Genomic DNA, 72,089 nt, shown 5'->3' with positions numbered 1-72,089 from the left:
CTTGCCAACTACCGTCCAATTAGTCTGATAGACGCGGGACAGAAGTTGGTTGGCAGGGTTCTCCTTGAAAGGATCCTCTTGTGGGCAGAGGAAAACAAACTCTTTTCCCCTTACCAGGCTGGTTTCAGGGCATGTACTGGTACAACTGATCAAGCATTTAGGTTGCTCCTGCTCCACTGGAAGGTGGTTACCATCGGCAAAGGCGGTCTTTATTTGGCATTTATTGAATTGAAGACCGCCTTTGACCTGGTTCCTCGAGATCGATTGTGGACTATACGGGAGGAGATGGGGATCCCGCTTCCAATCCTAAACCTCTTAATACGTATGCATGAAGGCACTTATGCCCGCATTAGATGGGGCTCTCAAGGGCAAAAAACCAATAGGATTCCTGTTAAGCATGGGGTTAGACAGGGGTGCGTGTTAGCCCCAACACTTTTTTCTTTGTTTGTAAATGGTGTTGTCTCTTTTTTACTTGAAACTGACGCAGATGCCCCGGTTCTGGCAGGCGATAAAGTGCCCACCTTACTTTTCGCAGATGACACCTTGCTGGTTTCAAAAACCCCTGCGGGCTTGCAAAAATTGTTGAATCGCTTTAGTCTGTTTTGCGAACTTAGGGGCCTAGTCATTAACACCACCAAAACTAAGCTTCTCTATTTCAACCCAAGTAAGTCCTCCAGGTCCACCCTCTTTCTTGATGGAGAACCATTGGAGCGCATAAAAGAATTTGATTATCTGGGAATTAGAATTTTTCATAATTTGAAGTGGCAGCCCCATATTGATAAAATGCTTTTGAACCACAAAAGGGTGACTGGTGTTTTGGGGCGGGAACATCGCATGTCCATCTCTAAGCCCATTGCCCCTGCCCTAGATATATATGCTGCAAAGGCTGTGGGCAGCGCCCTTTATGGTGCCGAGCTGTGGGGATTCGAATGTATTAGTGCAATTACCACTTCTGAAAATAAGTTCCTTAGAGAGTTAGCATCCCTTCCGATGGGTACCCCCATCAAACCATTATTGAGTGATCTGGGCCGCCGCCCTATTCGGGACTTAGCTAGGCTACGACCTCTTTTATACTGGGCCAGGTTATGGCAGACCCCCGAGCTCTCTAAGTACCTTGATGGCTTGATAGAGGTTATGAACCTTAATGGTTCTCATAAAGTCAGTTGGATCCGCAAATTTAAGAAGCTTTTGAGTGAAATTGGTTTGCCAATTAGTTGGGAGCGTGGAGCTTCCATATTCAAGCTTGAACTTAAGCGAGTCTACTGGAACTGGGTGGATGAGCAAGATCTAAGGGACCCAAACCAGGGTAGGCTGACGGAGGAGTTTAAACAGCATAAAATCAAGCCTCGCTTGGAGCCTTACCTGGACTTTATTGTAAAACCAAGGGATAGATCACTGTTCATCCAGTTCAGGGTGGGAAATTTACCTTTACATGATTACACTTGTAAGTGGAAGCCCCCGTACCAAACCCCATCCGAGTGCCCTACCTGTAATGGCGTCACTGAAACTATTGCCCATGTTTTTTTTGTGTGCCCAGCCTACGCAAAGCCGAGACAGAGATGGCTAAAACCTACATGTTTACTGCTCGGTACCAGGAATCATTCCGTAGCTTTGAGAATTCTAAAGACCGACACCAGCACACGTCTAGTTTGTGGGGTTGCTAAATTCTTGAGTTAGGCCTGGGTAATAAGAGCAAAATCTTTGAGATGACTCAGTTTTTAACCAAACCTTCTTAATTTTTACTTTTACAAAGCTTCTACTGTTTAATATGACTCTTAACCTATTTATTGTATTATGGATGTTTTTATTGTAACTAATTCTGCAAACTGTAAAGACCTATGAATTGTGGTCTTCTTTTTATTTTTTATCCTGTGCATGTGCTTTTATGATATCGCGTGTTTATCGAAATAAAGCTTTGAACTAACTATTAATTACTAATCAACTTAGTTTAAGAATACATTCATCAATACACGTGGGATAAACTAATGTGCACTATGTTGCATACGCAAAGAAAAAATAATAAACTAACCTTGTCTATCGTCTTTGTCAGTATTAAATGCGGCAGTTAAATTAATGGCATGTGCTTATTTCGTGTGCTTATGTTATGTTTTTTCTGTGATGAAAAGCTTATGGAGTTTCTGATGATCAAAAAGGAAAAGTAATTATAAAGCTGCTTGTATGTGCTTATTGCTAGGTAAGATAATTAACAGGATTATTTAGTAAAGGGGGCGGGTAACAGAATGGGTCTCAATTCTTTAATTAATTGATGTCTTGTGTTTGTTTAATATTAGTTTCCGAAGTGAGGCCTAAAGGTGGTTCAGAAAATATGGCTGACAGAGCTGCAGACGCGAAACCTTGTCCAGATTGAAGTCTTTGCACATGCGTAGCTGTGAAGATTTTTACTCCATTGTCATTGCTGATTGAAAAGCAGTTCTCTTGGTCGTGTTTGAACGTGCTCAAGGAAAAAGGCTCAAGGACAGGAACTTAAAGTGTCTGCCAAGGTTAGGAAGTAAATGTTCGAAACCCGAGGAAAAAGTAACTTTCTTGAGGAAGCTGAAAGATGTGGAAATGAAAGACAATAGGGCTTATTTGAAGCCTGGACTTGGACAAGAGTCGGAGATGACCTAATAAATGTTATCATGGACTGACACTGGACAGCCAATGAAAAGCTCGGATTTGCTTAAAAGAATGTAAAATGTAGAAAGTTTAGCTAGAGAGAAAGGTATAAAGTCTGACACTATGAGCAGGAAAAAAACTCTTACTTTCCGATTCCTGAATGACGTGACATGCTGTTGGACCTTTGGCGCATGTAAGGACCGCAGACTTTAAATGATTTTTCCTTTTTAGGTGAAGTGAGAAATAGTCAGGGAAATAGATTTAGGGAATGGAAACTGTTATTCTGCTAATACTTCGCTTTTCTGAGCTTACTTTTAAAATGTCAGTTTTAATTCATTTCCTTAATTAAATGCTGCTTTCTTAATTGCTTATGAAATAAAGATTCTAAAACGTAACTGCTTTTTCTTTATGAAAAATAAAGTTAATAAATTAGATTTGAAAAGACAAGCTGGTCTTGTTTGTTCATGGTCTAGTTTCCATCAGTTGATCCAATCGCCTTAGTGGCCTGTTTAATAAATAATAAATGTTTTAAAAACCATGGTAAAGAAAGATAAACTGCAGTTGTAAATAATAATGTAAATAATAAGTGAGTAGATTTATTAACCATACCACCAGATTCAGTTGCTCATAAATTGTCTCATTGGTATTATGTCCCTTTATATGTGTTTTCTGATTAATGGTGAGTATTGAGGTTTAGATAGCGTTTATGAGACAGTTTTTCAATCAGAGCGCTGGATCAATTACTTGGTAGCAGAGTTATGGTTTCTATGGTTACATGGTAAATACATAGGATTGATGTCTAAAATATGTTAAGTTTGTTCAGTTGTTATATATAGTCGAAAGGTTTTTTTCAGCTGTGTGAAAATTCCTGGTTTGTGCCGGCATGAGAACTGTGACAGGTGAAGTTACACAGTGCATTTGTTCTGTTTCAAAATAGTGGTATCGTCGTATATCACAAGTGTTGTGGTCGTACAGCACAAGTTTAGGGATTTTAGGTGTGTAAGATAAAATGCATAGTGAGGATTGTCTATGAAATTGTAACTTTCGAGTATAGGGACTAGTGTTCTGTTTTAAAACTCACTGTGAAAAGAGTAGTAGAATTTATCTAAGCTTGAGTGAAGGGTAAGGAAGTGTCGTCTATCTTACTGGCGAGTGGGGATTTCTATTAGTGGGTTAAAGTCCTACTAAAGATTTATGTATGCTTGGTTAGGGATTTTTCTGTATGAATGTGCGTAAATGAATTTGTAATGTACGATTGAGTGAAACTCTAAATTGTCTCTAAGGAGGTGTAAAATATGTCTGTATGTGCATTTAGAGAGAAACTAGTTCGTTATTACTTGCTAGAAGGGTAAAGTAGCCTTACTTTATCGACAAATTTATATATTCTGTGAAAATAGCATTGTCTATTTCACGCGAAATGAATACTTGAATGTTTGGAAAGCTATCACTTTATTTTAGCGAAACAGACAAATGGTTTGTTTTTTGTGGAGTTATTAACTGAATGTATTTGAAAGATTTGTAAATATGGCGCTGTGAATTTTTTTTTGTAAAGGAGGGGTCAGTTTATGGAGTGGAGCGAGGGACAGAGAAGCTGCAGCGATAGCATACGCCACAAGTGTCGCGCTGTCATTGGCTAACATACGTCACAGTATTCGCACAGCTGATTGGCTCACCCTGAAAAACAGTAATTCTATTGGTTGAGCAAAATAGTGACGAAGCTTAACTTGATTGGTTTGTTGGTGAGTTTCGCGCACGGATTGGTTGGTGTTGCGGAATAACAAGGAAGTTGTTACGATCTTTTCCGAAGTAAGGGAAATTGTTTAAAAACATGGATTACTATTTTATGAAAGAGAAAAAGAAGCTTTCACGGTTTCAGAAATTGAAAAACAAAATTAAACCTGATAAGAAAATTTCAACGCGAGGTGTAAAGTTACTTCATAAGTACAAAACACCTGCAGCTTATATGTTGGGTGAATATGGTTATCATACTTGTCTTTGGATTGAGAATTGGATAAAATACACTGAAAATGATGGTGTATTAGTATGGACGGAAGATGGATCATTTAACATAGCAGTTTTGAAAAATTTAAGAGAAAAAATTATGAAACTTGTACCAAAGCCTAGACCTACTCAATTTGAAGCTTTAGTTGAATGGGAAGATGAAATGTTTGAATTAGAACGAGAGAGTAGAGGCATATTAAGGGGAACAGGATTAGGTCTTGATAGAGAAACACATGAGGATAGAATGCGTCGATGGAGAAGTGCAGACATGTGTGATGGTTTATATCCAGTGAGATTAATTGATGAGGTAACTGGACAAAAGAGTGCCCAAAAGAAAAATAGAATTAGTGAAGAAAGTGATTCAGAAGATGCGGTATTAGAAGAAATGTATACTAAAAAAACGCCACCTTATCAACCAGTTTGATCATGGTCTTCTCCAAGTGCCCTTCAAAGAGAATTTATTGATGAGACATCTCCTAAAACAAATCCGAATTATAGAGAAACACCTGAAAGAGTAGAAACAGGACATAATTCAAGTATATCAGGAGAAAATAGAAATTGTGTTAGGTGACACAAGGTCAAAGAAATTGTGTTAGCTGGAAAACAAATTGATGTATGACCTAAGGTCGAAGAAAAGCTGTTAGGGGTGATCTGTTAAAAAAAAAAAAAGAGGGGAGTATATTTAGTAATTTTTCAATTTTTCACTTTTTTAGGGCTTTTATTTGAAAGTAAAGATGCCTTATACTAATTATAATTCGAGATGCTCAATTCTCAAAAGATGTTGCAAATTGTCTTCAATATGTGTAATTTTGATAATTTTAGTTTGGCTAATTTTAGCTGTCATTTTTCCTTTTGGAATAGATAAAGAGATGTATAAAACTAACATGACTAGTAAAGTTATGGTTAATTATGATAAAGTTGATAAGACTGATAAAATTATTGTACATAAACCAGAGATTCATCAAGATAGATCTGTGGGAGATTTTTCTACTAATACCTTTTCAAGACTTTTATCTGAATATGTTAAGGTGATGGACGCAAAAGACTGCTACATTTGTGTGAAATTACCTACTTCTGTGTCTGAAGGTGTTACGTATAATATGCTTCCTCTTACTTATGGCATAACCTGTAGTGTAATAGCTAGTTTGTTTTATAAAACTGGACGTTTGGAATACTACTATTCAGATTTTGATGAGATTTTTGCACATTTAAAAGTTGAAGATAGTTTAAATAAAGTGAAACCTGCTAAACAGATGAGAGAATTTTTCCTAACGATTAGTGAACTTACTTATGAGTATGCTTTTAGAAATAATTTAACATGTAAATTGAGAACAGAAGAGAAGACGTTTTTAAATATGGTGGAAGAGAGAAGGGCAATTTACAAGCGAAAGGAGATGTTGAAACCTATTAAATCTAAAGTTTGGCAGGTTGAAGATGAAAAGCACAATGGTAGAAATGAAAATGTTGCAATTCATACAGATACATCTGTTAGTGGAAAATTTTGTACAAGAAGAGATAATACTTTGTATGAGAAATATTTTGTAGGTGCAAGTCAATGTGAAGACACTTATCGTATTATAGGAGGTTGGCGATTTAAAGGAGGCAAGGATCCAATGTTTCCTGGAATTTATTTTGTTTGTGGGAATAAAGCTTATTACAATCTCCCAGACCATTGGTATGGGACGTGTTTTGTAGGTTTAGTTTTTCCTAAAAATGTTCATGTAGATAGAAATGCAAAAAGTTCATTTGAAATTAGCAATCACTTGAATAGATTTAGAAGAGAAAGTTTTACAGAAATAATTTGGTGCATTAATACCTATGGTAGGAATAACCCTGAATGCAAACAGAATTAGAAAAAATTGTTGATAGATTTCCAACAGATACTGCAAGTGGATTTCAATTAGTGAATACAGAGCTTGTTGCTATGAGAACTATAGTGATGGAAAATCGTCTTGCTTTAGACATTTTGCTTGCAAAAACAACAAGTGATGGACCGAATGTGGATCAATGTCACACATTCCCCCAGTCAAAAGATCTGGGCCCAAATCCATCGTTTTTTTGCACTCCACACCACCCTGGGTTAGACAATGGCGATATGCAAATCAGCTCTGACCCTGTTGCCCCATGGGAACAGTCCAGTCCGAACTACAAAAGCCATGTCCTTCCCAGAACGGAATCAAGCATCCGAGGACCGGACCGGTTTCGAGGTAACACCTCTCATCAGCCCGGCTAGCTTGACTCCAAGTGGTGTGGAGTGCCTGGGACCCACGTCTGGGCATCCCCAGCGCACTTAGGGCGGCAATTGCAAAAACAACAAGTGATGGACCGAATGTGGATCAATGTCACACATTCCCCCAGTCAAAAGATCTGGGCCCAAATCCATCGTTTTTTTGCACTCCACACCACCCTGGGTTAGACAATGGCGATATGCAAATCAGCTCTGACCCTGTTGCCCCATGGGAACAGTCCAGTCCGAACTACAAAAGCCATGTCCTTCCCAGAACGGAATCAAGCATCCGAGGACCGGACCGGTTTCGAGGTAACACCTCTCATCAGCCCGGCTAGCTTGACTCCAAGTGGTGTGGAGTGCCTGGGACCCACGTCTGGGCATCCCCAGCGCACTTAGGGCGGCAATTGCAAAAACAACAAGTGATGGACCGAATGTGGATCAATGTCACACATTCCCCCAGTCAAAAGATCTGGGCCCAAATCCATCGTTTTTTTGCACTCCACACCACCCTGGGTTAGACAATGGCGATATGCAAATCAGCTCTGACCCTGTTGCCCCATGGGAACAGTCCAGTCCGAACTACAAAAGCCATGTCCTTCCCAGAACGGAATCAAGCATCCGAGGACCGGACCGGTTTCGAGGTAACACCTCTCATCAGCCCGGCTAGCTTGACTCCAAGTGGTGTGGAGTGCCTGGGACCCACGTCTGGGCATCCCCAGCGCACTTAGGGCGGCAATTGCAAAAACAACAAGTGATGGACCGAATGTGGATCAATGTCACACATTCCCCCAGTCAAAAGATCTGGGTCCAAATCCATCGTTTTTTTGCACTCCACACCACCCTGGGTTAGACAATGGCGATATGCAAATCAGCTCTGACCCTGTTGCCCCATGGGAACAGTCCAGTCCGAACTACAAAAGCCATGTCCTTCCCAGAACGGAATCAAGCATCCGAGGACCGGACCGGTTTCGAGGTAACACCTCTCATCAGCCCGGCTAGCTTGACTCCAAGTGGTGTGGAGTGCCTGGGACCCACGTCTGGGCATCCCCAGCGCACTTAGGGCGGCAATTGCAAAAACAACAAGTGATGGACCGAATGTGGATCAATGTCACACATTCCCCCAGTCAAAAGATCTGGGCCCAAATCCATCGTTTTTTTGCACTCCACACCACCCTGGGTTAGACAATGGCGATATGCAAATCAGCTCTGACCCTGTTGCCCCATGGGAACAGTCCAGTCCGAACTACAAAAGCCATGTCCTTCCCAGAACGGAATCAAGCATCCGAGGACCGGACCGGTTTCGAGGTAACACCTCTCATCAGCCCGGCTAGCTTGACTCCAAGTGGTGTGGAGTGCCTGGGACCCACGTCTGGGCATCCCCAGCGCACTTAGGGCGGCAATTGCAAAAACAACAAGTGATGGACCGAATGTGGATCAATGTCACACATTCCCCCAGTCAAAAGATCTGGGCCCAAATCCATCGTTTTTTTGCACTCCACACCACCCTGGGTTAGACAATGGCGATATGCAAATCAGCTCTGACCCTGTTGCCCCATGGGAACAGTCCAGTCCGAACTACAAAAGCCATGTCCTTCCCAGAACGGAATCAAGCATCCGAGGACCGGACCGGTTTCGAGGTAACACCTCTCATCAGCCCGGCTAGCTTGACTCCAAGTGGTGTGGAGTGCCTGGGACCCACGTCTGGGCATCCCCAGCGCACTTAGGGCGGCAATTGCAAAAACAACAAGTGATGGACCGAATGTGGATCAATGTCACACATTCCCCCAGTCAAAAGATCTGGGCCCAAATCCATCGTTTTTTTGCACTCCACACCACCCTGGGTTAGACAATGGCGATATGCAAATCAGCTCTGACCCTGTTGCCCCATGGGAACAGTCCAGTCCGAACTACAAAAGCCATGTCCTTCCCAGAACGGAATCAAGCATCCGAGGACCGGACCGGTTTCGAGGTAACACCTCTCATCAGCCCGGCTAGCTTGACTCCAAGTGGTGTGGAGTGCCTGGGACCCACGTCTGGGCATCCCCAGCGCACTTAGGGCGGCAATTGCAAAAACAACAAGTGATGGACCGAATGTGGATCAATGTCACACATTCCCCCAGTCGAAAGATCTGGGCCCAAATCCATCGTTTTTTTGCACTCCACACCACCCTGGGTTAGACAATGGCGATATGCAAATCAACTCTGACCCTGTTGCCCCATGGGAACAGTCCAGTCCGAACTACAAAAGCCATGTCCTTCCCAGAACGGAATCAAGCATCCGAGGACCGGACCGGTTTCGAGGTAACACCTCTCATCAGCCCGGCTAGCTTGACTCCAAGTGGTGTGGAGTGCCTGGGACCCACGTCTGGGCATCCCCAGCGCACTTAGGGCGGCAATTGCAAAAACAACAAGTGATGGACCGAATGTGGATCAATGTCACACATTCCCCCAGTCAAAAGATCTGGGCCCAAATCCATCGTTTTTTTGCACTCCACACCACCCTGGGTTAGACAATGGCGATATGCAAATCAGCTCTGACCCTGTTGCCCCATGGGAACAGTCCAGTCCGAACTACAAAAGCCATGTCCTTCCCAGAACGGAATCAAGCATCCGAGGACCGGACCGGTTTCGAGGTAACACCTCTCATCAGCCCGGCTAGCTTGACTCCAAGTGGTGTGGAGTGCAATGGGACCCACGTCTGGGCATCCCCAGCGCACTTAGGGCGGCAATTGCAAAAACAACAAGTGATGGACCGAATGTGGATCAATGTCACACATTCCCCCAGTCAAAAGATCTGGGCCCAAATCCATCGTTTTTTTGCACTCCACACCACCCTGGGTTAGACAATGGCGATATGCAAATCAGCTCTGACCCTGTTGCCCCATGGGAACAGTCCAGTCCGAACTACAAAAGCCATGTCCTTCCCAGAACGGAATCAAGCATCCGAGGACCGGACCGGTTTCGAGGTAACACCTCTCATCAGCCCGGCTAGCTTGACTCCAAGTGGTGTGGAGTGCCAGGGACCCACGTCTGGGCATCCCCAGCGCACTTAGGGCGGCAATTGCAAAAACAACAAGTGATGGACCGAATGTGGATCAATGTCACACATTCCCCCAGTCAAAAGATCTGGGCCCAAATCCATCGTTTTTTTGCACTCCACACCACCCTGGGTTAGACAATGGCGATATGCAAATCAGCTCTGACCCTGTTGCCCCATGGGAACGGTCCAGTCCGAACTACAAAAGCCATGTCCTTCCCAGAACGGAATCAAGCATCCGAGGACCGGACCGGTTTCGAGGTAACACCTCTCATCAGCCCGGCTAGCTTGACTCCAAGTGGTGTGGAGTGCCTGGGACCCACGTCTGGGCATCCCCAGCGCACTTAGGGCGGCAATTGCAAAAACAACAAGTGATGGACCGAATGTGGATCAATGTCACACATTCCCCCAGTCAAAAGATCTGGGCCCAAATCCATCGTTTTTTTGCACTCCACACCACCCTGGGTTAGACAATGGCGATATGCAAATCAGCTCTGACCCTGTTGCCCCATGGGAACAGTCCAGTCCGAACTACAAAAGCCATGTCCTTCCCAGAACGGAATCAAGCATCCGAGGACCGGACCGGTTTCGAGGTAACACCTCTCATCAGCCCGGCTAGCTTGACTCCAAGTGGTGTGGAGTGCCTGGGACCCACGTCTGGGCATCCCCAGCGCACTTAGGGCGGCAATTGCAAAAACAACAAGTGATGGACCGAATGTGGATCAATGTCACACATTCCCCCAGTCAAAAGATATGGGCCCAAATCCATCGTTTTTTTGCACTCCACACCACCCTGGGTTAGACAATGGCGATATGCAAATCAGCTCTGACCCTGTTGCCCCATGGGAACAGTCCAGTCCGAACTACAAAAGCCATGTCCTTCCCAGAACGGAATCAAGCATCCGAGGACCGGACCGGTTTCGAGGTAACACCTCTCATCAGCCCGGCTAGCTTGACTCCAAGTGGTGTGGAGTGCCTGGGACCCACGTCTGGGCATCCCCAGCGCACTTAGGGCGGCAATTGCAAAAACAACAAGTGATGGACCGAATGTGGATCAATGTCACACATTCCCCCAGTCAAAAGATCTGGGCCCAAATCCATCGTTTTTTTGCACTCCACACCACCCTGGGTTAGACAATGGCGATATGCAAATCAGCTCTGACCCTGTTGCCCCATGGGAACAGTCCAGTCCGAACTACAAAAGCCATGTCCTTCCCAGAACGGAATCAAGCATCCGATGACCGGACCGGTTTCGAGGTAACACCTCTCATCAGCCCGGCTAGCTTGACTCCAAGTGGTGTGGAGTGCCTGGGACCCACGTCTGGGCATCCCCAGCGCACTTAGGGCGGCAATTGCAAAAACAACAAGTGATGGACCGAATGTGGATCAATGTCACACATTCCCCAGGCACAGGGCACAGGGTCAGAGCTGATTTGCATATCGCCATTGTCTAACCCAGGGTGGTGTGGAGTGCAAAAAAACGATGGATTTGGGCCCAGATCTTTGGACTGGGGTGAAAGTGTGACATTGATCCACATTCAGTCCATCACCTGTTTTGTTTGCAATTTCCGCCCTAAGTGCGCTGGGGATGCCCAGACGTGGGTCCCAGGCACTCCACACCACTGGAGTCAAGCTAGCCGGGCTGATGATAGGTGTTACCTCGAAACCGGTCCGGTCCTCGGATGCTTGATTTCGTTCTGGGAAGGACATGGCTTTTGTAGTTCGGACTGGACTGTTCCCATGGGGCACAGGGTCAGAGCTGATTTGCATATCGCCATTGTCTAACCCAGGGTGGTGTGGAGTGCAAAAAAACGATGGATTTGGGCCCAGATCTTTGGACTGGGGTGAGTGTGTGACATTGATCCACATTCAGTCCATCACCTGTTTTGTTTGCAATTTCCGCCCTAAGTGCGCTGGGGATGCCCAGACGTGGGTCCCAGGCACTCCACACCACTGGAGTCAAGCTAGCCGGGCTGATGAGAGGTGTTACCTCGAAATCGGTCCGGTCCTCGGATGCTTGATTTCGTTCTGGGAAGGACATGGCTTTTGTAGTTCGGACTGGACTGTTCCCATGGGGCACAGGGTCAGAGCTGATTTGCATATCGCCATTGTCTAACCCAGGGTGGTGTGGAGTGCAAAAAAACGATGGATTTGGGCCCAGATCTTTGGACTGGGGTGAGTGTGTGACATTGATCCACATTCAGTCCATCACCTGTTTTGTTTGCAATTTCCGCCCTAAGTGCGCTGGGGATGCCCAGACGTGGGTCCCAGGCACTCCACACCACTGGAGTCAAGCTAGCCGGGCTGATGAGAGGTGTTACCTCGAAACCGGTCCGGTCCTCGGATGCTTGATTTCGTTCTGGGAAGGACATGGCTTTTGTAGTTCGGAATGGACTGTTCCCATGGGGCACAGGGTCAGAGCTGATTTGCATATCGCCATTGTCTAACCCAGGGTGGTGTGTAGTGCAAAAAAACGATGGATTTGGGCCCAGATCTTTGGACTGGGTTGAGTGTGTGACATTGATCCACATTCAGTCCATCACCTGTTTTGTTTGCAATTTCCGCCCTAAGTGCGCTGGGGATGCCCAGACGTGGGTCCCAGGCACTCCACACCACTGGAGTCAAGCTAGCCGGGCTGATGAGAGGTGTTACCTCGAAACCGGTCCGGTCCTCGGATGCTTGATTTCGTTCTGGGAAGGACATGGCTTTTGTAGTTCGGACTGGACTGTTCCCATGGGGCACAGGGTCAGAGCTGATTTGCATATCGCCATTGTCTAACCCAGGGTGGTGTGGAGTGCAAAAAAACGATGGATTTGGGCCCAGATCTTTGGACTGGGGTGAGTGTGTGACATTGATCCACATTCAGTCCATCACCTGTTTTGTTTGCAATTTCCGCCCTAAGTGCGCTGGGGATGCCCAGACGTGGGTCCCAGGCACTCCACACCACTGGAGTCAAGCTAGCCGGGCTGATGAGAGGTGTTACCTCGAAACCGGTCCGGTCCTCGGATGCTTGATTTCGTTCTGGGAAGGACATGGCTTTTGTAGTTCGGACTGGACTGTTCCCATGGGGCACAGGGTCAGAGCTGATTTGCATATCGCCATTGTCTAACCCAGGGTGGTGTGGAGTGCAAAAAAACGATGGATTTGGGCCCAGATCTTTGGACTGGGGTGAGTGTGTGACATTGATCCACATTCAGTCCATCACCTGTTTTGTTTGCAATTGGACAAGAATGCAGAGCACACTTTGTGTATCAAATTGAATTTTAAACTTCAAACGGTCAAATGGTTAAAGCGATGGGATAGATCATACACGCATAAATATTTCAAAAAACGAATTTTATTGTTCAACAGTGTTCTTTCTTCAGAATCACTGTGTGTATCACTTTAGCCTACACGTGTTTCATCACAGCATGTGGCTGTGAATCTTCAGGGCTAAAAGGGATGTATAAAAGAAAAAACATTAAAAAACAAAAAGAAGAAAATCAAAACGTACATATATTATGTGTAGAGGGTGGGGACACCAGTGAAGTGGAAACCAAAAGAGATGAGGATGGGAAAAAGGAGACAGAAGGTGACTTATGAGCAGTTATTTTTAACGGGTCTATATAATTGGCGCGTGTGATAGGTTGTGTGTAGTGACATACGGCCTTTAAGAGAGGTTGATATATTTTCTGACAGGTGATAGATTCATGAGTTAATCCTAAGCATATAAAAATTGTGGTGTGAGGTGACTTTACACGATTAAGTATTGTCCATTCGGTGGTCTAGACCCTAAACTTTCATTTGAACTGTTCCAAGCCTCAAATGGGTATACAATTAAATCAAGTATCTAGTGAATGACTCAAAACATGGGTTCAACATTTCAAATCCATATATGGCAAAACATTAGCTGTACGACTGTGTACAGTTGCGAGAAATATATCTGAATAAAGCACTGTTAATGAATACGAATCTAGTACCCACTTGTTTTGACATAACCAAATTTTTGTTCATTAATGGGACAAGTGTCCATGCATAAGTAAGTATAGACAATTAAAACCAAAGAAAACGTCTATCATTAATCCAAATCTATAGAGTAATCCAACTAAACATGTTATTCGTCCAGACAAATTCTCTGCTTGACTGCGAGTATTTTGCCTAATGGTGATTGTCATAAATCAAAAACCACAATATTTAAACTTCACATGCTAATTGTGCAGATAGATTCTCTTATTTTTAAGCGGGTACATAGTGTGTTAGCTTTCATCCTGAATGAAAAATGCCTCAATACTATTAATCATCACACTCGTAATAACCTGAATGCTTAATTAGAAATGGACAAAAGTTGAACATTTCATTTGTACTCAGTTCGAACCCTCGCTACGACAGAACCCTATAGGTTTCAAGGGCATATGTGGTTGTCATAATCAGTTCTTAGACCGTCTAGATAGAAGTTACTGACTACAGATTTTATCCAATTCAGCGCGCACTCGAATTAATAGTGCACACATGGGCTGAAAGTACTGCCTTACGAGATAAAACGAGAAATCCGGAAAAATAATGTTCAAGTTGGAAAAAAGGGGGGATTTAGGAAATTACCTGATCTGAATGATCAAGGCGCGTTATCTGTCGAGGAAGGACAAAAATTGTAAACAGTGTGGATATAGCAGGCCGATGTCAGATAAAACATTCTATGCTACAAGCTGCGAAGGAGAAGTCAGGATTTGATAAGGGAAAGACACTCACCGGGAGACCGGTGATAATTCCGTCCCGGTCCTAATCGGGATGTTTACGTATAGTGGGAGAACGGAATCGAGGGTACTCGGTTGCCGTTTCGTCAAAAGTAAGGATCGTGTGTACCAGTTAACACAGCGTCGGTGCTATTCGAGCTGTGTGACAAAAAAGACGGGAAAAATTAATGAAGTGAAAATACTTCGGTAAGGAAATCTAGCGCGAAGCCAAAATCTTCCTGAAGAGTCCGTTACTGTGGCTTACCTGTTTAGCCCGTGGGTTGAGCCGAATGCAGCTCCTGTTTCCGAGATGCGGGAACAAACACCACGTGGTTACCGCCCCTAAAATAGGGTGGTTGAGAAAACGACTAGAACGCTCAGGTTGATTAATAATTGGCCCATAATAGAAGAGTTACTACTCAAACAATCAGAATCAAAGACAATTTGCACAACAGTGCATGTGTCCAGTTGAGGGCCGCGAAAATCTATACAAAAGGGACCGGGTGAAATTTAAAGCTCAAAAATAGATGCCCATGAAAAATTGGCCAAGGGGAAGAAAAATTATTTTCATTTAGCAACAGAAAATATGAAATGAAGGGTGTAGTTCACAGTATACTAAGGACCCCACTACAGTCCCATGAGTACAATATTGAAACAGCGTGCTGTCAGTATTGTACCTGTGTAACAGTTTCACTATAATAATTTTGATAGTCCCTACACTCTCTCACGTGGTGAGAAAATAGGGCCAGGTAAAACGGAGTGAAAACCGGCTCTCCTTCGCAGCTAGCATGGAACAAGCTCCATAGGAAGTAGGATCCTTTATGGAGATGTTTTGGAGTTTATTAAAAAAAGACCCGAGAAATACAATGGAAAAGTGATCCATTCCCCTATTTTATAGGATTTTAGAGTTCTTATCCTTGTGATTGGCAGAAAATAGTGGAAAGCAACTCCCAACCGGGAGGAGAAGGAAAACATAACACTTAATGTCTTAGGGAAATTAATGGCAAAATCCTTTAGCGGGTGTAATTGGTGACATTATTTCTGGCAATTCAATCTACATTTTTGTAAACATAGTTATTCAAACAATTCAGTTAGAAAATTCTCATAAAAACTGTATAAATTCTTCGTGAATTTAGAATCTACATAATGCTTGTGTATTACTCCTTGTTACATTTATCACTGCATATTGTCCTCATATACAGTGGTGATACCTGGTCACTGTTAGCAATAGCCTTTTAATCTTCCTAACCTAGGAAGAAATGTAGTTCATCATCTGTGTTTTGGCCTCTGTTGGTGGAATCCAGACGCATGATCCATAGTGCTTCCAGCCTTCTAAGACGAAGTTCTCTGTTTCCCCCTCTTACAGAGGGCTGTATCACATCAATGCCATAGAACGTGAATATCTTATTCTCACCTTGTGCAGGACAAGCGGCCATATGTATGGCCATGGGATATCGTGGGTCTTTAGTGGCATAAGCTCTAGCATGTTCTCTGATACGTTCCTTGAGTGCCCTGATCGTGCTTCCCACATATCTGCTTTTACAAGCGCATTCAATGATATATACAGTGAATTTAGTGTTACAGTTAATGTTGGTGTTGATTGTGTACTGTTTGGATCTGTGATCCTGAAATGTCTTAGTTCCATGTTTGGCCCACCTGCACATCGGACACATGCCGCATTTAAAGAAACCTTTAGACTTTTGAGTTAACCAGTCACAAGTTCTTGTAGCTTTGGGCACAGTAGGACTCAGTCTATTCTTCAGATTTCTCCCTTTACGGAAAGTAATTTGAGGATGATTGCCTATCGCCTCAGTCAATGTTTTGTCAGCACTAAGGATGCCCCAATGTTTCTGGAAACTTTTACGTATTACAGGACTCAGTTCATTAAAGTCTGTCACAAGTCTCACTGGTTGTTGTCTGATATCAGTTTTTGGGCGTCTGGCTACCAATGTTGATTCTCTGCTGGTTTTTATGATTTTTTGGCCAGCTTTGGAAATGATTTGAGGATTATAGCCTCTATTGAAGAACCTAGACTGCATGTCTTGTAAGCAAGTTTCAAATTCTTGATCTTCACTACAGTTCCGCCTTGCTCGTATGAATTCTCCATATGGGATTCCGTTTTTTTGATGAAAAAAAAAAAAACGGAATCCCATATGGAGAATTCATACGAGCAAGGCGGAACTGTAGTGAAGATCAAGAATTTGAAACTTGCTTACAAGACATGCAGTCTAGGTTCTTCAATAGAGGCTATAATCCTCAAATCATTTCCAAAGCTGGCCAAAAAATCATAAAAACCAGCAGAGAATCAACATTGGTAGCCAGACGCCCAAAAACTGATATCAGACAACAACCAGTGAGACTTGTGACAGACTTTAATGAACTGAGTCCTGTAATACGTAAAAGTTTCCAGAAACATTGGGGCATCCTTAGTGCTGACAAAACATTGACTGAGGCGATAGGCAATCATCCTCAAATTACTTTCCGTAAAGGGAGAAATCTGAAGAATAGACTGAGTCCTACTGTGCCCAAAGCTACAAGAACTTGTGACTGGTTAACTCAAAAGTCTAAAGGTTTCTTTAAATGCGGCATGTGTCCGATGTGCAGGTGGGCCAAACATGGAACTAAGACATTTCAGGATCACAGATCCAAACAGTACACAATCAACACCAACATTAACTGTAACACTAAATTCACTGTATATATCATTGAATGCGCTTGTAAAAGCAGATATGTGGGAAGCACGATCAGGGCACTCAAGGAACGTATCAGAGAACATGCTAGAGCTTATGCCACTAAAGACCCACGATATCCCATGGCCATACATATGGCCGCTTGTCCTGCACAAGGTGAGAATAAGATATTCACGTTCTATGGCATTGATGTGATACAGCCCTCTGTAAGAGGGGGAAACAGAGAACTTCGTCTTAGAAGGCTGGAAGCACTATGGATCATGCGTCTGGATTCCACCAACAGAGGCCAAAACACAGATGATGAACTACATTTCTTCCTAGGTTAGGAAGATTAAAAGGCTATTGCTAACAGTGACCAGGTATCACCACTGTATATGAGGACAATATGCAGTGATAATTGTAACAAGGAGTAATACACAAGCATTATGTAGATTCTAAATTCACGAAGAATTTATACAGTTTTTATGAGAATTTTCTAACTGAATTGTTTGAATAACTATGTTTACAAAAATGTAGATTGAATTGCCAGAAATAATGTCACCAATTACACCCGCTAAAGGATTTTGCCATTAATTTCCCTAAGACATTAAGTGTTATGTTTTCCTTCTCCTCCCGGTTGGGAGTTGCTTTCCACTATTTTCTGCCAATCACAAGGATAAGAACTCTAAAATCCTATAAAATAGGGGAATGGATCACTTTTCCATTGTATTTCTCGGGTCTTTTTTAATAAACTCCAAAACATCTCCATAAAGGATCCTACTTCCTATGGAGCTTGTTCCATGCTAGCTGCGAAGGAGAGCCGGTTTTCACTCCGTTTTACCTGGCCCTATTTTCTCACCACGTGAGAGAGTGTAGGGACTATCAAAATTATTATAGTGAAACTGTTACACAGGTACAATACTGACAGCACGCTGTTTCAATATTGTACTCATGTGACTGTAGTGGGGTCCTTAGTATACTGTGAACTACACCCTTCATTTCATATTTTCTGTTGCTAAATGAAAATAATTTTTCTTCCCCTTGGCCAATTTTTCATGGGGCATCTATTTTTGAGCTTTAAATTTCACCCGGTCCCTTTTGTATAGATTTTCGCGGCCCTCAACTGGACACATGCACTGTTGTGCAAATTGTCTTTGATTCTGATTGTTTGAGTAGTAACTCTTCTATTATGGGCCAATTATTAATCAACCTGAGCGTTCTAGTCGTTTTCTCAACCACCCTATTTTAGGGGCGGGAACCACGTGGTGTTTGTTCCCGCATCTCGGAAACAGGAGCTGCATTCGGCTCAACCCACGGGCTAAACAGGTAAGCCACAGTAACGGACTCTTCAGGAAGATTTTGGCTTCGCGCTAGATTTCCTTACCGAAGTATTTTCACTTCATTAATTTTTCCCGTCTTTTTTGTCACACAGCTCGAATAGCACCGACGCTGTGTTAACTGGTACACACGATCCTTACTTTTGACGAAACGGCAACCGAGTACCCTCGATTCCGTTCTCCCACTATACGTAAACATCCCGATTAGGACCGGGACGGAATTATCACCGGTCTCCCGGTGAGTGTCTTTCCCTTATCAAATCCTGACTTCTCCTTCGCAGCTTGTAGCATAGAATGTTTTATCTGACATCGGCCTGCTATATCCACACTGTTTACAATTTTTGTCCTTCCTCGACAGATAACGCGCCTTGATCATTCAGATCAGGTAATTTCCTAAATCCCCCCTTTTTTCCAACTTGAACATTATTTTTCCGGATTTCTCGTTTTATCTCGTAAGGCAGTACTTTCAGCCCATGTGTGCACTATTAATTCGAGTGCGCGCTGAATTGGATAAAATCTGTAGTCAGTAACTTCTATCTAGACGGTCTAAGAACTGATTATGACAACCACATATGCCCTTGAAACCTATAGGGTTCTGTCGTAGCGAGGGTTCGAACTGAGTACAAATGAAATGTTCAACTTTTGTCCATTTCTAATTAAGCATTCAGGTGATTACGAGTGTGATGATTAATAGTATTGAGGCATTTTTTCATTCAGGATGAAAGCTAACACACTATGTACCCGCTTAGAAATAAGAGAATCTATCTGCACAATTAGCATGTGAAGTTTAAATATTGTGGTTTTTGATTTATGACAATCACCATTAGGCAAAATACTCGCAGTCAAGCAGAGAATTTGTCTGGACGAATAACATGTTTAGTTGGATTACTCTATAGATTTGGATTAATGATAGACGTTTTCTTTGGTTTTAATTGTCTATACTTACTTATGCATGGACACTTGTCCCATTAATGAACAAAAATTTGGTTATGTCAAAACAAGTGGGTACTAGATTCGTATTCATTAACAGTGCTTTATTCAGATATATTTCTCGCAACTGTACACAGTCGTACAGCTAATGTTTTGCCATATATGGATTTGAAATGTTGAACCCATGTTTTGAGTCATTCACTAGATACTTGATTTAATTGTATACCCATTTGAGGCTTGGAACAGTTCAAATGAAAGTTTAGGGTCTAGACCACCGAATGGACAATACTTAATCGTGTAAAGTCACCTCACACCACAATTTTTATATGCTTAGGATTAACTCATGAATCTATCACCTGTCAGAAAATATATCAACCTCTCTTAAAGGCCGTATGTCACTACACACAACCTATCACACGCGCCAATTATATAGACCCGTTAAAAATAACTGCTCATAAGTCACCTTCTGTCTCCTTTTTCCCATCCTCATCTCTTTTGGTTTCCACTTCACTGGTGTCCCCACCCTCTACACATAATATATGTACGTTTTGATTTTCTTCTTTTTGTTTTTTTATGTTTTTTCTTTTATACATCCCTTTTAGCCCTGAAGATTCACAGCCACATGCTGTGATGAAACACGTGTAGGCTAAAGTGATACACACAGTGATTCTGAAGAAAGAACACTGTTGAACAATAAAATTCGTTTTTTGAAATATTTATGCGTGTATGATCTATCCCATCGCTTTAACCATTTGACCGTTTGAAGTTTGAAATTCAATTTGATACACAAAGTGTGCTCTGGATTCTTGTCCAATTACATTAGAGAGGGGTTTCAGAACCTCTTCTCTCACAGAGGTTAAGGTTTTCCTCTGCCAAGAAGCACCTAATCCTATACCACGAGACTCTAATACTTACCGTGAGCAGCTGAGCGCCATATTCCTGAACACTTAAAAACCTTTTCTCTGTTTTGTTTGCAATTTCCGCCCTAAGTGCGCTGGGGATGCCCAGACGTGGGTCCCAGGCACTCCACACCACTGGAGTCAAGCTAGCCGGGCTGATGAGAGGTGTTACCTCGAAACCGGTCCGGTCCTCGGATGCTTGATTTCGTTCTGGGAAGGACATGGCTTTTGTAGTTCGGACTGGACTGTTCCCATGGGGCACAGGGTCAGAGCTGATTTGCATATCGCCATTGTCTAACCCAGGGTGGTGTGGAGTGCAAAAAAACGATGGATTTGGGCCCAGATCTTTGGACTGGGTTGAGTGTGTGACATTGATCCACATTCAGTCCATCACCTGTTTTGTTTGCAATTTCCGCCCTAAGTGCGCTGGGGATGCCCAGACGTGGGTCCCAGGCACTCCACACCACTGGAGTCAAGCTAGCCGGGCTGATGAGAGGTGTTACCTCGAAACCGGTCCGGTCCTCGGATGCTTGATTTCGTTCTGGGAAGGACATGGCTTTTGTAGTTCGGACTGGACTGTTCCCATGGGGCACAGGGTCAGAGCTGATTTGCATATCGCCATTGTCTAACCCAGGGTGGTGTGGAGTGCAAAAAAACGATGGATTTGGGCCCAGATCTTTGGACTGGGGTGAGTGTGTGACATTGATCCACATTCAGTCCATCACCTGTTTTGTTAGACATTTTGCTGGCAAAAGAGGGTGGAGTCTGTGGAATTTTGCATGTTCAACATTGTTGTACTTACATACCTGATAAAAGTCCGACTATAGAGATGTATATAAAAAATATTACTGAGTTACATACTGAAACAGAACCTTTAGAAGAGGAATGTTTTTCAGAACATTTAAGTAAAAGATTTGCAGCAATTAAACACTGGTTTCAAGAGATTGGTAGTTCAATTATAGGTAAAATAGTTTTTTCCCTTTAATAATCATAGCTATGGTGATACTTTTGTTAAAAATTAGTTGCATGATACACAAGAGAAGAAAACATGTAATAGAAAAGAAAAGAATTTTCAAACTAAGACAAGAAAAAGAAAAAGAAATAGAATTAAAAGAGTTTCGGAGAATTCAATATCAAAAATGCAGAAAATCAGATGAATCTAAAGTTTAGAAATACTAATATTAAGAAAGTCCAAAACATGTTCAAGGGTTGAAAATTTATAAATTTTGGGTATTATTTGGTGATTTGGAAATCACCAGATGAGGGAGTTGATGGAGCAAGGTAAAGAACAAGGGGCCTTATTTATGAAGGCCTTGGGCCACCGGTGCATCATTTTTTCCCATGTTAAAAGTGGCGCACCGGCGGCGCAAGGCCTTCATAAATAAGGCCCAAGATTTTGTTCAAACTTGTGAATTTAATCTCCCATAACATTAATCAAATTAATAAACTTGTGGTGAAATTACTAATCAACTTAGTTTAAGAATACATTCATCAATACACCTGGGATAAACTAATGTGCACTATGTTGCATATGCAAAGAAAAAATAATAAACTAACCTTGTCTATCGTCTTTGTCAGTATTAAATGCGGCAGTTAAATTAATGGCACGTGCTTATTTCGTGTGCTTATGTTATGTTTTTTCTGTGATGAAAAGCTTATGGAGTTTGTGATGATCAAAAAGGAAAAGTAATTATAAAGCTGCTTGTATGTGCTTATTGCTAGGTAAGATAATTAACAGGATTAATTAGTAAAGGGGGTGGGTAACAGAATGGGTCTCAATTCTTTAATTAATTGATGTCTTGTGTTTGTTTAATAATAGTTTCCGAAGTGAGGCCTAAAGGTGGTTCAGAAAATATGGCTGACAGAGCTGCAGACGTGAAATCTTGTCCAGATTGAAGTCTTTGCACATGCGTAGCTGTGAAGATTTTTACTGCATTGTCATTGCTGATTGAAAAGCAGTTCTCTTGGTCGTGTTTGAACGTGCTCAAGGAAAAACGCAAAACTGTACTTACCTGTAACGTGGACACCGCCGACACCGCCAGGAGTCACGAGAGGGGTCAGGAACAAACGCTGACACCGCCAGGAGTCTCATTGACCACAGCATCGCGCCGCCACCCCGGGTGACTACAGTACCCGGCAGGCTCAGCGGCGGCGCGTCCTACACGGAAGGAGAGCGCCTGAAGGCGCATTTAAGCGACACAGTTCCCGGCAGGAGCGGGGGACGCAAAACTATACTTACCTGTAACGTGGACACCGCCGACACCGCCAGGAGTCACGAGAGGGGTCAGGAACAAACGCCGACACCGCCAGGAGTCTCATTGACCACAGCATCGCGCCGCCGCCCCGGGTGACTACAGTACCCGGAAGGCTCAGCGGCGGCACGTCCTACACGGAAGGAGAGCGCCTGAAGGCGCATTTAAGCGGCACAGTTCCCGGCAGGAGCGGGGGACGCAAAACTGTACTTACCTGTAACGTGGACACCGCCGACACCGCCAGGAGTCACGAGAGGGGTCAGGAACAAACGCCGACACCGCCAGGAGTCTCATTGACCACAGCATCGCGCCGCCGCCCCGGGTGACTACAGTACTTAGCAGGCTCAGCGGCGGTGCGTCCTACACGGAAGGAGAGCGCCTGAAGGCGCATTTAAGCGGCACAGTTCCCGGCAGGAGCGGGGGACGCAAAACTGTACTTACCTGTAATGTGGACACCGCCGACACGACCAGGAGTCACGAGAGGGGTCAGGAACAAACGCCGACACCGCCAGGAGTCTCATTGACCACAGCATCGCGCCGCCGCCCCGGGTGACTACAGTACCCGGCAGGCTCAGCGGCGGCGCGTCCTACACGGAAGGAGAGCGCCTGAAGGCGCATTTAAGCGGCACAGTTCCTCGCGTCGCGGGACGCCGGGCGAAGCCCGGGCCAAGGGCGGGCCCGTTTTAGCCCGTTCAAGACCGAAGAGGCCGGGTCGGGCCACCCCCCTTCCATCCACCCTCAAGTATACCTGAGTGAGTACATTGCCAATAAAATCCTCTGTAACAATCTGAGACATTTGGCATGCCCCCTAAAGAGACCAAGGGGCGGGCGGGCGCTGCAATATTTACAGGAGCTATGGAGCAATTCATAACCAAGATGAACAGTGTTGTTGATGAAGGGATCACCATAATGGAGCGACGTGTCTCGCATGAATTAGCCATTGCAAGAAGATCTTCTATGGGACTAATTGCGGACGCTCGAACTCCTGATAACCTGAGTGCTAATAATCGCTTGAGTGCTTCCCCTATTTTAGAACTCCCTATTCCACAGCTCCCTCATTGTAATTTGTCACAAACAACCCTTAGCAGCCAATCTACAGCCTCTGAATAATTGTTGTTATCACCTCAGATGCTCCCCACTGCAGCTGGCGTAGCTAGCGTAGTAAAGGTGCATAATACTAGGCAGCAGTGTGGGAAGGACCCAGGGGCAATACCTAAAAAGACCCACCAGTCACCTAATAAAGCAGGTGGGAGGAGAAACAAAGGCCGTAAGGGCAAGAAAGCAAATTCACCTATTGCGGTGCAAGGAGCCGCTAAATCACCTCTTGGTCTGATAGACCCCGTTCCACAAAGCAGGGCTGCAGTGGCTTCAAGGGGGTTACCAAGCCAGAAAATGCCACAGAGGTGTTGGAGGTGGAGCCTAGTGCTGTCTATGACACCATTAGGCTCCTGTTAGCTCCATTAGAAGAGAGGTTGAGCAAGATCGAGGTCCACTTAAAAAGGATCGAACGTGATGTTAAGAGCCTTGTTGAACCCACCCTCAGAGTTGTTCCATCCCCAGTTGCAAAACTGTCTAAACCTCCTAAAATCCGTAAAGAAATAGTTCCCACTCCAGTGACCAACAAGGAGTTAGTAGATTCAGGTTCAGTCCAGACGACTATACCTGTTTCTGAAGCTATCCCTACCCCCAAAGAACTAACTTGTCCCAACGTGAATAGCTTATCCCAAAGAAAGAAAACCCCAGATCAAAACATGCCTGGTGGGGGGGAAGTGGTCAACCAACCCATTGCAGGTAAAAAGATCTTAAATTTACCCCCGGAGGTTTGTCCATTTGTGGTGGTGCTAGCGGGAGCTCCAGAATTGGCCGCAAATGAAAGGGAAAGCCCCACAAAATTATGGAACAGAGTGATACACTGGCTAAATGTGAATAGACCCTTGCCCCCATACCTAGCAGGCAAAATACTTATGATTCGCAGGACTCCATGGGTAGGTCATTTGGCTAAAAACATAAGGGGAGATTGTATTTTGATTAACTTCAGCAACCCTAGAATTGTTGATTTCATTTGTAATTGGAATAACCCTAGCACAGGCACGACTGTTCATTCCCTCCCTCTAACCTATTTCTACCCTCCCGGCCATTTTTCCGCTCAAGCTGACGGATGGACCTTGGTTCCTGGGCGGAGGAGGGGAGTAGTACAAGGAGATTGGTCTATGCCCCCCGCAAACTTTGATAGCTTTTTTCACCACAATCGCTATGATTGCTTGGACGCAGTCGATTGACCAGATGCTACTGCAAGCGAAATAAGTATCTCTCCTTTCCCTCAGGGTGATCATCCCGTAGAACTACCTGTATTTCAAGCGTCAGAGGATATAGAACCCACTGGCATAGCCTTGAACCCGGTGGTTGGCATTAATACCAAGGCCTCCCCGGCCTTGACTGACTTTTCAAACATTGTATCCCATGGTAGAGATAATGCGAGTACACTTAAAATTGTTTCGTGGAACGTGGCAGGACTGCAAAACAAGCTTTTGTTACTTGACTAGGTTGACTTTATCAATGGGTTTGACATCTGCATGTTTCAAGAGACATGGAGCTTAGAACCGTTGCATATGCATGGTTTTTCCTCCTTTTGTGTGCCCGCTACATCGGTTGGTCATGGTCGTCCTTCGGGTGGGCTTATAACATGGGTACGGGTTGATCTCAACCTTAGGATTACACATCATACTCTCCCCTGTCCGGACATTATGAGACTATCTGTTGAAAGTATTAATGGTGACCCTGCCTGGGAATTTTTCAATGTTTATATAAGAGGAACGCAGGGAGGGGGCAAATCGCCCACAGTTGAGATATTAATTGATTTCAGTCAGTCAGTCAGTCAAAATACACTTTATTCGATTTTTGTTAAAATCATAAAAGGCAAAAGACATACATATATTTAAAAAAACATTTTAAAAATACCCACAGTTCATTTTGTTTTTACATAGTGTCCATAAAAGAGTCACTTAATTAGTCACCGTGATACATACAATAAAGTAACAGTTAATGTATTGATTTTTAGTTTAAAACAGTACAGTTCTAGGGATTCTTTTGTTTCTACCTCTGTGTGCGGCTGTTAAAAAACTCGCTACACAAAAAGTGACGTGTGCATCCGATAATCTTTGGAGATAAAGCAAGGCAGGTCTCACTTGTATAAAGCCCAGTGTTTTCAGGAGGGGAATTAGATATTTTCTCCTCTCAGTATTGTAAAATGCACAGAAAAACAGGAAATGGAGAGTGTCCTGATTAGAGAACTGGTCACACTCACAGGGTGGTGCATGTTCCGGTTTACCCCACGTAGGAAAGGTACCTAGTGAATAGTGGATTAAATTCATTCTGAATCTGGTTAGCAAAAATCTGTGCAAGGGTTTAGAGACATATTGCAGGTAAGGTTCCATCGAGGGGGAAGAGGACAAAACCAGGTGTGCTCTTACTAACGGTTTGTTAACTTCAGACTCCTCTCTCTCTAAGCGTGTCCTCCCCTGGAATTCCTTCTTGATCCATGCAATGTCCGCTTTCCTGATTATTGACGGTGTTGTGTATAAGTCAGGTCTCCCGAGGGCAGTGAATGATGACTTTATATATCTCAGCCAGGCTATTTTCATTGCCCCCTCCCTTGCAGTCACGTCTTTAAGAATTGTGTGATTTAAAGACAACTCAGTATTTATCCAGGTATTGGCCCAAAAAAGTAAAGGGGCCATTTTCAATCCATCTATAATATAGGGTAGGCCAACTTCCTCATGTATGGAGTAGGTAGGTGTGGAGTTTGGGACCGACAAAATTCGTCTAATAAGTTTATTCTCTACTATCTGCATACTATCCAGATTAGTATAACCCCACAATGCTGCACCATATGAGGCTATCGAAATGCATTTACTTTTGTAAACTTTTAACACAGCATCCATTGGTTTAGCCCCTAGTCTTTTAGTAAAATCCATCAGGGCTGCTGTGGACCGGGCTAAAGAAATATGTTTGGCCTTAATTTGCGGGACCCAGGAGCCCTTCTCATCAAACAGGACCCCTAAGTAAGGAAAAACCGGGACCCTGGAGAGAACCTCGCCATTGCAGAAAAAGGTTTTTGTGTGTGATTTATTTTTTTGTGGACCCACAATCATTGTGTGCGATTTAGTCACATTGATTTTTAGGTCCAATTTGGCCATAAAGGAACCAAAGAGTTCCAAAAGGGTCTGTAGCCCAATGCCCGTGCGGGCGATGAGAACAGCATCGTCCGCATATAAAAGAGCCGGAATCTGCTTCCCACCTACCCGCGGGACATCAGCGTTGCCTGCTAACAAGGACTTCCCTAGATCGTTAATGTAAATGGTGAATAAAAGTGGGGCTAGGATACAGCCTTGGCGAACACCCTTATTTGACCTAAAGCTGTCAGAGCATCGCCCTTCCCTGGTTACCCGGACCTTCGCAGTGAGGCCTTGGTGCAAGCTTGCTATGAGGGCCACCAAGGGATCCTCAATACCAAGCTCGCGCAGTATAGCCCAGAGCTTGGCCCTATTAACCAAGTCGAAGGCCGAGGAGAGGTCCATAAAGGCCAAATATAATGAACCCTCCCCGGCCACCGTGTACTTCGATATTAGGAGGTGTAAGTTTGAGCATTGCTCTAAGGTTCCCCGTTTTTCCCTGAAGCCATATTGAATCTCTGCGAGATCCCCACAGATCTCCAGGCTTGTTCTCAACTTCGTCAATAGTACTCTGCCCAGGATCTTAAAGGCAGAGTCTATCAAAGAAATTGGGCGGTAGCATCCCGGGTTCTCCCTGTCTCCTTTTTTAAAAATGGGTACTATGACAGATGTGTTCCAAGTTTCTGGAAAACATCCATCATTTGTTGCCCTGAAGACATTTGTAAGGACTTTAGACCAGGTGGTTGGGGCGTATATGAAGAAGTCTACCGGGACTCCATCCGGGCCCGGAGCCTTATTTTTCGTGGAGTCCATTATGGCTTTATATACCTCCTCCTCGTTAAATTCTACTGCCACTAGGCCCCTGGTCAGTCCTGTCTCATTTCCATTCACAGGGTCATTGCCGCCATATATATTTTTAAAATGATCAACCCATTTCTCATCACTGATAATGCAGTCGGAGATTGTGTTAATCTCCCCAGAGAAGAATTGGTTGTTTATGATGTCCCAGAATCTTTTACTATTCCGTAGTATATCCACGTCAAGCAAATCATTCCAAGCATTCTTTTTAATTGTATTTTTTCTATTTTTGACAACCAATTTATACTCTCGTCTTAATTTAGAGATTAAAGTTTTATCCCTCGGCTTTATTTTAAGGGCATTTTTCAGTTCTTTATGGGCTTTAGAGCAATTTCTATCAAACCATTTAAATGGCTTGGGTGGCAAATTGGAATTGGGAACTGTAAGTTCTTTAGCCGTTTGTGAGCAAATAAGATTAAAAGCTGAAACAATCTCTTTATTGGAGGCATTTTGGTCTAAACAAATACGCATGGGTTCCTCTATCTTTGGGCACAGGGAAGCCATAAAGGTTTCCTGGACCACCTTACCCCACTTGAGCCGTCTGCCCTGGTCACTGGGCACCGTCGATGTGCAAGCCCTGGGAAGACCCAGGTGTTTGCTCCATAAGTCACTCCAGTGAACCTGTACAGAGACTGGGTTGTGATCACTATGTGGAGAGGCAGTTACCTCGTAAATCCCCATCTTAGAGGTTAAGCCCTGAGAAACGAAAATGAAATCTATCACAGACCCACTTTCAGACCCTTTGTAAGTGGGCGGGGATTCGTCACTACCAGTGCTAAGGGGTTCAGACATATTAAGGCTAGCAAGGAGAAATTCCAGCGCCTCCCCCGCTTTGGTGTGAGCAAAGTGCAGATTGCCATTTTCTGTTTGACCATCCAGGTTGCCTAAGTTGCATTTTAAAACACATTTTTGAATGTTAAAATCACCTAAAATTAAGAAATCGAAATTAGTGCAAGATTTGTGACTATAATCATTAAGAACATTTTCCAAATGATCCACATGGGCTGTGTCTGTTTGTCTAACCCAAGAATTATAAAAATTTGAGACCACTAAGACCCGCCCTGGTGAGATAGTCCATTCTACCATTAAGATATTTGGGGAGCCAGACTCTAGTTGTTTAAACGTCCCTGCCAATTTAAGCGAGAAGAGGAGAACTAGTCCACCCTTAGCTCTTCCTGCACTACTTGGAGTTGCTGGTATAGTAAAACTTGTGAACCCATCCAGCCAGAAAGTTGGTGCGGTGTCCCATGTTTCTTGGAGGGCAATTACGTGGTTGCTGGCTATGAAGTCTATCCATGTGGGATCTAGTCTTTTGGCTCTAGTCCCTGCCACGTTCCAGCTAAGAAACCGACATGGAGTCAGTTCCACCTCCCCTAATGGAGCTACAGGCGGTGTCTGAGTATATATTAGTTGTTCATTAACTACAGACATAGAATCCTCCGCCCTACCTAATTGGGTTTGCAAGGCCGAGTGTCTTTGCACCACTGATGTTTCTGCTTGGGCGCCCTTTTCTACGGTCTCCTTAGGGGCCTTATCTATTTGTCAATCCACCCCCTCTAAACCATTTAAACAATTAAACCGATTATAAGTTGGGAGGAATGGTGCCGTTCTACCCAAAAGTGGCCAGGGATGAGAAGCCTGATGACGCCCTCTTCTTCCGACTCTCTCCCATCTATCATGTCGTGGGGGTGGATGTTGTAGGCCTGGGGTACTTGGGAAGAAGAAAGACACACGGAGGGTATGGATGGTAGATTCCATTGATATGTTTTCCCCTTGACAAATGTGCGACACCGTACCCTTGTCCCTGAAACTCACCAATATACAGTCCCCAGTGATGGATTTCTGACTTCTCCCCACCCATGGGACCCTTCTTACCATTATAATCTCATTGTTAAGGTGTCTCGGGAGAGGTCTATTTCTGTTTAACCACTTAATGACCCTAGTTTTTAGAGTACAAAAATCCTCTATTTCACCTTCATCAAGTTGAGGGACCCCTGCCATAACTACTGTGAGGTCGTTAGTCTCAGGTGGTAGGTTAGGGCGACGAGGTCTTGCAGGGGGCATTTTTTGATTGTCCGGGATGTTGTTTTCTGTCATATGTGCCTGAGGTACTAATACAAGGGAAGGGTTAGGTATGTTAGCATGAAGTGAATTGGTGGCTACAGGATTTGGGTTTAGTGGTTTTTGGGGGACTACCCCGTTTGCAGCCTGGGGTGGAATTGGCGTTGGGTTAACTACCCTGTGTTTTAACCCTTGCGAGGCTACAGGGCTAGTGATGGCTGTTAAATCACTTTCCTGTCGGCCACTGCGAATTTTCAGACTTCCCAATGTGGCCTCCAGTATGGTTAGTCTGATCTCGATCTTTTTTACGCTTTCGCTGATCGGGAGTAACAGAGACCTTAAGAGAAATTCCAGGTTTCCCAGTGGCACAACAGAGAGGGGGACATTATCACTACTAGTTCCTACATCTGTGCTCAAGGCGGGAGCTATAACTTCCTGCACATTAGATTTAGAGTGTGACTCTACCAGTGGTTTTGCTGTGGATACCTGATGTTTTAAGGATTTCCCAAAGTCTAAATATAGAGTCTTGGGTTTACTGCCACCCTGTGCTCCCTTTGCCCTTCTCCTACGTTTTTTTGGGGGGGGTCCTGGGATTGCTTGTGTGGTGACTACTTTCAATTTGGAATGCCTGTCTTTACGGGTTGTGGGCGGTTGTGGGGTTAAAGCTATAGCCCCCCTAGCGGGACTGATACTAATAGGTAGAGCAGTGCTCGTGATTTCAATTGGGGGGGTGTTCATACCTTCCCTTAACAAGAGTGGAACATCCTCAATACGAGTTAACTCCTCCCTTAAAGTAATAGATAGATCTCCCATGGGGGTGTTTTTCAGGTTGTCCACTGATCGTCTCCGTTCCGCCCTTAGCCTTGACAAATTTCCCTCTTTGTCCGCCTCCCCCACAGCCCGTGCAAAATACATTTCAAGAGTCCCGTTTTTCACTCCACCCGGCTTCTGAGGGGTACTCTCCTTTGTTGGTGAGGGCATGGTTAAACTCCAGGAGGGTCAGTCAGTTATGCCACCCAAAACGGGTGCAACAAAATTATAAAGCCTATAAGTACCTGCACGATATGGGAAACCAAGAGGGTGGGCCCAGCCCGGCCTGCTCCGGCCGATGACGGCCTTGGACGGTCCCGCCCTTGTCCCGGGCTTCTCCCGGCGCCCTCCCGCGCGCTCCCGCGCAGCGGGAGTGCCAGGTGCCTTAAATGATGTTCAACTACGTAGGTCAAGTGGTGGGAGGGGTCGGGGAGAGCGGCCCAGGTGTGGCGAGTCAGGCAGGCGGGCGCTCCTGGGATATGCAGTCCCAGTGGAGCACACACGCACGCTCGCAGCCCCGAAGGTTCAGCCTCCCACGTAGTTCCGCTGGTTAAGGCTGCAGGCGGCACTCCTGGCGCAGCGGGACCCGCGAAGCGGGTTCCGCAAGAAGTTGATGCAAACAAAGAACTCCCGGTGGGTCCAAGACAAGCGGTTCAGCAGAGCGTATTAATTGATTTGTTAAGGTTGTGTGCTCCTGATTCTCTAGCCCTAGTAGCTGGAGATTTTAACTGTTCATTCGAACCCTTGGCAGTAGAGGATATTTTAGGAACACATGAGGATGACGCACACTGGGGCGTTCCGTCCCTAACCCTTAAGCCTGTGAGGAGATGGTCTCCTGTAGTCATTCAATTAAACGGCTTAATGATAGAAACAGGTTTACGGGCTGCCAACGGCCATACTACCTCCGACGCTCAGGGTGCTAATACTTATAATAGAGTGTTGTGCGAGAGTAGGAATGACTACATAATGATATATAGGAGGACCTGGAAGTCTGTAGTGGATATGGTCATTATTCCATCGGTTGAGAGTGACCACAACCCTTTGTCCCTCACACTGCAAAACCCATGGGACAGAAAGGAGCGTATATCCTCAAAAGACAGGAGTTTATTAACAAAAGAACACATTCCATCGAACTGTAATAGATTTTTTAAATGGCCAAAGTTCTGCCTGGAGGATTCTAAATTACGCCAGTTGGATGGAATCCTTGCAGAGCAGTTATTAAGGCTGTCTGTAGTCTGTGGTGAGGAGGCAGGGTCAGTAGAGATAGAAAACATTTACACTGCCACAATGGACCACATTGGCAAGCTGTTTATGGTCCCTCCCAAGAAGAACCTGGCACATACCAAGCCACTGCAGAGTTGGTTTGATAGTAATTGTAGAAGGAGGAAAACTGATTTAATCTCTGCCATCAAATCTTCGAACCCAGTATCTGTGCGTTCGGCAAGATTGCATTATAGAAAGGCAATTATAGCCGCAAAAAGGGCTTGGGAAGAGTCCCACTGGGAAAATCTCAGAGATGCAAGTAGAAATAGGGATGCTGATTTGTTTTGGTCATTAGTTAGAAAATCATCTGGGTGCAGCTCAAACCAAATTCCAAACCATAACACGGATAGTGAATGGTTTGAACATTTTTCTAGGCTATATGGAGGGATTGACCTGCCCGGAGTCCCCGGGCATTTGAGCGGTGCTTTGGTTGATGGTTCCAGTCAGCTCACGCCAACTATAGTTAATAAAAAAGAGGTTCTCGCTGCAATAGCCAAAATATTTTCCGCCAAAGCCCCAGGACAGGACGGAGTGCCTGGTGACCTTTTTAAAGCTAACCCCGAAGGTTGGGCAACGTATTTCACCATCTTTATAAATGCATTGATGGCAGGCTCTCCAGTCCCTAGTTCCTGGAAAGCGGCTGAGGTGATTCCCATTTATAAGAAGGGCCCCAGGTAGAACCTTGCCAACTACCGTCCAATTAGTCTGATAGACGCGGGACAGAAGTTGGTTGGCAGGGTTCTCCTTGAAAGCATCCTCTTGTGGGCAGAGGAAAACAAACTCATTTCCCCTTACCAGGCTGGTTTCAGGGCATGTACTGGTACAACTGATCAAGCATTTAGGTTGCTCCTCCTCCACTGGAAGGTGGTTACCATCGGCAAAGGCGGTCTTTATTTGGCATTTATTGACTTGAAGACCGCCTTTGACCTGGTTCCTCGAGATCGATTGTGGACTATACTGGAGGAGATGGGGATCCCGCTTCCAATCCTAAACCTCTTAATACGTATGCATGAAGGCACTTATGCCCGCATTATATGGGGCTCTCAAGGGCAAAAAACCGATAGGATTCCTGTTAAGCGTGGGGTTAGACAGGGGTGCGTGTTAGCCCCAACACTTTTTTCTTTGTTTGTAAATGGTGTTGTCTCTTTTTTACTTGAAACTGACGCAGATGCCCTGGTTCTGGCAGGCGATAAAGTGCCCACCTTACTTTTCGCAGATGACACCTTGCTGGTTTCAAAAACCCCTGCGGGCTTGCAAAAATTGTTGAATCGCTTTAGTCTGTTTTGCGAACTTAGGGGCCTAGTCATTAACACCACCAAAACTAAGCTTCTCTATTTCAACCCAAGTAAGTCCTCCAGGTCCACCCTCTTTCTTGATGGAGAACCATTGGAGTGCATAAAAGAATTTGATTATCTGGGAATTAGAATTTTTCATAATTTGAAGTGACAGCGCTATATTGATAAAATGCTTTTGAACCACAAAAGGGTGACTGGTGTTTTGGGGCGGGAACATCGCATGTCCATCTCTAAGCCCATTGCCCCTGCCCTAGATATATATGCTGCAAAGGCTGTGGGCAGCGCCCGTTATGGTGCCGAGCTGTGGGGATTCGAATGTATTAGTGCAATTGCCACTTCTGAAAATAAGTTCCTTAGAGAGTTAGCATCCCTTCCGATGGGTACCCCCATCAAACCATTATTGAGTGATCTGGGCCGCCGCCCTATTCGGGACTTAGCTAGGCTACGACCTCTTTTATACTGGGCCAGGTTATGGCGGACCCCCGAGCTCTCTAAGTACCTTGATGGCTTGATAGAGGTTATGAACCTTAATGGTTCTCATAAAGTCAGTTGGATCCGCAACATTAAGAAGCTTCTGAGTGAAATTGGTTTGCCAATTAGTTGGGAGCGTGGAGCTTCCGTATCCAAGCTTGAACTTAAGCGAGTCTACTGGAACTGGGTGGATGAGCAAGATCTAAGGGACCCAAACCAGGGTAGGCTGACGGAGGAGTTTAAACAGCATAAAATCAAGCCTCGCTTGGAGCCTTACCTGGACTTTATTGTAAAACCAAGGGATAGATCGCTGTTCATCCAGTTCAGGTTGGGAAATTTACCTTTACATGATTACACTTGTAAGTGGAAGCCCCCGTACCAAACCCCATCCAAGTGCCCTACCTGTAATGGCGTCACTGAAACTATTGCCCATGTTTTTTTTGTGTGCCCAGCCTATGCAAAGCCGAGACAGAGATGGCTAAAACCTACATGTTTACTGCTCGGTACCAGGAATCATTCCGTAGCTTTGAGAATTCTAAAGACCGACACCAGCACACGTCTAGTTTGTGGGGTTGCTAAATTCTTGAGTTAGGCCTGGGTAATAAGAGCAAAATCTTTGAGATGACTCAGTTTTTAACCAAACCTTCTTAATTTTTACTTTTACAAAGCTTCTACTGTTTAATATGCCTCTTAACCTATTTATTGTATTATGGATGTTTTTATTGTAACTAATTCTGCAAACTGTAAAGACCTATGAATTGTGGTCTTCTTTTTATTTTTTATCCTGTGTATGTGCTTTTATGATATCACGTGTTTATCGAAATAAAGCTTTGAACTAACTATTAATTACTAATCAACTTAGTTTAAGAATACATTCATCAATACACGTGGGATAAACTAATGTGCACTATGTTGCATACGCAAAGAAAAAATAATAAACTAACCTTGTCTATCGTCTTTGTCAGTATTAAATGAGGCAGTTAAATTAATGGCATGTGCTTATTTCGTGTGCTTATGTTATGTTTTTTCTGTGATGAAAAGCTTATGGAGTTTCTGATGATCAAAAAGGAAAAGTAATTATAAAGCTGCTTGTATGTGCTTATTGCTAGGTAAGATAATTAACAGGATTAATTAGTAAAGGGGGCGGGTAACAGAATGGGTCTCAATTCTTTAATTAATTGATGTCTTGTGTTTGTTTAATAATAGTTTCCGAAGTGAGGCCTAAAGGTGGTTCAGAAAATATGGCTGACAGAGCTGCAGACGCGAAACTTTGTCCAGATTGAAGTCTTTGCACATGCGTAGCTGTGAAGATTTTTACTCCATTGTCATTGCTGATTGAAAAGCAGTTCTCTTGGTCGTGTTTGAACGTGGTCAAGGAAAAAGGCTCAAGGACAGGAACTTAAAGTGTCTGCCAAGGTTAGGAAGTAAATGTTCGAAACCCGAGGAAAAATTAACTTTCTTGAGGAAGCTGAAAGATGTGGAAATGAAAGACAATAGGGCTTATTTGAAGCCTGGACTTGGACAAGAGTCGGAGATGACCTAATAAATGTTATCATGGACTGACACTGGACAGCCAATGAAAAGCTTGGATTTGCTTAAAAGAATGTAAAATGTAGAAAGTTTAGCTAGAGAGAAAGGTATAAAGTCTGACACTATGAGCAGGAAAAAAACTCTTACTTTCCGATTCCTGAATGACGTGACATGCTGTTGGACCTTTGGCGCATGTAAGGACCGCAGACTTTAAATGATTTTTCCTTTTTAGGTGAAGTGAGAAATAGGGAAATAGATTTAGGGAATGGAAACTGTTATTCTGCTAATACTTCGCTTTTCTGAGCTTACTTTTAAAATGTCAGTTTTAATTCCTTTCCTTAATTAAATGCTGCTTTCTTAATTGCTTATGAAATAAAGATTCTAAAACGTAACTGCTTTTTCTTTATGAAAAATAAAGTTAATAAATTAGATTTGAAAAGACAAGCTGGTCTTGTTTGTTAATGGTCTAGTTTCCATCAGTTGATCCAATCGCCTTAGTGGCCTGTTTAATAAATAATAAATGTTTTAAAAACCATGGTAAAGAAAGATAAACTGCCGTTGCAAATAATAATGTAAATAATAAGTGAGTAGATTTATTAACCATACCACCAGATTCAGTTGCTCATAAATTGTCTCATTGGTATTATGGGCCTTTATATGTGTTTTCTGAGTTACGGTTTCTATGGTTACATGGTAAATACATAGGATTGATGTCTAAAATATGTTAAGTTTGTTCAGTTGTTATATATAGTCGAAAGGTTTTTTTCAGCTGTGTGAAAATTCCTGGTTTGTGCCGGCATGAGAAGTGTGACAGGTGAAGTTACACAGTGCATTTGTTCTGTTTCAAAATAGTGGTATTCTCGTATATCACAAGTGTTGTGGTCGTACAGCACAAGTTTAGGGATTTTAGGTGTGTAAGATAAAATGCATAGTGAGGATTGTCTATGAAATTGTAACTTTCGAGTATAGGGACTAGTGTTCTGTTTTAAAACTCACTGTGAAAAGAGTAGTAGAATTTATCTAAGCTTGAGTGAAGGGTAAGGAAGTGTCGTCTATCTTACTGGCGATTGAGGATTTCTATTAGTGGGTTAAAGTCCTACTAAAGATTTATGTATGCATGGTTAGGGATTTTTCTGTATGAATGTGCGTAAATGAATTTGTAATGTACGATTGAGTGAAACTCTAAATTGTCTCTAAGGAGGTGTAAAATATGTCTGTATGTGCATTTAGAGAGAAACTAGTTCGTTATTACTTGCTAGAAGGGTAAAGTAGCCTTACTTTATCGACAAATTTATATATTCTGTGAAAATAACATTGTCTATTTCACGCGAAATGAATACTTGAATGTTTGGAAAGCTATCACTTTATTTTAGCGAAACAGACAAATGGTTTGTTTTTTGTGGAGTTATTAACTGAATGTATTTGAAAGATTTGTAAATATGGCGCTGTGAATTTTTTTTTGTAAAGGAGGGGTCAGTTTATGGAGTGGAGCGAGGGACAGAGAAGCTGCAGCGATAGCATACGCCACAAGTGTTGCGCTGTCATTGGCTAACATACGTCACAGTATTCGCACAGCTGATTGGCTCACCCTGAAAAACAGTAATTCTGTTGGTTGAGCAAAATAGTGACGAAGCTTAACTTGATTGGTTTGTTGGTGAGTTTCGCGCACGGATTGGTTGGTGTTGCGGAATAACAAGGAAGTTGTTACGATCTTTTCCGAAGTAAGGGAAATTGTTTAAAAACATGGATTACTATTTTATGAAAGAGAAAAAGAAGCTTTCACGGTTTCAGAAATTGAAAAACAAAATTAAACCTGATAAGAAAATTTCAACGCGAGGTGTAAGGTTACTTCATAAGTACAAAACACCTGCAGCTTATATGTTGGGTGAATATGGTTATCATACTTGTCTTTGGATTGAGAATTGGATGAAATACACTGAAAATGATGGTGTATTAGTATGGACGGAAGATGGATCATTTAACATAGCAGTTTTGAAAAATTTAAGAGAAAAAATTATGAAACTTGTACCAAAGCCTAGACCTACTCAATTTGAAGCTTTAGTTGAATGGGAAGATGAAATGTTTGAATTAGAACGAGAGAGTAGAGGCATATTAAGGGGAACAGGATTAGGTCTTGATAGAGAAACACATGAGGATAGAATGCGTCGATGGAGAAGTGCAGACATGTGTGATGGTTTATATCCAGTGAGATTAATTGATGAGGTAACTGGACAAAAGAGTGCCCAAAAGAAAAATAGAATTAGTGAAGAAAGTGATTCAGAAGATGCGGTATGAGAAGAAATTTATACTAAAAAAACGCCACCTTATCAACCAGTTTGTTCATGGTCTTCTCCAAGTGCCCTTCAAAGAGAATTTATTGATGAGACATCTCCTAAAACAAATCCGAATTATAGAGAAACACCTGAAAGAGTAGAGACAGTACATAATTCAAGTATATCAGGAGAAAATAGAAATTGTGTTAGGAGACACAAGGTCGAAGAAATTGTGTTAGCTGGAAAACAAATTGATGTATGACCTAAGGTCGAAGAAAAGCTGTTAGGGGTGATCTGTTAAAAAAAAAGAGGGGAGTATATTTAGTAATTTTTCAATTTTTCATTTTTTTTAGGGCTTTTATTTGAAAGTAAAGATGCCTTATACTAATTATAATTCGAGATGCTCAATTCTCAAAAGATGTTGCAAATTGTCTTCAATATGTGTAATTTTGATAATTTTAGTTTGGCTAATTTTAGCTGTCATTTTTCCTTTTGGAATAGATAAAGAGATGTATAAAACTAACATGACTAGTAAAGTTATGGTTAATTATGATAAAGTTGATAAGACTGATAAAATTATTGTACATAAACCAGCGATTCATCAAGATAGATCTGTGGGAGATTTTTCTACTAATACCTTTTCAAGACTTTTATCTGAATATGTTAAGGTGATGGACGCAAAAGACTGCTACATTTGTGTGAAATTACCTACTTCTGTGTCTGAAGATGTTACGTATAATATGCTTCCTCTTACTTATGGCATAACCTGTAGTGTAATAGCTAGTTTGTTTTATAAAACTGGACGTTTGGAATACTACTATTCAGATTTTGATGAGATTTTTGCACATTTAAAAGTTGAAGATAGTTTAAATAAAGTGAAACCTGCTAAACAGATGAGAGAATTTTTCCTAACGATTAGTGAACTTACTTATGAGTATACTTTTAGAAATAATTTAACATGTAAATTGAGAACAGAAGAGAAGACGTTTTTAAATATGGTGGAAGAGAGAAGGGCAATTTACAAGCGAAATGAGATGTTGAAACCTATTAAATCTAAATTTTGGCAGATTGAAGATGAAAAGCTCAATGGTAGAAATGAAAATGTTGCAATTCATACAGATACATCTGTTAGTGGAATATTTTGTATAAGAAGAGATAATACTTTGTATGATAAATATTTTGTAGGTGCAAGTCAATGTGAAGACACTTATCGTATTATAGGAGGTTGGGGATTTAAAGGAGGCAAGGATCCAATTTTTCCTGGAATTTATTTTGTTTGTGGGAATAAAGATTATTACAATGTCCCAAACCATTGGTATGGGACGTGTTTTGTAGGTTTAGTTTTTCCTAAAAATGTTCATGTAGATAGAAATGCAAAAGATTCATTTGAAATTAGCAATCACTTGAATAGATTTAGAAGAGAAAGTTTTACAGAAATAATTTGGTGCATTAATACCTATGGTAGGAATAACCCTGAATGCAAACAGAATTAGAAAAATTGTTGATAGATTTCCAACAGATACTGCAAGTGGATTTCAATTAGTGAATACAGAGCTTGTTGCTATGAGAACTATAGTGATGGAAAATCGTCTTGCTTTAGACATTTTGCTGGCAAAAGAGGGTGGAGTCTGTGGACTTTTCCATGTTCAACATTGTTATACTTACATACCTGATAAAAGTCTGACTATAGAGATGTATATAAAAAATATTACTGAGTTACATACTGAAACAGAACCTTTAGAAGAGGAATGCTTTTCAGAACGTTTAAGTAAAAGATTAGCAGCAACTAAACACTGGTTTCAAGAGATTGGTAGTTCAATTATAGGTAAAATTGTTTTTTCCCTTTAATAATCATAGCTATAGTGATACTTTTGTTAAAAATTAGTTGCATGATACACAAGAGAAGAAAACATGTAATAGAAAAAAAAAGAATTCTCAAACTAAGACAAGAAAAAGAAAAAGAAATAGAATTAAAAGAGTTTCGGAGAATTCAATATGAAAAATGCAGAAAATCAGATGAATCTAAAGTTTAGAAATACTAATATTAAGAAAGTCCAAAACATGTTCAAGGGTTGAAAATTTTTAAATTTTGGGTATTATTTGGTGATTTAGAAATCACCAGATGAGGGAGTTGATGGAGCAAGGTAAAGAACAAGGGGCCTTATTTATGAAGGCCTTGCGCCACCGGTGCGTCATTTTTTCCCATGTTAAAAGTGGCGCACCGGCGGCGCAAGGCCTTCATAAATAAGGCCCAAGATTTTGTTCAAACTTGTGAATTTAATCTCCCATGACATTAATCAAATTAATAAACTTGTGGTGAAATTACTAATCAACTTAGTTTAAGAATACATTCATCAATACACGTGGGATAAACTAATGTGCACTATGTTGCATATGCAAAGAAAAAATAATAAACTAACCTTGTCTATCGTCTTTGTCAGTATTAAATGCGGCAGTTAAATTAATGGCACGTGCTTATTTCGTGTGCTTATGTTATGTTTTTTCTGTGATGAAAAGCTTATGGAGTTTGTGATGATCAAAAAGGAAAAGTAATTATAATGCTGCTTGTATGTGCTTATTGCTAGGTAAGATAATTAACAGGATTAATTAGTAAAGGGGCGGGTAACAGAATGGGTCTCAATTCTTTAATTAATTGATGTCTTGTGTTTGTTTAATAATAGTTTCCGAAGTGAGGCCTAAAGGTGGTTCAGAAAATATGGCTGACAGAGCTGCAGACGTGAATTCTTGTCCAGATTGAAGTCTTTGCACATGCGTAGCTGTGAAGATTTTTACTGCATTGTCATTGCTGATTGAAAAGCAGTTCTCTTGGTCGTGTTTGAACGTGCTCAAGGAAAAAGGCTCAAGGACAGGAACTTAACGTTTCTGCCAAGGTTAGGAAGTAAATGTTCTAAACCCGAGGAAAAAGTAACTTTCTTGAGGAAGCTGAAAGATGTGGAAAAGAAAGACAATAGGGCTTATTTGAAGCCTGGGCTTGGACAAGAGTCGGAGATGACCTAATAAATGTTATCATGGACTGACACTGGACAGCCAATGAAAAGCTCGGATTTGCTTAAAAGAATGTAAAATGTAGAAAGTTTAGCTAGAGAGAATGGTATAAAGTCTGACACTATGAGCAGGAAAAAAACTCTTACTTTCCGATTCCTGAATGCCGTGACATGCTGTTGGACCTTTGGCGCATGTAAGGACCGCAGACTTTAAATGATTTTTCCTTTTTAGGTGAAGTGAGAAATAGTCAGGGAAATAGATTCAGGGAATGAAAACTGTTATTCTGCTAATACTTCGTTTTTCTGAGCTTACTTTAAAAATGTCAGTTTTCATTAATTTCCTTAATTAAATGCTGCTTTCTTAATTGCTTATGAAATAAAGATTCTAAAACATAAATGCTTTTTCTTTATGAAAAATAAAGTTAATGAATTAGATTTGAAAAGACAAGCTGGTCTTGTTTGTTCATGGTCTAGTTTCCATCAGTTGATCCAATCGCCTTAGTGGCCTGTTTAATTAATAATAAATGTTTTAAAAACCATGGTAAAGAAAGACAAACTGCCGTTGTAAATAATAATGTAAATAATAAGTGAGTAGATTTATTAACCATGCCACCAGATTCAGTTGATCAAAAATTATCTCATTGGTATTATGGGCCTTTATATGTGTTTTCTGATTAATTGTGAGTATTGAGGTTTAGATAGCGTTTATGAGACAGTTTTTCAATCAGAGCGCTGGATCACCCTCAACCTGCATCACACAACGAGATGGTCATCTTGGATGCATAAAAAATACATTTTTGAGATGGGTGCCGCTTTACGCTACAACACATTGCATCATGCAATGTGGTCGATGTGAGGGATCCACGACCCAACCCAAGATGGCCGCGGGGTTGGACCTGACCGGAAGTCAGGTCGGCGTACCAGTCGTCCAATCAAGCAGTACTACATCCGCTTTGTGGACACAAATGGCCGTGTCCACAGCACTACAGGAGGAAGAGCCGGAGCGGGAGACGGACGACCGAGAGGAGATCTGCGAAGACGCCCCGAGGAGGAGAAAAGGGAACAGCTCCTAGTTCCAGGTCCATTCTGCCCTCAGGTCCTGTTGCTGGCCCACAGCCAAGCAGGGGGGGGACATTGTGGTAAAGAAAAGACCCTTGATTATCTGTTGGATCGTTTTTATTGGCCAGGGGTGTATCATGAGGTTGCCAGATTTTGTGCTGCGTGTGTGCGCTGTCAACTAGTCAATAACCCCACCCTACCTAGAGCCCCCCTTCATCCCTTGCCCATTATCGTCATTCCCTTTACCAGGGTAGGAATGGACTTAGTGGGACCCCTGGTTCCTTCTGCCCGTGGACACCGCTTTATCCTGGTCATTGTGGACTATTCCACGCGGTATCCTGAGGATTTCCCCCTTACCACCGCCACCTCTAAGGCAGTGGCACAGGCTATGGTGACCCTATTTTCGAGGGTGGGCTTCCCCAATGAAATCCTCAGTGACCAAGGGACTCCTTTCATGTCCCGCCTTATGAAGCAAGTCTGTGACATCCTGCAGATTAAGCAGCTAAGGACTTCGGTGTTTCACCCCCAGACCGATGATACAATAAGACCATCAAGACCTTGCTGAGGAAACACATTGATAAAACAGGCAGAGATTGGGATCGTCAGCTACCCCTAGTCCTTTACGCCATCCGCACCCATGAACAGAGGTCGACAGGGTTCTCTCCCTTTGAGCTTATGTTCGGAAGGAAGCCCCGTACACTCCTGGACATGGCTGCGGAACAGTGGGTGGAAGCAGAGGACGAAGGAAAACCCCTTCTCCAATATAGCAAAAACCTCAGAGAAACCCTGTCCGCTGTATGGGAAGAAGCACATACGCACTTAGAAAGTGCACAAACAGAGCAAAAATGTTTGTATGATAGGAATACCCGATTAGGAGAGCTGAAGGTGGGAGATAAGGTGCTTATTCTGTTGCCATCTTCAGACAAGAAACTGTTAGCCACCTGGCAAGGACCATTTCCCGTCCTAGCCAAGATCACGTCGGTCACATATCAGGTGGCTGTCCCACACCACCATAAGGCTTCCCAGATTTACCACATCAATCTTCTGAAGTCCTGGGAAGAGCCGGATTCACTCCCTTCTGGTTCCAGAACAAACGTAGGATTGGTGGTAACGAACAAACCTTTAGAAGTATCACACTATACCCACGAAAATACTGAAAACCCCTCCTGGGGTTCCCAAACCACAAAGGAACAAAAGAAGCAACTAGAGACCCTCTGTGCTTCCTTTCCCACGGTGTTCCCTGGAAAACCGGGGAAAACGTCGCTAGTGGAACATACTATCATCACCCACACCGGGGAAAACGTCGCTAGTGGAACATACTATCATCACCCACACGTCTCAACCCATTAAACAGGCTCCTTACCGCATCCCAGCAGCTAGACGAATTGCGATAGAAGAAGAAGTCAAGACGATGCTGGAAGCAGGGATTATAGAACCATCAAAGAGTCCCTGGTCCTCTCCCATCGTCTTGGTGCCAAAGCCGGATGGAAGCATCCGCTTCTGCATCGACTTTCGGAAAGTAAATGCGGTATCCCAATTCGATGCATATCCGATGCCAAGGGTGGACGAATTGGTCGAGACGTTAGGGCATGCCAGGGTCATGTCCTGTATTGATCTAACCAAAGGATATTGGCAGATCCCCCTTCACCCAGAGAGCAGAGACAGAACCGCCTTTACAACAGCCATGGGTCTCTTTCAGTTCAGGGTAATGCCCTTCGGCCTCCTTCGAGCACCAGCGACATTTCAGAGGCTGATGGACATTATTCTGGGTCCACATAGAGAGTACGCCCGGGCATTCTGGATGATATCGTGGTATACAGTCCGGATTGGGGACCCACATGATCCATTTACATCAGGTCTTTAGCGCCCTTCAGGAAGCAGGTTTGACACTCAATCCCCGGAAAACTACCCTAGGTGCTAACCACATAGAATACCTGGGATATGACATTAGGGAAGGACAAGTACGCCCACAGGTAAACAAAGTGGCAGCTATATCCCACATTCCTCGACCCACAACGCGAAAAGAGGTCCGCTCCTTTTTAGGTCTAGTGGGTTATTACCGGTGTTTTGTCCCCCATTTTTCTTCTTTAGCCAGTCCGTTAACAGACCTGCTTACCAAGCCATTTGCAAGAGACAAAATGCCCTGGACTACGGCTCAAGAACAGAGCTTTATGGACCTGAAATCAGCTCTGTGTAAAGACCCCGTTTTGTCCTGCCCTGATTTCCTCAAGACCTTTGTGCTTCAGACCAACGCGTCGGACAGGGGTTTAGGTGCCATCTTGTCCCAACCCAATGAGAAGGGCCTACTCCACCCGGTCTTGTATATCAGCCGCAAACTGTTCCCCAGGGAGGTGTCATACGCAACGATTGAGAAGGAATGCCTTGCGATTAAATGGGCTGTCGAAGCGCTGCAATATTACTTTCTGGGCCGTCATTTTATACTTTTGACTGATCATGCACCTTTGACCTGGCTAGCCCTGCATAAAAATACTAATCCTAAGGTTTTGCTATGGTTTCTTGCCCTTCAGCCTGTTTCCTACAGCACTTTCCACTTGCCGGGGAGCATGCAGAGCAACGTGGACTTTCTCTCCAGGTGTCCTTTGTCCGAATGGCCCGATCATCCATTCTCGGGGGAAAGGCAGTGTGAGGGATCCACGACCCAACCCAAGATGGCCGCGGGGTTGGACCCGACCGGAAGTCAGGTCGGCGTACCAGTCGTCCAATCAAGCAGTACTACATCCGCTTTGTGGACACAAATGGCTGTGTCCACAGCACTACAGGAGAAAGAGCCGGAGCGGGAGATGGACGACCCAGAGGAGATCTGCGAAGACGCCCCGAGGAGGAGAGACCGAGGAGAAGACGCCGACAAGAGCGAGGAGAACAACGAGGACGCCCTGAGAAAGAGGGACCAAACCGAAGACGCCGAAAGAACCCCAGAGAACACGAGCGAGACAGGCCCCCTGAAGGAACCAGAGGCGGCGGGATCTCACGATACCACGGTCACCTGGGACCGTGGCAACAGGCAAGTGACGGGGGAGACCGGGGGTTGGTTTAAAGGGTGGTGGAAAGGCCGCCTGAGCACCTCACTGCGTCGCTAGCACAATTACACCCCCACTTAGGCACTGCACCGTTAGGGACCGGTATAAGGTGCACACACCCCCTTCCCTGAATGTATAGAGAAAAGCCAGAGACCCTGACGCTTGTATTATTTTCTTTCCTTTATGCCCTCTTCTGGATTCTGGAGGCCGGTCCACATCAACTCAGTGAAGCCAAGCTCCACCCGAAGAAGGGATCAAGAATCCAGACCCTGTGCAGAGCACCCGTTTCCTTTAAATAACTTTCCTTCATTTGTTTCCATTTATACTTCAGTGACTGTACAACTGAACTCCTAAAGAGTATGTTGTTTCATTTCATGAGCCAGCCAGAGCACCCAAAGCCGAAACGAAGTAATAAAGCTGGTAAACCTTACCCCCAGACTCGCTCATATCTCTGTGTACCTAGTAGTCGGGGCGGAAGTCCTGACAGTCGACATCTTGAAACCCACTGTAAGGCACCCTTACAAGTGACCTGGAGAAGGATCCCTTGGGAGATACCACTGTGGGCTCTTCTTTGTTTGCAGATGTCGCCGGACCCAGAATTATTGGGCCAGCAAACTCTGGCTCTGAAGCCTCTAGCATCCAGAGACATCTGCAGACCTGTTGAGGCTGCAGGAAGTCTCGGCGCTCAGCCTTCACCCACCTGCATACTTCAGTATGGAGGGACTAAAAGCAGCTCCCTCAGCTAAAGGAAATGGAAACTACCCTCCCCTTGCATCCCACTCCTTTTATATTCCCCCATGGACAAAAAAAGCCTTTCACCCATATATTAGTTGCTCCCAGAAGGGGGAAAAGGCTGTGGAATTAGACCCAGTGTTCTTGGATTTGTGTATGCTATTCTAGAAACCTGGAGGAACACCTTTTAAGCTCTCATCTCTTGGGGAAATACCAACCGGTTTCATACATTCCAGCCCTAACATCTCCTAGCGGAGATAACAGCAAACCAGAAATGGAGCTCTAGGAATCATAGAAGCATTGATTACATTTTAGTCTGTGTCAGACTGTCTGCAGAGAGACTGCAAAAAGGCATACAGTGAATCATTCCTGAAAGTATCTGTGGATCTTGCTGTTAGCAGAAAGTGAAACATATCCTCCTATATGAATCATAGCCTGGCATGATTGCAAATTTGCCTGAAAGTCACATAATCATCAAGGTTTTCAGTTACACATCCCTCACAATCCTAACGGGTCACATCCCGAATTTGAGGTGCAGTATGGGCCATCCTTGCTGGAAAGACAATCAGAGCCCTGCTGCAGATAGTCTTCAGGTATACCTGCCAATGACCTCGTTGGTCAGTCTACTTGTGACAGGAGAGGTAGAATCTGATACAGTGTTAACAAACAGAACGTGGTTGCACATCCAAGAATTTGTTCTTAAGGAAAACTCAATCTTACACAATTACACACATATCTGTATGAGCACTTTATAATCGAAAGTAGGTGAATGGTGTTCTACCACCAGTGCTCGTGTACATATCGATGTAGTAGAAGCGGCTACATAGACAGTCCTTCCATAAATTTGAACTGTTTGATGGGGTCACTAACACACTTTTTCTGGCAAATAACTCAATATATGTCTTACATAAAGTACAGTGCCTTCTTTTATTGATAGATATTAAAATTGTATTGTTCACAGCATAGTTCCATGGGAAAAGCAGGCATTAACTTCTCAATATTATAGTTCACATCATAGTTTCGTTGGCAAAGCAGTCAAAACAAGTTTTATTCAGAGTACGTTGCTGGATGTCATTGTTTAGCAATCTCAATCATGTCAATTGAGAGATCTTCAACAGAGCCGCCGACACCATCGACTCCATGCTTCACCACACCATCAACCGCTCCCTCATAAACACCTCCTTCCCTTACGACTGGAGGCACACTGAGATCGACCCCCTCCTGAAGAAGCCCTCAGCAGACCCCACCGACCTCAAAAACTACAGACCCGTCTCCCTGCTCCTGTTCCTTGCGAAAGTCATCGAGAAAGCCATCAACAGCAGAATCTCCACCTTCATCGAAGAGAACAACATCCTTGACTCCTCCCAATCCGGCTTCAGAAAGAACCACAGCACGGAAACCGCCCTCCTCGCCGCAACAGATGATATCCGCTCCTTCCTGGACAGAGGAGAGACAGTAGCCCTACTCCTCCTCGACCTTTCAGCTGCTTTCAACACAGTCTCTCACTGCATTCCTAACATGGAGACTTCAAGACGCAGGGATCCGGTACAAGGCCCTTGACTGGATCCACTCATTCCTCTCCTGCAGAAAGCAGCTGGTCAGACTCCCTCCATTCCTCTCGGACCCCAAACTGACCACCTGCGGAGTCCCACAATGATCCTCCCTCAGCCCCACATTTTCAGAACCCACAGACACAACATTGTTTCATATGTAGATGACACCCATCTCATCCTCTCCCTATCCAACAAACCCAATGCAGCCAAAGACAACTTTCAAGAAGGCATGGAAGCAGTCACCAAATGGATGAAGAGCAGCTGCCTACAACTCAACACAGACAAAACAGAAGTACTCATCATGGGCCAACACCCTGATGCCTGGAACAACACCTGGGGGCCCTCGGCTTTCGGAATCCCACCCACCCCCAAGGACCACGCATGTAACCTCGGAATCATCTTGGACTCCAAACACAAAATGGACCGCCAGATCATCTCTGTCGCATCCTCCTGCTTCCACACCCTCTGTTTCCTATGCGAGACCTTCAAATGGATCCCCCTCGAACACAAAAAAGACCGTCACACACGCCCTCGTCGGCAGCAGACTTGACTTTGGCAACGCACTCTACGCCGGAATCAACAAAAACCTCACCCGCAAACTTAAAAACATCCAGAACGCCACCGCCAGACTAATCCTGGCTCGACACTGCCACATCACTCAGCACCTGCGCACACTCCACTGGCTCCCCACTGAGGCAAGAATCACGTTCAAGATTCTCACCCACTCTCACAAAGCCCTTCACAACACCGGTCCAGCATACCTGAATAGCTGACTGACATTCCACGCATTCCAAAGGACCCTACGATCAGCCCAGCTCTCCTATGCCGTGGCCCCTCGCACCAGGAAGTCCAGATCTGGAGGCCGCTTCTTCTCCTTCCTCGTGGCCAGAGCCTGAAATGCCCTCCCACTCCACCTCAGACAGACGACATCACTCCCCAACTTCATGAGGGACCTCAAAACATGGCTCTTCGATAGACCTCCTTCTTGATGGACAGGACCTTGAGCCTCTCCGCCCAGCACCTTGAGACCCTAACGAGTGAGTAGTTGTGCAAACCCATGATTTGTATGAGAATGTCATAAAGATAAAAAATGCCCAAAAAGTTACATTGGTGTACCAAGAGTAAAGAAGCAATATTCTAAAAACAGGGAGCCGCAAGCCCGATAAGAAGAGTTCATAGTTTTGTACATCTGATAACAGAAGAGAATGTCCACATAAATTACAGAAAAGGCATTGTTGTGATGAGTATAATATCCAAAGTACCAACACCTATTGGAAGTGTCAAAAAGGAATTAGGTCTAAAAATACCTATTACTTTCAGGTTGTTAGTTTAGTTCAGACTCAATGGCTCTTTGAAAGTAATAGAGATCTATTGTTAGGTTTAGTAAAAGAGTTAATGTATATCTCATAATGTTATACATTATGGGGTCGATTCCGATTCGGGAAAAAAAACGTCCGTACGATTTGTATCCGGAGCCCTCTCCGTACGAATCGTACCCGTCCGTCCGAGTCGCGTAATACGATCTGTATTCCGTGAATCCGTCCAAATCGTCGTGATCGGTACGTATTGCAAGGCTGAAACCGTAAACCTTATGACATGCCGTACGACCCGACGAGTACGATCCAGACCGGGGTATGAGGACACGATTCGTACAATCCACATCAGGTAAGGGCGAGTCGTACGGAAAAGCACACAAACACATACACACCGTACGGTCCGTACACCCCATGATCGCAGGGGTACGGTGCGTACCCCTGCGATCATGGGGTGTACGAGCCGTACCCCATGTACGATGGGTGTACGAGCGGTACCCCATGTACGATGGGCGTACCCATCATACATGGGGTACGGCTCGTACACCCATCGTACATGGGGTACGGGTCGTACACCCATCGTACATGGGGTACGGCTCGTACACCCCATGATCACAGGGGTAGGGTGCCTACCGCTGCGATCATGGGGGGTACGCACCGTACCCGGGGGGCCGTTCCATACCTGTTTTGGCGCGAACTCTGCTTTTATGGCTGTTTTCAGCTCCCGTAGAAAAAGGGTCATACGGCGCGTACCCGACACGTATCGTACTTGCTGGGTCATAAAAACCAGCCGCGAACCATACAGATGTCACGTACAGCGGGTTCTGAGGGAAAATCGTACGGAGATTAGAGTCGTACGGTCTCTGTATGACTTGTACAGAGTACGGCTCCTGGTACGAATCATACTTCGTTGTACGTGCGGGGGACATTGCAGGGTATGATTCGTATGGGAAAAACGCTCTTGTTGGTTGCACTTTATGAAATCATAGGATGAACTTTCTTTACCTAAGTAGGTAAAGAAAGGTTGGAAAATTTGGGAACACAATTGCTATAACAAATAGGTGTCCAAACTGTATCCTCCTTTCCTATTTTCACTGGTAATTCAGACCGCTCTAGTATTAGGAGAGAGTCTCTGAAGATAATGATGCAGTACAAAAACATGTTCCTTCCTCCTCCTCTTCTTTTTAAGAAGAAATACAGAGATATAGAATATGGAACAAATCCTCACCCAAAAAGGGAGACACCAGTGCAGGCCAACTTGTAAAAGAAAAAGTGAACAACGCACACAACTGCAAGGAACTCTTCAACATCGTGAAAGAGCTTTCCAACCCCAGCGCAGGAAACAACGACATCACCCCATCGCAAGACCTCTGCAACTCCCTCGCTTCATACTTCCACAACAAGATCGCGGACATACACAACAGCTTCAACAACCAACCAACGCACACCATGACCGAACAACCACCCCCCACCACCACCCTCCACGCCTGGACCCCGATCAGCACCGAAGACACCATCCGCACAATGAACTCCATCCACTCCGGATCACCGACCGACCCCTGCCCTCACCACGTCTTCAACAAGGCCGACGCTGTCATCGCACCCCACCTGCGAGACATCATCAACACATCCTTCGACACCGCCATCTTCCCTGAGAGCTGGAAACACGCCGAACTCAGCGCTCTACTCAAGAAACCAACAGCGGACCCCACCGACCTCAAGAACTACCGCCCCATCTCGCTCCTCCCGTTTCCAACCAAAGTCATCGAGAAGACCGTCAACAAGCAGATGGCCGCCTTCCTCGAGACGAACGGATCCCTCGACCCCTCACAGTCCGGCTTCCGAGCCAATCACAGCACCGAGACCGCCCTCATCGCCGCCACCGATGACATCCGAGCCCTGATGGACAATGGAGAAACAGCGGCCCTCATCCTCCTAGACCTCTCCGCGGCATTCGACACAGTCTGCCACCGCACCCTAGTACAGCGCCTCAGCAACATCGGAATCCAGGACAAGGCGCTGGAATGGATCATCTCCTTCCTCGACGGAAGAACACAGAGAGTCCACCTACCACCGTACAAGTCAGAGGCCTCCGAAGTCATCTGCGGCGTCCCTCAAGGATCATCTCTGAGCCCCACCCTCTTCAACGTCTACATGAGCCCCCTCGCGGCCATCGTACGCAAACACAACCTCAGCATAATCTCCTACGCCGACGACACCCAGCTGATCCTCTCCCTGACCAACGACCCCGCCTCCACCAGAGCCAACCTGCACGAAGGGATGAAAGAGGTAGCCGAGTGGATGACGACCAGCCGCCTGAAACTGAACTCTGACAAGACGGAGGTCCTCATCCTGGGCTCTTCACCCTCCGCCTGGGACGACTCCTGGTGGCCTCCCGCCCCGGGCACCGCCCCAAACCGACAGACCATGCACGCAACCTGGGCTTCATCCTGGACTCCTCCCTCTCCATGACCAGGCAAGTCAACAACGTCTCCTCGGCATGCTTCAACATCCTACGCATGCTACGGAAGATCTTCTGGTGGATCCCCACCGAGACCAGGAAGACCGTCACCCAGGCCCTCGTCACCAGCCGACTGGACTACGGCAACGCCCTCTACGCCGGTACCACCGCCAAGATCCAGAAGAGACTCCAGCGGATCCAGAACGCCTCAGCCAGACTCATCCTCGACATCCCACGAACCAGCCACATCACCGGACATCTGAGAGGCCTTCACTGGCTCCCCGTCAACAAAAGAATCACCTTCCGCCTCCTCACCCACGCACACAAAGCCCTACACGACCAAGGCCCGAGCTACCTCAACAGCCGGATCAACTTCTACGCTCCCAAACGCCACCTCCGATCAGCCAACCACGCCCTCGCCGCCGTCCCCCGCATCCGAAGAGCGACTACAGGAGGAAGGTCCTTCTCCTACCTGGCCGCCAAGACCTGGAACTCCCTCCCGACCGACCTGCGCCTGACCCAAGACCACCTCTCCTTCAGGAAGAAGCTGAAGACCTGGCTGTTCGAGCAGTAGCGGCACCCCCCCCCCCCCAGCGCCTTGAGACCCTACGGGTATGTAGCGCGCTTTATAAGTGTCACTGATTGATTGATTGATTGAACAGGTATAGAAACAAAGAGCCACCTGAGACAGGGGGTAATGACCCAAAAATAAGTCATATAATATAGACCATTACCAGTATTTCTCACAAAACTAGAACAGATGCTAATAACATGGATATGCCACCAAATTAAGACATTTCTATTGTAAACTGAACAGAGAAAATTCTAACTAAATATGAACTGACTTTGTTGAGATAGATTAAGGCTTTTGTTGGTCAAATAAATGAGGTTCCTTGCAAATTCACTAATGCCCAGATGCATCAAGCATTTTTGGAGTCGCAAACGGTGCGATTCCTTAAAATCGGCCGTTTGCGATTCCAAAAATGCTTTTTGAGATGCATCATTTGTTTTTGTAGAAAATCGCTAATTTTGCGATTTTCTAAAATGCGATTGCATTTAAGGAATCGCAATTTTGCGATTCCTTAAATGCAATGCATCATTTTTTTTAAATTTGCGAATTTACAAATTGCAAGTGCAAATTACCACGAGGTTGAACCTCATGGTAATTTGCAAAAATGTTTAAAAATGCACAAAAATGCATTTTTTAAACTGTTAAGTTACAGACACACATGTCCTTAGGACATGTGTGTATGTAACTTATAGGTAAAAGTGTCATTTCATGGGTGCAGGGGGGGGGTCATTTGGACCCCCCTCTCCACCCTTGAAATGCTTTGTTGAATTGCGATTTTCAAATTGCGAATTCGCAATTCCCATTCATTCCTATGGGCATTTCAGCCCATAGGAATGAATGGGAATTGCGAATTCGCAAATTGAAAATCGCATTTTTTATGCGATTTGGTAAAAATTGCGATTTTTACCGAATCTCAAAAAAAATACGAGAAAAATGATGCATACCATTTTGCGATTCCTAATTTGCGATTCGGTAAATTTCGCAAATTAGGAATCGCAAAAAAGTACTTTGATGCATCTGGGCAATAGATCTGTTCATGTTTGTATGCATATTGAACTTAAGAAATACTTTGGTGAAAAAAGTGGGAAAACAGTACCGTAATCTCGCACCATTACCAATTTACTTTCTCCTTTAGACATTATGTCAGACCTCAGTGCTCTTAAATCAAAAGCTACTTTTCATCCTCCTCTACCATCTCGTAACAACATCATTATGTTCTGCAAATTGGTGCTGCAAGACCTGTACTCACTGTGAACAATAAACTTTTCTCAGACGTAAGAAATGTCCTGTGAAATGATCAGAACATCATCATTAAAGAAGCAGATAAGAGAATGAAATATTGTTATCATGAGTAGAAACAACTATATATAGGAGATTGTTAGCCACTGGCCGATACAGTAGGCTATGAACAACTAGCCTGCAATCCCATACAACAAGTTAAACAAACAATTACCTAGTAGTTGATGGAATGGAAGGATTCCTGTCTCATCGTAGACTGACTTAGACTACTGATACCTGAACAGGTTATTTCCGATTTTTCCCTTCATCTATAAGTTGTTCAATATCCACAAAGCTGTACCTTTACCTTCTGGCAGGCCAATAATTTCTACAGAAATAATAAAAAAATGTTGATCATATTTTGCATCGCATATACAGGACACCACAGATGTTCTAAACAAACAATCTGACATTTCTTGGTCATCCAAAAATATTCTAGGTACTCTTGATGTTTGTTCCCTATATACATCCATACCAATGGATGGCACTCTACATGCAATTGAACACTTCTTACCTACAAGAAATGCACACTATATGGACCTACAGTCATTCTAGGTGGCAGAATCAGGCTTATCCTACATACCAATGTATTTTTACATAACAAAGCTTAGTACAGTCAGAAATGGGGTGTGACCAGAGGCTGCCATTTTTCTCCTTCATACACTAACCTCTGCATGGGGATGAGGCTCTTAGAGGAGTAACACATTTGGCAAAACAGCTAAATGTTTACTCCTTACTGAACACTTATTTTACTGGGGTTGATATATTGACGACATGTTTAGGATTTAGGCGAGAGACCTCCGTATAGTAAAGTATATGGAAAAGTTGCCTACACTGTACCATAGGGAGATCTCTGGATGGAAAAGTAGGGAAATCTCTGACCCAGTGACCGAGATCGCCACATGGTAAAGTAGAGGGAAAAGTAAACAAGTTGTTCAACTTGGAAAAAGTTTGTAAACTTATTTTTATGTTGAATGTTAATGTAAATTATATTGATATATTATTTTGAAATGTAGAGCTGAATAAAAGAATACTGCAGCAAAAATTTTTGATGATAAATTATATTATTTTAAATATATTAAATTATATCATATGTATGTTTCTCTAGGTTGCATTAAAAAGTACATTCTCATCTAAAGTAGAACATGATTATAAATTATGCCATAATAATTATTAAGAGCGGTGTATATAACTAATTAATTAAAATAATGTTCTTACATTTAATAAAATGTATTGTTACATTCATGTTTATATACTATAAGGGTTATTAAAATTTTGTATAATAAAATGGAAAATATGTAAAGCTTTATATATTTTTAACATTAAATTGTATTTACTTATAATTGTAACTATTTGAAATAATTAAATTAAATTTAAATTATTTCCTATAGGCTCAACAATTATTTCGCTGACTCCATTATTTTCTATTGGAGGGTACTGAAATACCAGGGTTTGGCCAGGTATGGGACTAGGTTTACTACTGTTTTTTTTATTAGTAATTTCCACTTGTAAGTTTTGCTCTTCCCTCATCTTTCAGAGGGTGGGAACATGTAGGCCTACAGTTTTCAGTCACTTTACACTCTGATTTTGTTCATTGCCAAAAGTAGTAAAGTTTCTCAAAAGTGTAGGAGTACATTTACCAGAGGCGGCTCCTCCTTTTTATTTGTAACGTTTTTATCTCAGATAATTCACGGCTAAATGCAGATATGAAAGATATGCGGTCCTCTGCCATTAAGTGCACTGCAGAGGTACAAAAGAAAATGCATCTGCTCGAGTCTTGCCACATAATTGAAAACAGACATTGTAACCAAGTTTTACTAAGCATGCATTTTATTTTTAACCAAAAAATTGATATGTTTTATTTCCAAAATTTGGAATTTACTTTTAATCTAATATCATCAACTAATACCGATGGAAAACTCCCACGTGGGACAATATCTACATTACACACAAGGGAGCTGGAGCAGGAACACATCTACTTAGAATAAATCAACTTTAAGATGCAACAACACTAATTACAGAAACAGAATTCCATGTGTCAAGTACCGATTCAGTTTGTACACAGATGGTCTAATAGAAGTGACAACATGCCTGGAGGATACAGGCGAACAAGTCTCAAACACCAAGGACCAACATATGAAATGTTGGACTGATGTAGATCACCCTGTACACAGGCAAGCAAGTCTCCGAAACTGCCAACTAGCAGGCAGATCTGTGAGGACAGACTTCAGGTCAACAGCTTATCCTGTGCAGGCGCATACCAACTGGCTTTCTCTGTGTGCTCCTCCGTTTTTCCGTCTCTCGGACACTAAAAACCTTGGCCCCTAATGGTGCAAGTGGGTGAAGGCGTTCGATTTCTATGCAAGTGCTCTTGGAATAGAGAATGAGAAGTGTTTACTCTACCTCCTTATTCACCATGTCGATCCTGAATTGGAGACATCATATTTCACTTTGAGGATAGCAAGAGAGATTTCCACACCAAGCTAAAAGACGGTCTGATGACATACTTTCTGCCCCAAGAAGAATGTTGACTGCGAAAATACATTCTATCTTTCAAAAGCCTGGAGAGAAAATTGACTCTTTTGGAAAACGCATGAAGAAGTGTGGTCACCACTGCAATTTTAACAACTACGACTGCGTGGACACTTTTCACCGACAGACCATTGCAGGCTGGGATTGTCAGTCTACAGAATGTTACTGCAAAAACCCCTGCAAACAAGAAAACATTGGCAATGGCTCATATGTCCAGCACTGCATCAGATCATGAACTGACACAATGGCGCTGAGGAATCCATAAAGCAGGACACATATCTATGCATCAATGAAAACAAACCTAAGCACTCGTTACAGGTTTGGGAATTGGCTGCCTCGCACTGGCCGCTGGGCTGCCACCCAAATGTGGAAAAATGGGTCATTTACAAACTGTCTACAGATGGCACTATTAACAAACTTTCTCTGTTGACAACAATCCAGAATTGTTTTGATGTTAAACCTAAGTACACTTTGAGAGCGTACTGTTGAGTCACAGACGTGGCTCCACACATTGACTCTTTGCTTGCATCTTTGTCAGCTAACACAAAGATTCCAAGGTTGGCCAATGTCTTCTCCATCCGAAGCTCTATCCTTATGGGTAATGATGGTTAACTGTCTGAGTTACTTTGAACACTGAGATACAAGGGTGTATCAGTCCCTTTTGTAGTAGCTGCCAGCACTACGATAAATGTCACACAAGAGAGAGCTTTGCCCAACAACCCTTGTCTGACGTACATTTATATGCATATGGCTCAAAGAAGCCCCTCAATTGTCTAGGCCTCTCCCACACAAATGTTGCTCATTGTCCTTACACTACTAGCAGTGGCTTTCATGTGGTAGCTACAGGCACTGTGTGCCTTTTCAGCTTTAGGTCTGTTGTCACATTGTGCCTGTTGCAAGTCCTATGCCAACGGGTTGCCAGGGAGACAGAAAAAAAGTGGCCATGGCTCTCAGACAAATGTTTTTGAACTATTCTAAGGCACTGGTAAAGTCAAAGACTGATTGACTAATTTGAATATCAATTAACCAGTAGAACTTGTGGGCGAACACTTCCATGGCATACCATTAAAAATTCAAAAACAGGTTGAGGATAAGCTTAATAATCTGCTAATACAAGACATCATTAAATCAGCAAATGGTCAGACACCATGGGTGTCTCCAATAAACCAGTCCCCAAACACCATGCTGCGGGCAAAATGTTTATATGAGTAGACATTCACCACCCATACTTTGTAGTTCAGTGAAAGAACATCTTTCACCTTATATTCAGGACAAAATACACCAATTCAGTGGTGCAAAATTATTTTCAAATCTGGATCACCAACTTGAACTTGAGGTGAATTCCAGGTACATCACCACATTTTCCACACCCTGCATTTTACGGATAGAAACACCCCAGTTTCAGAATTTCCTCAGCAGAAGAGGTTTTCAGAGACAAATCTTTTGTGTCAACTGAATAATTCATAACTGCCAAAACTATAATGAGGCCATACTTGTATTTGGAATATCAAGGAAGGAACATGATGATGATACACTTGTTAAACTCTGCCTATCTCTACAGGGGGGTTCCCTCTCTCCCAAATTCATTTTATTAGCCAGGTATTCCCCTTTTGCTGACAAGCTGATGCTGGAGCCTACTTATTTGTCTACTTTGCTACTCTGTATTATTGTCATATGACACATATTTGTATGTTTGTTGAAACATTTATAAAAATGTTTTCTTTAAAAAAAATAACAATGTGGTGGCAACCATCTTATTATTCTGGGAGAAAAAAGGTTAAAAGATGTTTAAAGAGGCAAGGTTGGGCTACTCTGCCCCCCTAAACTTGGTGGGAGAGGTCCCATTGTGCCAAAAACATATATTTTTTCAATTTGACCACAAATTTGAATCTGTTCTACAATTGTTTTAAAGAGCAGGCACCTGCACTTAAAAAAAGAAAAGAAAAGGCCTGGTGTGACCCTGGAGATGGGGGGGGGGGGGGGGGGGGTGTTACATTTATTTATTTAGGGTGCACATGGCTTCCAGAGCCTCTAGGAGCCCCCAGGTGCCCCATATGCCAGGGCCATTTCATATTGTGAAAGGGCAGTGGGCATGTGGATCCAGCCCCAAACATTCGGAGTCCCCAAAGACCCTATTCCCTGGGGCATATATGACTAAAGGGGAGGGGGCACACAGCCCACCTCCCTGACCCTTTAGAATGCCATGTGGGCCCCATTACCCAGGGCCAAACATACAATTAATGGGGAGATGGGAATGTGGACCCCCTCCTCGAGCCTCTCAGAGGCCCCAGGAACCCCATTCTCAAAGTAAATGTATAAATGTAAATGTATAGGCATTTATATAGCGCACTACTTACCCGGAGGGTCCCAAGGCGCTTCGACCGCTGCGAAACCCTTCCTGGCTTCCCTGAGAGATGGTCCCTTAATGGGTATCTCCAGGGTGAGACCAGGCATCCCCGGCGGTCTGGTGGGGCCGTTAGTGAAGATGAGGCAAGCTAATGCCCAGAGTTGCCGAGTGTGATCGCTGATCAGAGTGGGCACCGAGGCGAGAGAATTATCGAGTCCGCTGACCCTGGTCCAGAAACCTGCCGCGCCGGGATTCGAACCCTGGTCCCGGGCCGTCCTCTGCTCTCGGGTCTGCCGCCTATAACATATAAGTAAGGGGGAGCATAGCCCCCCTCACGAGCCTCCAAAGGCCCACTGAACCCCATCCCACAGGGATGAAAATATTTAAAAGGGGAGCACACAGCCCCCAATGCCCTGGGGAGCCCATCCCCTGAGGACAGCTCCACTTTTGTGTAGTTTCCTTATCTACAAGATCACAGGCAGGAAAAAACGTGTGTTACCACCCTGGAGAGAAAGAGAGCGACAAAATCGGTGAAGGAGCACCCCATAATGCTATCTAAGGGTACTTTAAAGGTTTTGTTTCGAGCTTGGAATTGTCCCTAGAAGGAGCAGTGGCACCAACAAGCATTTTTCAATGTTGTGGGAGGCTGCAGGGAGTGCAGCAGACCCCAGCAATATTTTTAAAAAAAACACAGGAAATCACCTGCGTCATTAAATCCATGAACGCAGAAAAGCTTAGCATATTTGTTTTAAAGTACTTCTAGTTGGAGCTCTATGCTCTTCAGCTGGAGTGCAAAGTACCTTGTGTTGGGGTCTATGGATGCACTTTGTAGCTTAAAAAAAAGAAAGACTCAAAAATTGTGTTTTTTTAATCAAACTTTATTAAGTGTTTTATAACAATCACTTTTAATAAACTTTGCACTGGGTGAATTATTGAAATATACATTTCATTGTAATTATTGATCATTTTCTAGCAAGCACAATAAAGGTGCTTTTATATGTTGAAATCCTGGTCACCTCATCAAGCCAATAGCTTAATTATTTATATTTTGGTGTTCTGACCCTTTGACAAAGTCAGAAGGCCTACCTTACTTAGAGTGACACCCAGGCCCTGCTGTCAAACCCCTGGTATCCCTGCCATGGCTCGGGAGTTAAGAAGGGGCTGGGCACCAGTGAGGGTTGGGTACAGGGCCTAGCTTGCGACCAATTCCACCCCATGCCGAGCCACATGGCTCCGCACGGGGTGTGGGGTTAGCATTACGTATGGCAAGAAAATATACTTGGATTAAAAAATCCCTAAACATTCACTGAAAAAAACTAAGATTAAAGGGACGTTATAGTTGGATCTGGTAATATTATCTTAATTTGCATTAAAAAAACGTAGCAATTCAATGAAAAATAAAAGATTAAGGGTTTGTTATAGTTAGTTGAAACCGTCAGTTACAAAATACTGTTTTAAAGGAACAAAACCAATTACATTCACCAGTTATAGTTATCTCAAGTAACTGTAACTCGTGTCCTAAAGTAACTTTAACTCACACCCTTGCCATGCACTGCTAATCACCTCCTATATTTCATCACTTGTTACATGCTCTATGACATCAATGATAACATGACTGTAATATCTGAAATTACATCATTGATGGCAACACTGTGCATGGTGGGGCCCTAAGGCAACTACTACCTGGCTGTCGTGACTTGATTACAACTTCCTATGAGGTGTCTGTAAATTTTTAACATTTAGCGACCAGTTTTCGATCACACAAAACATTGATAAATAAGATGTGTATTCTGTATTTGGAAGGGATGCCTACAACATGCCTCACTTAGATACCAAATCAGTATTCATTCGGAATTTTTTTTTAGAAGTCAGAAAAGCTTTTTGGACTCCTAAAATGGGGCTAGTAGATAAGACAAAGCATTTTAAGTGTTGCAAACGCTGAAACCAAGTGTTTGCTAACATTAAAGTGCTTAGTACATCCGGCCTTATGCTATCAGCACTAAATGCACCTCTAATGGGCACTGAATCTGAATCGGATTCCAACTTTTACAAGATTTCAACATGGTATGCATGAAAAGTTCACTGCTTATACATCTAATATAAATTACCTCCTGCACCCAGTTTTTTCGTAGCACTACTTACTTCATGAAGTGTCTTAACCTCTACTCAGGAACCATGTGAACCAGCTGGAACCAGTAGAAACAAAAAGCAGGAAATAACCTTCACCCTCCCTTAATGTCCCTCTTACCAGTAGCAGCTCGTATCAGGTGAAAGTGGTGGGGCAGCGCGGGAGGGGCAATAACAAAATAAAAAACAAAAAACAAAAAATAACGTACCTGCCGCTCAACGCTCATCTGTTTTCTGCTGTGCACAGGCTGAGGCACACAGACTCCCCTATGGCCAATGCAGATGCTGCTTTCATGCTGGTGTCCAGCATGAGACCATCGCTAGGATTGGCCTAAGCGTGCTGGTTTTCTGCTCTAACAGGGACTGGGAGTCTGTAGCTGCAGTTCTCCACCCGGCAGTTCAGCTCGGGTTGGAGAGTTGTCAGTGCACATGTCGGTTTGGCCATCCTCAGACAGCCGGCCAGACCAACATGGGCACTGTCAGTAGTGCCCACCTCTCCTCCTTCATGCTTCCAGTGCTCTGGTAATTATGACCCGGCCCCCAAGACTCAGCTCCCTGAAGAAAATTAAAATGATAATTAAACTGTTTTATGATCATTTTATTTTTCACGTTTGTCTGCTGGCAGTGAGGCGATGCTCCTCTGCCAAAACAGAGGAGCCGCCGCTGCGCTCCTACTAGGTTGACAAAATCAGGGTCGGATTGGGAAGGCGGGAACTCAGGCAATGGCTGAGGGGCCAGTATTGATGTTCCAGCTGTGGGCTGCGTTTTTGGCAGCCTGAGGCAGATTTGGGCAGGGTCTGTGTGTTCAGATGACACCAGCGGCCCTGAGTGGTCTTTCTGGAAGCAGATGGGCGTCCATTACCTCCCTTTTATGAACGGGCAGAGGTGTCACTCCCTTTCTCTCGCTGGGCCGGCCCATTAATGTGTGCATACTGAGTGGGGCCATGGGTCCTGAGCAGAAGTGGCCTCACCCGTTTTCAGGTGTTCATAAAACTTCGCTGAAGCAGTGTTTTGCGGAAAGGCAATATGCAAATGTGGGCCACTATTTTTTTTGGCGTGCCTGGACAGATTTCTAATCCCAATCCAACCCTGTTGACAGTGGTGCCTTTGCAGAAGTTAGAAACTCCAGGAACTAATAATTGGTACATGAAAAGGGGTATTTGGAGTGATGGCGATGACCAGCAAACAATGGAATCATTTATGCCACTCCTGCTTGGTCCTTCATGGGAGTGTGTCCACTTCAACATAATTGGAGCACATCTCTGGTCCCCGCAGACCACACTCAACTCCCCCCAAATAGTTCACCGTCCCTCGGGTTCCCTACCGCACACACATGCACACTTCTGTCTTTTGAACTGCGGGGAATGAGATTTTGATATCAATTTATGATTATGATCAATTTAATAATTTATCTCATTCGTCAATTTCGGACCGAGTTGTATCTGTCATTGAGTAAAAGACAACCCCCGCATAGGTTAGACAAACCCCATTAACTGACGCCACTCTGAAGAACCACTTACAACTGATAAAGTTTAAGAGTTTTTATATGAAGTAATTTTGAATGCGATACAATCCATTTAGGATAAAATCTCAAAGTATACAAAATACAAAATCAGTTACAATATCAGCCGCTTAAGCTTCGATGTGAAGTGGTTCCTTCTGCGTCATCTGCAGTAAGATAAAATAATCAAGTTAAAACTGTCCCTACTCTATGTTACGTGACATCCCTACTTCGCAAGTTTCTTCCCTAAAAAAGGTGTCAGCAGTTTGACTTCCAAAGAAGTTCAAACTTTCTTAGCCTCTAAAGGAATCTTAAGTTTCAGAAGCAGTACCCTATCTGCCTACCCATCCGCTCTCTCTAAGGGTCCTTGGCCTACTGCTCCCTTGCGCTCTGATCTCTCAGCGCATCTGCTCAAGGCATCTACCCTTGCCTTGGCTCTGAGCAATTCGCCCTTCTCTGATTGCCCTCTCCTGATCGCCAATTGCTACCTCCTCCCCGGGGTGCTGTCCCTAAAATACACAATCACAGTGTGGGTGGAACGCCCCTTGACGCCCACCACGGACTTTCCCCGATGATGTCAACTTCCTGCTTCTTCCATTGGTCCACTCCTTGCGTCGTTCGTTAAGTTGACCTTTCTCCTTAGATGTCATCTTCATCATCTCATTGGCGACTTTTACTGACTCTTTCGGATCAAATGTCATATGAACTTAGGCACGTCTTTAACTCATACCTGCAACTCTTTAACCTTCTAGATCCTGTGAATGCTCTTGTCAAAACATAGTTCCCATTCAAAAGTGTCTCTCCTCACGTTCGAGCAATAAGCTCCGTCCGGCATTGTCACCTTAAATCTAACAAGTGCTAGACTTCTTGGCTCTCACGTCCACATCAAGCTATTTACGACTTTTACAAGCCCCCTAAATTACATACATTTGACTATGCTCCTTCGAACTCTTGGTCAGTCGGGTTATAATCACAAATGACCTAAACTTCTTCTAGCATTCCAAAAAACCCCTCCACACAGTATAACCTTTGGCATACATTTATATATTCGTATCTTAGCAAAAAGTCTTAGTTATACTTGAATACATTTTACATAGAATATATAATACATAGAATACGACTGCGTAGAGTATAACTTATGCATTCTCCTTGGTTACATCGTTATGTAAGTTCTCTTATACATTTATCCACGTTACATTTCTCTACGTCTTTCCATATGAAGTTACACAGTACACGAATTCTACTGTGCACGTTCTACATTTCTTAAGCATTTCTATATTTACCCATTATGTATATGGGCCTTCTAAATCTAATGCATGTTTAACACGTGAATATATTTACATTTTCTATACCATGTTATCACGTTAGTTGGCCTTTATGCTATAATCGTCCACTTTACATTACGATATGCGTTTCATTCCTACGTTTATAACATATGCGTCTAGATATGACTACGATATACTTTATATTCAAATTGCGCTCTCTCAGTTCCCCCCTTTGATGACTTTTAGGAGTCATCACTAAAAGCAATTTGAATACATCTTTTATACAGAACTCGTTACATCAGTTCCTCTTTTTATCGATTCAAGTGCTCTCAGACTTTTATACTGTTGATCTTGTAGAACAGCTAGTCTCCTTTCCTGATCTCTCATCGATCTTTGTAACTGGTTCGACCTATACCACTTATACAATTTTACTAATCCTAATAATGTAATTATGCAAATTAATACTATTAATACAGGCTTTAATATGTACCATATTATACTTTTGCCAAGATTAGCAAACCAACTTCCAACCTTTCCCACTCCATTTCCAACTTTTTCCCAAACATTTATTTTTGATAAATCTTCGATTTCTTGATGAATCTGTGTAATGTTCCGTATGACTTTCTCAAGTGGTTTTGAATTATCAGGAATATAAGTACAACATTCCTGAACTTTCAAAGCTTTACAAACTCCGCCTTCCTTTGCTAATATCACATCTAAAGCAAGTCTGTTCTGTAAAACCATTGCTCTGATCGACTGCATCTCACCTTCTACTAACATTAATGACCTTGCAGTACTGGCAGACAATCTATCCACGACTGTCGCTAACCTTCTAATTTTAACATCGTTGAGGATCAAGCCTAACAATGGAAACATCGCTCCAAATACATCTCCTACTACCTCTGCATCTCCTACTTCCCTTTTCGTTCTCGTCGAAGCCTTTCCTTCTATTATCGCCAAATCCTTTGCATGATATATTTTGGGGAAGACAATTGCCAAGTAACACGAACCATACCAATTATCAGGTAGTTTTACATAGGCATTTCTCCCACATACAAAATACACATTCGGAATAGCTTGCATCCCTTTCATAAAATCTTTCGTGTAGTACTCTAGTTTAAAAGAGTGCTCGCAACTAACTTCACCTACAAATTCACTCTCATAATATGTCTTGCTTCGAGTTAAACATAACTTTCCCTTCTGTATTCTATCCAATGCTATTGGACCATTGCTACCTTTCCTTTTATGTGCCTTCTCTTCTTCTGTCCAGTCTATTTTCCATTGTCCTGACATTTTTAGAATCTTCTGCCTTCTGTATCGGTCATCTACTTGTGCTATAAACCTTTTCTCTACCTCTGACACTTTGCAAGTCAGATTATTTCTACGTGCATATGATGTATCTAGTGTATCCCAAGGAAGAAAGAATTTAGCCAGTCTATCCTCCTTTTTGTAATAGTCCCACTTATTCATTTGCTTATAATTCGGAACTTCAGGCAGTACCGAATCATAATTTGAAAAGTAGTACTCAAATCCTTCTCTACCATAAAATATACTAAGCAGTAAACTACATGTTATCCCATAAGTCAATGGGAGATGGTGATATCTAATGCCTTCGTCTACAGAAGCCGGCAATTGCATACAAACGTAGCAATCTTTGGCCTCCATGGCATCGATATACTCATATAACAGTTTAGCGTATGCGTTTGACCTGAAATTTCCCTGTGACTCGTCTACGTGTAATCTACGAGCTTCATCTGCAAGTAACGCCTTTTCACGTATAACAGTGCTCTCCTCCTTCTTTCCCACAAGAGCAGGTTTCAAAGTCGTTACAGTTTTTACATTCGCTATTTCTTTATCTTTCTCATGTCCTATTATGTAAGATATTGTCACTACTGTAATTATGAGAAATATCACTACCGCTATAAGTGTACCTACTATACATCTAGCTTTTCTGTTTGGGTTGCCGTTCTCCATGTCATCAAACAGCGTACCTCGTTCTCTAGCAAATGGTTTCCTTTCCAGTCTTCGGTTGCTTGGTTGCTTTCTCAGTCTTTAAAGTGCTTTTTATCTATAAAGTCTCTTTTTCACAAAAATGCCTTTTCTCTCTTAGCAGCAGACAACCCTAGCCCTTCTCCGTCCTCTAAATGTAATCCCTAATTTTATTCTTCTTTCCACTCGGCGCTAGGTTATCTTCTTCTTTATAACATACATACAAAAGTCCTTTTTATGCATCAACAATGATTTTCGGACCTGCAGCTTTTACAACAATTATCAATAATTCAAAGCGAATAACTTTTTCTTCTTCTTCTGACATTTGCTGACCAACTGTTGGAAATTGTAATCTTTTTAGTACTAGATCTTGAATTTGACTCAAACGTGGGGGTATGGGAAGTGTGAAAGTCAGTAACCCCTCAGTCTCGAGTCCAGGCGCCACCATCCATATCTCCACTGCCACAAATGGATCGAGATCGATTACTTTCACGCTCTTCACTCTCCCAGATTTCTGTCCCCAATACATCTGCCAGATAAGTCCACTCTGGGGTGGCGTACCTTCTGCAGGGCACACGTACCCTTCTCGATCTTCGTGGACTCTCCGTTCCTGAGTCTGTCGTTCCTTCCTCCTGATCCGATTCTTCAGCGATCGGAGCAAGAGTTCTTTCTTTTTTTTCTTTCGTACTTGGCCTTTTCCTTCTCTCCGGCCAACTGGCTTCGTCACTCTTTGTCTTTCCGCTCCTTATTCTAGGACCTGTCTCTTGGTCACTCTCAGTTTGCTCGATATCTGTGTCGGACTCCCAATTACTTTCTTCTCCTGAGGCGACTTCGGTCCCGCTAGTGTTCTGACCTTCGTCGTCCTGTTCCAACACAGTTTCAGTTTCTTCAATCACCTCCCCAGCTTGGTTTTCCCCCTCTATGACTTCTCCGCTTCCCGCCGGATTCTCATCCGAGAGAGGAGCTGTTTCTTCTGGAGGTGTTGGCACTCTTCGGGTGTGTGAGGCATGTATCCAGTTTGGCAGACCTCCACACTTCACTGCGGTATTCGTTACAAGTATGACTTGAAATGGTCCTCGCCAACGCACGTCTAAGCAGTTCTTCTTGACATGCTTCTTCACCAGGACCCAGTCTCCTGGACTCAGGTCATGACACAAGTCCTGTACTGATGGAACCTCTGCAGCCTGGACCTGGAGGGACACAGAATTAACGGCATCAGATAGTCCCTTGCAGTAGTCCAAGATCAAATCGTCTGTGATGTTCACTAGCGCTGCAGTCGGAACCGATGGCAACCTCATAGCTCTCCCCATTAGCACTTCGTGTGGAGAGAGGCCTGTCCTTCTATCAGGTGTGCTACGTATGCTCATAAGAACCACTGGAAGTGCGTCTGGCCAACTCAGGGATGTCGATGAACAAACTTTAGCCAGTCTGGACTTGATGGTACTGTTAATTTGTTCTACAATCCCTGAAGCTTCTGGTCGATAGCTGCAGTGTAACTTCTGATCGATATTCAAAGCTGAACACAGCATCTTCACCACTTCGCTATTAAAATGAGTTCCTCTGTCCGATTCCAAAGAGGATGGCACCCCAAACCTCGGTATCAACTCTCTAAGTAACAATTTTGCTACTGTAAGTGTATCGCACCTACGTGTAGGGTAAGCCTCAACCCATCTAGAAAATATGCAGACAATCACTAAAACGTATCTGAGTCTGTTGCACGGAGGCATTTCTATAAAGTCAATCTGCATCCTATTAAAAGGCCCCCCAGACCTCCCAATGTGACTCAATGTAACTGGTGTTCTCTTTCCCACATTTAGTTGCTGACAGATCGCACATCGCTGACACACTGCTTCTGCCGCTACTCTAAACTTAGGATTGAACCACGTCTGTCTGAATACTCTCACCATAGCATCTCTTCCTATGTGTGCTGGTCCATGCAATTTCCTTGCCATTGGACTAACAAGTTCATTTGGTAATACTGCCCTTCCGTCGGCAGAAACCCAGAAATTCATCTCACTTTTTCCGCAACCTGCTGTTTCCCAGCTCCTTTTCTCGTCATCTGGTGCATTTTCTTGTACTGCTCTTAATTCATCCCATGTATCTACAGTATCTAGTAACATTGTCAATTCAGTTCTTTCCTGGATTCCCCCCACTTTTACATCAGTGTGAGAATATCCCTGCTCTGCGCAATAGCGCGCTACTTCATCAGCATATCTGTTTCCTAATGATACAAAATCAACATTTTTTGTATGCGCAACACATTTGACCACAGCTATGGCCATAGGTTTTTGCAAAGCCTCTAACAGAAGTCTCACGAATTCTCCATTCCTAATGGGAGAACCCGAGGAGGTCATGTAACCTCTTTGAGACCATAACTGCCCGTAATCATGAACTACCCCGAAACCATACTGGCTATCGGTGTATATGGTGACTCGAAGTTTGTCGCCTGCTAAGCAAGCACGAGTCAAAGCGACAATTTCAGCTACCTGTGCGGAGTGTACTCCTTCCAGGCAAGCGGCTTCTATAACTCTGGTAATCGTGCATACTGCATAAGCTGCTCTCAGCTGACCGACATCGTTTCTTACGCATGAACCATCAACGAAGAAAATTTCGTCTGGATCTGTCAATGGCTCATCTACGATATCAGGTCTTGGTTTGGTACATAGTTCAGTCACATCGAGGCAGTCATGATCTGTACAATTTTCATCGTCCACTTCATTCGGAAGTGGCATCAAAGTTGCAGGATTCAAGACAGAGCATCTCTTTAGGGTCACATTCTCGGCAGCCAGTATGACTTGCTCGTAGCGTGTGAGCCTGCTATTCGTCAGATGCTGAGTCTTGGTCCTAGTCATTAACAATTCCACAGAATGCGGCACATACACCACTAACTGGTGTCCCATTACTACACTCTCCGATCTCTCAATGCTGACACCCGTTGCAGCTACGGATTTGAGACATCCGGGCAACGCTGCGGCTACTGGATCTAATGTAGCCGAGAAATACGCCACTGGCCTGCGCGCATCTCCGTGGATCTGAGCTAATACCGCTAAAGCGCATCCCTCTCTCTCGCAGCAGTAAAGTAAAAAAAGTTTGGTGTAATCTGGCATTCCCAAAGCCGGGGCGCGACATAAGTCCTCCCTCAGCTGCAAAAATGCCATCAAACAATCTTTGTCCCATGGAACCGGATCACTTACTCCTTTGTGCGTCAGTTGCAATAACGGTTTAGCCTTCAGTGAAAAGTTTGCTATCCACTGTCGACAATAACCAACCATGCCTAGAAACATCCTGACTTCTCTTTGGGTCGTAGGCGCGTTCATTTTCATAATCGCCTCTATTCTGTCCGGAGACACCTTCCGCTTTCCCTTTTCAATCCTATGGCCCAAGTATTGCACCTCAGTTTTACAATATTGCAACTTACTTGGAGACACCTTGTGCCCGTTCTCGGCCAAGTGATTTAGCAAGGTTATGGTGTCTTCTCTGCAAGCTTCCTCAGTTTCTGACGCAACTAGGAGGTCGTCTATGTACTGAACCAGAACTGAATTCTTGGGCAGTACTAGACTCTCAAGATTTCGTTTCAATAACTGGTTAAAGATCGACGGGCTTTCTGTATACCCCTGAGGGATACGACACCATGTTAAGACGCGATCTTCCAGTTTGAAAGCGAAAAGATACTGGCTCTCTTCATCTAAAGGTATCGAAAAGAAAGCCTGGCACAAATCTATCACTGTAAACCATTCAGCTTGGAACGGTATCTGAAATAATATCACTGATGGATTCGGTACCACTGGACAACATGAGACAACAATGTTATTAATCTTTCGAAGATCCTGCACTATTCTGTATTTTCCACTAGGCTTCTGCAAACCCATAATCGGGGAGTTACATGGACTACCCACGATCTCCTTCAGTATTCCTTGCTTGACCATGGATTCGATCACAGGCTTTATTCCTGCAATCGTCTCTGGCGTTAGCTTATACTGTGGTGTTCTTGGATACTCAGCATGGGGTCTTACCAAGATTTTTACCGGTTCTACTCCTTTGATTAATCCTATTTCTTCCCCAGTAAAATCCCATACCTCAGCTGAGACTTCCTCCCTCAAGTCCTGTGGAAGCTCCTCCACTGTTAAGGTAGGATATAGTTCCACACACTCTTTTGAGTTTACGACTTTAAAATCAGCATCCTCGTCATTAGTCTGCACTTCTACTCCTTCTGGTGTACAATGTATCGTGCAGTTCAGTTTACACAGCAAATCTCTCCCTAGTAAGCACACAGGACTAGAATCGCAGATCACAAACTGATGTTCGTCACTGTAATTCCCTATCCTTACTGACACTGGTTCGGTCAGGGGATTCGTCATCCTTTTGTTCGCGACTCCTACCACCTGAACCATTTCTCCTGATATTGGCAGACCTGGGACTACCGCGGATCTCAACGTGGATCGAGTGGCCCCCGTATCCACCAAAAAGGTTGTAGGACATCCCGCTATTTCAGCCTCTACGTATGGTCCTCTCTGATCTACTTCCAAGGCGGCTCCTAGAGTACAATCTTCCTCCCTATTCGCCCGCTGCCCTGTAAGTGGATCAACGTAGTAGCATTCCTCTCCTCCTACAAACAATGGCATCTGTCTGTAGGTTTTCCCTCCGTTTGAGATGCGAGGTGGTTGAGGAAACGGGGCTCGAGGAGTCTGAGTCCCCCCTTTGACAAACTTGCCCTTCGGGACTGTGGCTCCCTTAACCACGTTGTTCTGAACCTCTTCCTCCTCCTGCTCTAATTCCCCTGACTCAACATTGTAAGGACACTCGCGTCGCCAGTGTCCCACTTCGTTACACTGATGGCATCTCGTCGTCTTTTTCAGTGTCGCGATATCCATTCTCGGTCTCGGTCTTTCTTCCTCATCTCGGTTCTGATTATTCTGTTTCTTTGCCTGCGTTCCTGTTCCCTGTTGGCGTGGTTTATCCTTTCCAGCAGCTTGCATTTGCACTAGCATTAACTTTTCTTTAAGCTTCTTCGCCTTAGAGTCTATTTCGTCACTACAGTACCTTGCATACCTCAGAATTTCATCTAAAGGTTTGTTCTGCCAACAGATCAGATGCTGTTGGATCATTAGGCATATTTCTGGTCTCAATCCGAGGACAAACTTTGAAACAAACTGTCCAATGTCCTTAGGATCCATTACATCTAACCCGCTGTACTGCTTGAATGCTTTCAGTAATCTCTCATAGAACTCATGAACTGTCTCTTTCGGTTCCTGAGTAGTTCGATCTATCTTAACCCAGTCTATGTCTTGCACCGGCACTTTCTCTTTTAGCCATGTTATTACTCTCTCGTATTTTTCCATGACTCTAACTGATGGACCATTCGTCCGGGTATCTCTCGGAGGCTCACAATTAGGCCATTCAACACTAAGCTTGCACGCCGTCCACAAATCTCCGGGTACTACGATATCGAACAGTGTGTTCAAATCGATCCACAGTACCTTCGAGATCTTCACGAATCTTTCTACCTGTTTGTACCACTCGACGGGATTATCCCTAAGCTTTGGGAAGGAATTGGTAAATGCCGCCAAATCTCCCCTACTCCTGGGCACGTGAACGTAGCTTCCATTCGCGATTTCTCGCAAAGGGAAGGCTTCCATTCGCATCAAATCTGCGTCCTGGGACTTCCCAAGCACACTCCGTCTAACGGAGCCCTTCTTGGACCATCTTTCTTCCCATCTATCCAGATCTCTCCATATTCTGATACTTAAAATCAATTCCCTTATGTGTACCTTCAGCGCGATCGTTCTACGCTCATCCAGATCCCGATCTGTGCAAGTTAGCCTATGGTTGCTCTGTAAAGCCTTAGTTCGCGACAGGTCTACCATGTACCTGTTTGCCAAATTAGATAGGTTCTCATGAGCTGACCTTGCTCTACGAGTAATATCCTTGGATAAGAACAGTATTTCATCTGGTGTATACAAATCTAATCTCTCTAGTGCCACTGTGCCATCAATCATTTCATCCAAGTCTGACTTCAAACTCATTACGTCAAGTCGTTTTGCTTTTATTTCAGCTTTCAGCATTTCAGTTCTGTGTTGTTCTCTCATATCCCTCTCACCTCCACTATGCGCCCTACGCCTGAGCACAGGTGAGTTATGAGGAGTCTTCCTTCCTTCTCTTCGTTCCCACCCCTCTAGATCCCAAGCCTTTCCATCTTCACGTGGGGTATGGTGGAATAATGCTCCGTCCCCCAACCCTACGTTCCGACTTTTCGGCTCGGTTTCTCCAGATGTGAGATAGGATCCACCGTTCTGTTCTAACCCACCGTAACTCGCTTGTTGTCTGGTGTCGCTTAATAAACGATAGGGTCCTTCACGGCCCTCCATATTCCCGTGATCTCTTTCGCGATCACCGGATGGATGGCGAGACGTTTCGCGACTCCCTATGTGCTCCTGACTCCGTCCACTATCGCCGGATGCATGTCGAGACGCTTCGCGACTCTCCATGTTTCCGTGACTCCAGTGTCTCACATCTTCACCTGGGGCATGGTGTGTGCACCTAAAGGTATTCCGGTACTCCTGTGTCCTACGTTCCCCTTCACTGAAGGTGACGCGAGGCACTTCGCCACACCCTGCACTTCTGTCTTCGCACATTAGCCTATTGCCGTTATTGGTAGGACAAGTATCTCTTCTGCTCTCTTGACTTCCTCTCTCCCACTCGGGGCTGCTTTCGCCAGCTCCACAATGGGAGAGAGTCCTGTTGTCCTCTTCTCTCCACTCAGGTCCCGTTTCTAAACTCCTACCCCGAGCCTCCTCGACAGTTTCCCATTCTTTCAAATATTCTCTTAACTCCTTAAAAGACTTCGGTTTAGGACCTCTCAAATCCATTGGCCCTCTTTGACCTCCCTGTTCTATCCTGGGACCCGTTGCAGAATCGAATGGGGTACTCCGACTTATTGGTGCTCGTATTTGCCTGTGGGGATTCATTGTGGCATTCCTATTCTCCACTTCTGCTCTTTCACTGTCCCATCGTGCCTGTTCATCCTGCTGGACCCCTTCTGGGTTGTAGATTGACACAATAGGGCCTATGGTAACCGGAACCTGCAAGGCGTCCGGCATTTGGTACGACCTAGCGCATTGCGTCTCTGGCACCTTCTGGACCACAAATCTTCCCACTACTCTCTGTTCAGAACTAGTTTGGGGTATTTCCTCAGTCTTGTTAGCGTCCCACTCTGTTACTGGGATCGATTTATATTCCCCCCACCTAGCTCCGTCTGCTTGCGGTAATATGGGACTCGCAAGTTCACCGCTGTATGGAGGTGGTCTATCTGTTAATAACCTCTCTATTAGATCCTCCTCCGACTCGCTTTCCTCATCTTCTTGTTCTAGAGGTTTCCTTTCTCCCGTAGCCTCTATCATGGTGAACAGTTTGTCCGCTTCTATCTTTTGTACTCTCCATTTCTTAGCTTCTTCATCCCACTTAGCATCCTGTACTGCCTTTACTGATCGTCTCACTCTCTCTTGGCGCCTCTTTACGCCCCTTTCGTGTGCTGTTCTAGACCACACACCAAGAGCTTCAAATTGTGTTGGCCTCGGTAAAGGTCTCATCGAAAGCATTGTCGCTTTCAGCTGGTTCAACACATCTAGTTTAAATGTTCCAAATCTCGGAAACGCCAGTTCTTTATGCCCTTCAGTTAGCCTGTGCCACTCGGAAATCCACAATATCGAATGTAAGCCTACATTGACTGCCATATGATATGCTGGTGTGCCTTCTGGTGGAGCTTCTTCTCCGGCATATAAATTTCTCCTTTTTCTTTTAAAGATTTTTCCTAAACCCTTAAAACACTTCATTTTGATAACGTACGATATTTCTTCCTTATTTACGTCCCTGTGCGACTCTCGCTTAACCGCCTATCCCAGCACGGTT

Source organism: Lissotriton vulgaris, chromosome 4_1 (genome assembly GCF_964263255.1).
Source record: "Lissotriton vulgaris chromosome 4_1, aLisVul1.2, whole genome shotgun sequence".
Lineage (NCBI taxonomy): Eukaryota > Metazoa > Chordata > Amphibia > Caudata > Salamandridae > Lissotriton > Lissotriton vulgaris.
Note: the sequence above shows the minus strand (reverse complement) of the source record.